This window comes from Hemibagrus wyckioides, linkage group LG01, assembly GCF_019097595.1.
Source record: "Hemibagrus wyckioides isolate EC202008001 linkage group LG01, SWU_Hwy_1.0, whole genome shotgun sequence".
Taxonomy (NCBI): Eukaryota; Metazoa; Chordata; class Actinopteri; order Siluriformes; family Bagridae; genus Hemibagrus; species Hemibagrus wyckioides.
Window position 1 is genome coordinate 28,336,886 of NC_080710.1, and position 72,089 is coordinate 28,408,974.

At 38.8% G+C, this 72,089-nt stretch overlaps 2 long non-coding RNA genes across 2 annotated transcripts; one reads left to right on the forward strand and one right to left on the reverse strand.

Moving 5' to 3' along the window:
* The first annotated feature begins 13,376 nt into the window (after positions 1-13,376).
* LOC131367988 (uncharacterized) lies at positions 13,377-55,938 on the forward strand. Its single transcript, XR_009206997.1, has 3 exons — positions 13,377-14,443; positions 14,533-14,586; positions 54,072-55,938. It is a non-coding gene; the product is annotated as an uncharacterized LOC131367988 (long non-coding RNA).
* Positions 23,930-29,081, reverse strand: LOC131368027 (uncharacterized). Its single transcript, XR_009207002.1, has 4 exons — positions 28,722-29,081; positions 28,061-28,242; positions 25,886-26,827; positions 23,930-25,532 (listed from the first exon to the last, which is right to left on the reverse strand). It is a non-coding gene; the product is annotated as an uncharacterized LOC131368027 (long non-coding RNA).
* Positions 55,939-72,089: the final 16,151 nt, after the last annotated feature.

The window sequence follows — 72,089 nt, forward strand, 5'->3', positions numbered from 1 at the left end:
CCAATCTGCCACTGTTGGGCCCCTGAACAAGGCCCTTAACCCTCAGTTGTATAAAATGAGATAAACTGTAAGTCACTCTGAATAAGAGCATCTGCCAAATGCCAGAAATATAAATGTAATAATTAATTTGTGCCCAAATGGAAAAGTATTAGCAACTAACAATGGCTTTAATGCTAATCTGTCAAATGTTGGCTAACTGATGTTATTTTTTTCTAATAAGTAAGAAATAAGCGTTTATTTAGTTAGTTTAATTCGTTCTATCATTTTATGTTTGTTTGCCCAATTCTTTAACAACTTTAAACTTCTACTGCTCACCCTAAACGTTTCACAAACACAATTCTGGGGAAAGCGTGTAAGCTAGAAAAGGTGTACAGATTGTGCTAAAGTAAGCTCAAGGAATCAAATTCACGCTTTCACAATGCTGGGAAAATTGAGGTTAACTGGGTTAATAGACCAGTAAGAAGCCCAGGTTGGTCCGAAGAGCTCGGCGTGGCTCAGGGTGGCTCAGCTCGTCTCAGCAGGTGCCACACTCTGCTCCCCGTTACAGGAAGTGGCCTCACACAGCGATCAGTGTTTGACAGGAGCAAGTGAGAGCAGAGCGGGGCATCGTGTGTATTTTGGGTCGGCTGCAAAAATATGTCAAGTAGTCTGAAAGGAGAGTGGAGAAAGAGCTCGGAGCGTCAGAGTGATGAAAGAGCTTAAGTTGGATGCAAGGAAAAAAAGAAAAAATCTCTAAAAAATTAAACAAGCTCGCTTCATTCAAAGTCGTTCAGGGGATTAATTTCAATGCCTGGAAAATGCTGAGAAGAGAATGAATGTGCTGCAATGAATAAGAGTTACATTTGCAAAATTAAGGAGGTAAAAAAAAAAGTAATTGCACGATGAATCATATGAAGCAGCTAGCAAAAAATATCTTTTAAAAAAAATCCTCTTAGGCTGATAGATGTCCCTCCAGTAGATGTGGACAGTGAGAAAGCTCTTCTATACATCATGACCTCATTAGTCATGGATGCTGGATTACACCCACACACACACAAACACACACACACACACACACTGACCCGATCCAGTGAGAAAACTGCTCGCTGAGGCTATGTCTGCATGTTTCCTGTCAGGTTTTGTTGTGGATGCTCACACTGTGAGTCACAGACAGTGGTGCCAGCCTGCTTAGCATAAAGTCTATAGAGCTCGAACCCCCTCCCACCCTGCTCCAGCACCCCTCCTCCACCCCCAAACTCTACACGGACCAGTCCAGGGCCTAATGAAGTCTATGAGATAGTGTATGCTCGTCATGCCCCGCTGCTCGCCTCATCGGCAGAGTGAGAACACGCACTTTCCCTGCATGCCAATTAAGTACTTCCTCGTGCAGCCACAATTTCCCACCACCAGAAACCACTCGAACCCTCCCACTGGAAACATGCCACGCATCATTCTTTCCCATCTTTCCAGGCGTTGCAATGTCTGCATCCTGCACCAGTACGAACAAACAAATATCTCCAAGCCCCGTGATGGTGTAGGCTCAAATTGTGTGCAAATAACAGGACCACAAGGTTGCTTGCTTAGTTGTGGTCTGGCAGTTCAAATGTGTTTAGGAAAATGATGGTTGTGGAAACTAACAAACAAATCTGAAGCCATATTCTCAGTTTGGGTTTTTGGTGAAATTCCTAAAAAAGATCAGTTCTCTCTCTCTCTATCTCTCTCGCTCTCTCCCTCTTCTGACAGGAACAGTGCAGGATAAAGGGCACTTTCATCTGCATTAATATGCCGCTCATGCATGGAGAGAATATTATTCCCTTTTATTTGTGTCAAAGCAGTGGGAGGAACCTGAATGCCTCAGAGCAACAGCAGCTCCGAGTTTGGCAGCGACGCCATAGCCGTAGCCCTCGCCTTCGTCCCTGCATATCTTTACACGCAGCCTGGCGTAGTTTTTTTTATGCAGGGACAGATCTCAGAGATTCATCCTTCAAAAGTGCCCTGAGTTAGCGCTTTCTAATCCCTCTCATTTATAATGCACTCTTGCAATATCAGTGCTTTCCTTTCCAGTTACACAAATCAAAAGTAACACTCGTTCCTCTTTAATAATAGACGACAGGCTTGCGGTCGGCTGTGAGGTCCGAAAAGTTTCCTGTGATCAATATTTTACGCCAAACATCTGTCTGGATATTTTTTGCCAGTGTGTAAGCAATGTGGAAGGGTTAAATAAATAGGCACGCTGCGGAAGACAAAAATAGGCTTGTGTGTTTGTCTTCTGCAAAGCTGAACGAGAGGAAGAAAGAGTGCGGATTGACGAATAGTCTGTCTTCTTCGCTACACAAATCAAATATTTATAGAAATGTGCTGAATTACCGTCGGCAGACTTCGGGAGGAAAAACAAAACAAGATAACAGAGATATGCATAAAAAAAAGCTGAGGTGGAGAAAAAGCAGAGAGAAAACTGAGAGAAGGATAGAGGAAGGACCGGTGCCAAACGTCGGCCCACGGCCCCTCCTGGAGCCTGGCAGAGGCCGCGGCTTGGACAGCTCTCTCATTCTTCTCTGCTTTATCCCAGAGCTCTCGCAATTAAGGCCCCGATAAACAGCCTCACAAAACCAGTAGTCTAAAAAAGAGGAATTCAGGAACAGTACAGCCACTCATGAGCAAATTATGTTTTGGAACTTTTGTGTGGAAGACCGGGCAGAGAAATGACTAATAAGCAGTAGAACTGAAGCACAGAGAAGCGCCCTACTGCAATTTGCCACTGTAGATCTCCTGGAGAGTTACAGCTTTGTTTAGTCTTGTTTGACAGTGTTCAGTTCCGTAAATTGGATATTCAAGACAAGTTGGAGATTGGATTGGACTGGATTGGATTAAAAGCTCCCTTGCTGAATTTCAGCGGAATTGGCTAAATGCTAGAAGTGACTGGATCCAGAGACAGACTCCTGCACAAACACTTTAGCTGACAGGTCCTGTCAAAGCCCATATGAATCCAGACTCGGGGCTGATTCACCCTCGGCTCCACCTGCAAGACGAAATGTATTGAGTTTGACATGAAGGGCAAATGCTGGTCCTAGAACATTTGCTCTCAGAAGATTGACACAAAAAAAAAAGTCTTGATATGAAGCAAGCATATTAAATTGACATTACATATCCTTAAAGTTTGCCATGTGCTAACCTTGAAGGCCTCGGTCTCAGAACCATGTAGGACCCAGTTCTCAAAACACATGGGCTAGTAGTTGGGAACGGTTTATGGATTACAACTGCTAACACAACATCGTGGGCATGTTACTGCTATTTTCCCTGCTGAATATCAGGCTCGGTTTGACAAGCTAGCAGCTGCTCAAGCTCATCAAGCTGGTGGAACATCTTTTGCCAGTTGGTAAGTGCTGGCAAGATTTTTGCTTTTTTCCTTTATTTTTTTTTTTAACAGAAAAGCACTTAAGAATTAGTCTCTCAAACAACTATTGATCAATCTAGGAATAAGGAAGCCTGCAAAATGTCCAGGATCAAGTGTTTATTAGTTTTTCATTGTCCATCTTGACATTGACATGCTCTCCCTGTCAGGGTTTCTTCCAGGTCATTCACTTTCCTTCAACCTCTCAAAAAAGCTTCCCAGATGGTGGATTGGCAACTGTAAGCCCCTTGGTGTGAATGTGGGTGTCCACGATGCTCTGATGGGCCAGGATCCAATTCAGGGTGATTTCTGCCTCGATTCTGATTTTGACTTGGGTCTGGATCTAGAAGCATTAATCAGAATGAATGAATGAATGAATGAATGAATGAATGAAACAATGAATGAAACAACGAATGAACAACTTGATGAAAGGATGGATGGATGGATGGATGGATGGATGGATAAATGGATGGTTGGTTGGATGAATGAATGAATGAATGAATGAAGGGGAAATAAATAATTAATTAATTATATAAACTATCCGGTGTGACCCAGAAGAGGATGGATTCCGTTTCTGAGTCTGGTTCCTCTTAAGGCTTAATTCACAAGATACATGATTAACATGATTTCATGTCTATATTCTGGGTTTTCCTGTAGGTCAACTTTGAAACACCAAATTGCTGTGTGTGTGTGTGTGTGTGTGTGCATGGTGCTTTCCAATATACTGGTATCCCACCCAGATCATTTGCCCTCCACATGCCCAGTGCTCCTGTGATCCATCACACCCTGACAAGGATAAAGCACTTCTACATAGCAGGCTGATTTTATTAAGCAGATAGAGCACGACATAAGAATGCCGAGTCAGATGACTAGGCTATTATATTAAAACCCTCATGCAGATTTCAGATGGTATAATATTTTGCCAACACTAGCATTACGGAAAAAAAGAGAGCCTATAACGGGAAGATAATACTGTTTGCATACGGCTTTTGTAGATTGAGTAGTGATAATAGTTCGATTGCGATGCTCTATGCGACAGAGGAAGAATAACTGCCGTGAAAAATAAAGAACTCAAGACAGTGGAGACAGTGGCACCAGGCCAGCAACTCCAAGCTCAAGGACTCTCCACTCTCAGCCCAAAAATAAGCCGAATTAGTCAGACTGGCAGGCGTTCCTGACACCCACCGAGAGTGTGAATATGACTTCAGTTAGGTGTGAAAAGAAAAGCACTGGAAGGAACTGAGAGAAAGTTGCAAGAGAAAGTTCTTTATTCCCCTCTTAGAAAATAAATGTACCCGATAATGACTGGAGAGAAAAAAAAAATCTTTACATGTATTTATTTATTTGATTTTTTTTATCCTCTTCCGTAGAGATAGAGTGAAGCGGGTGGCTTTAATGACTGTAGGCCTCATTGATGTGAATGCTTTTGTCCCTGCTTTGAGTGCTCTTGCTTTGCCTAATGCTCTTTACTCTCTGAGAGCTTTTCGCTGATGGCTTTGGGATTGATTAATAAGAGCTTTATTCGTTCTTCTTGGAGAATCACAGTCAAAAACTCTGATGCAATTCAAGCGAGGCAGTAACTGTATTGTTTTGATTTGTTGAAGTTTATCCTCTATACGACCAGACAGATATTTCCTATGCACGAAAGACTTTTTTTGTGGGTGGGGGTCTCAGATAAGTTTGGTGTGGTTTCAATGCCAAGCACAGCCCTCTTCTTGAAGTAGGTGGAGAGAGTCGGCCTGTTTGACATTCTTTGCCATGCCGGTTTACAACAAGAACACTTCTGCATCGAATGCCTTGCACGATCACCACTCAAGACTGGAATGAGACGACTTAAAACCAATGCACCCATTGTGAGAAGCTTTATGGCTTCCCAGAACACAAATAGAGAGTTTATGCCATACAGTTTCCCCCATTCACGTAACATTAGCCTAAAGCCATCATAGGGAAGTGAGTATGCGTTATTGGAGCTGTTCTTGCCTCAGTGCTTTTTAGAGGACAGTTTATGTGCGCATTTGGCTTTTGAAGTCGGGGTGGGCGTGAGGACACACGATCCATTTTGTCCCTGGGAAACTGCAATCACGGTTTTAAGGACCCGAAGACACACCCTCGTGTTGCCATTGTTGAAAATTACTTGTTTATTCAGAGCGTGTAAAAGAAGCTGATTGAAAACTTTTCCAGTGTTCACCGTAATAAGTGAGCTTTTGGTGTTGGCTGACCTATTACCTCATACATCAGGGGTAATCTTGATATCTTGAGACCCCAACACCCAAGTTTTGCATTCAGTAGGACTTCACCGAAGACCGGACATTTACTCTTTTGCCACGGTCCTGTGATCACCTTCCTTTTTTTCCACCCTGGGAACCTGGTAAAGTAATTACATCAGTGTGGATCAGGCTCTCGGGCTCATGGCTGGTCTGTGGGAACGGCAGTGCAGGAAGGAAGGGATTGCAGGTGTGTTTAGGACATGAACAATGGAAGAATAGCACAACGATCTCAACCGACAATATGTGCATGTGTTGAGATGTTTTCATTAGTCAGAGTCTTTCCAAAGTACTTGTCTTTTTTTTTTTCTCCCCCTTTTTCCTTCCTTAAAACCTTCCTTTAGGATAACTGTCCAGAAGGTATGCACATGTTGACATATTTATAGCTGACAAATTTTCTGCAGGTTTGAGGGTTCTCTGTTTTCAATTTGCGGCCATGACCGTGAAATTAGTGCGTAGGTTCAGCATGGGGCCCTTCGCTTTAAGGAGCAAGTCATCTCTGATGTGTCTCTTGACATGCTGTTTCAAACATAGAAGGCAGATTATGCTTTTCATTAGCTAAGACACCTCGCAAGACCTATTGTCAAGGTCCCAGCAGGGAGTCTGCAGCGACTTCACACAGCTGTCTGCCATGTTTTCATGCTCAGGGTGTTGTAATCCCATTACCATCTTGGTGGGGATCCCATGTGACGTCTACATTAAAGTGCTCTGCTTAGCGAGAACCTACATCTGAAGATTACGTTTTGGTCAAAACACATCCTGTCCATTGACTGTTGAAGTGTGCGTGTACGTGTGTGTATGCATGTGTTAGCGTGTGTGTGTGTGGGTGCTAAAAATACTTAAGGCAACAGTATCTGATTATTGACAATACTACTTGCTATAATGGTGCCTTCATGTGCTGGTGGTATAACTGGAAATTTGAGTTCCTGACCTAAAAGTTGCACATCGGCTTCCTTTTAAGCCAACTCCAAGGAGAGGTTTGAAATAATTTAGAATTTCTGATATCTTCCTAACTCATAGATTTGGTCTTATAAGCAGAAAGGATGGTTTTAGTCACACTTTTATTTAATCACCCAAAAGGCCATACACACCGACTTACTTTTCTAACCGCCTTTATGTAAATGTTTACAAATGCTTGGAACCAAAATTCACGAATTCTTCAAAAGAAATTCATCAATTGATTAGAGACATACAAAATGCAAAAAAAAAAAAGAAAAAGAAAAGAAAAGAAATGCAAAAATGAGGGCAGTGAAAAATCTGACCATATTACCCTCACTAATTAGAATTCATGACCATAAATAGCCAGGGGGTCACTGAGGTCTGGACATCAGCAGTGTTGGCAGATTTATTTATTTATTTACTTATTTATTTATTTAATAGAAAAACTCAGTGTTTCTTTGTCCATAGACTTACTCAACCATCATGAGTATGTAATGGACACATTATAAGCTACCATCTGACATAATTATGATATAAACCCAAAAAATGCTTCTGAGAAAAAAGGCTTTTTTTTTGTTTACATGTAACATTGCATACCAAATAAGCTTAGCAGTAACATTTAAGTGGGTTTGGCTCTAAGCTCCAAGCTATTAAAATAACATACTACCAGCATGAAGCAGCTCCTTATATTGTACGTTTTTGTATGAATGGCATAGTAGTATTATGTACACAATATGGCCAAAAGTTCAAGTCAAGTCAAGTCTTTTATTGTCATTTCAACCATATACACTGATCAGGCATAACATTATGAGCAGTGAAGTGAATAAGACTGATGATCTCCTCATCATGGCACCTGTTAGTGGGTGGGATATATTAGACAGCAAGTGAACATTTTGTCCTCAAAGTTGATGTGTTAGAAGCAGGAAAAATGGACAAAGATTTGAGCGAGTTTGACGAAGGGCCAAATTGTGATGGATAGACAACTGGACCAGAGCATCTCCAAAACTGCAGCTCTTGTGGGGTGTTTCCGGTCTGCAGTGGTCAGTATCTATCAGAAGTGGTCCAAGGAAGGAACAGTGGTGAACCGGCGACAGGGTCATGGGCGATGAAGACTAATTGATGCACATGGGGAGCCCGTGTGATCCGATCCAACAGACGAGCTACTGTTGCTCAAATTGCTGAAGAAGTTAATGCTGGTTCTGATAGAAAGGGGTCAGAATACACAGTGCATAATGTTATGCCTGATAGGTGTATAGTTGACACAGTACACAGTGAAATGAGGCAACGTTTCTCCAGTAAACAAGAGGGTTCTTGTAAACATATACACTTCTCTAATTGCAGCAGTTGGTAGCAGTTTGAAATGTTCAGAAACTGCAAGAAGTTTCTGAGCACCTGACCATTACAGTGTCCTTGTTAAACACCCCCATTCCAGCTTTGTTGTTATAACTTGGACATTAACGCACAAACCCCATTTGTTCATATGCACCACATGACTCAGACAGCCATACTGCACTTACACTTTATCTTACCTTCCTACCTCAAACTGTGAGGTGTGCACTGGTCCACTGATGTACAATTTATGTACATTTAATGTGCACTGAAAGCAGCATTTGTAATTTGATATTTGATTTATTATTCTGCACTAGTATACAGTTAATATTTCTTGTCTTTTTTTGTTGAAATTCTGAGATTTTTCTTTATATTTTTATATTAATTCTCAGAGTTGCTTTGCACTACTGTGCACCAATACACCATGGCAAATTACTTGTACATGTAAAACTTGGCACTTGGCAATAAAGCTGATGTTGGAGCGTGGCTCAGTGGATTTGTGTTCATCCTGAGGTTGGGATGTTGAAGAGACTCCAGTTCCAGTTCATTCTAAAGGTGTTCAGTGGGGTTGAGTCAGAGTCAGGGCTCTTTGTAGGACATTCAAGTTCTTCCACTCCAACATTAACCTCCACACCATGTCTTCCTGGGTTTCAGTGCTTTGTGCACAGATGCATTGTCATGCTGGAACAGGTTTGAGCCTCTTAGTTCCAGCGAAGGGAAACTGTAAAGCTACAACTGTGTGCTTTAGGAAGAACCCTGTAGGGGTGTGATGGTCAGAGGGGGCACATACTTTTGGCCAAATAGCGTAATTTGTAATTAGTGATTGTTGTGGTACAGATCATTTTCTGTGAACATCAATAAATTTCTTCATCCTAGTTCTGGTGCTGTTCATAGGAATTCATAGAATATTATAAACAGATACGGTTGAATGGATTTGAACCGTTTCTGTGTCGTATCATTACTCCACTACAAAAACCTTCTGGATCCACTTTGAATCACTTAGCATTTTTTTTGTTGTTATTTCTGCCTTCTAAGTCTATAACCTATTCACAAACAACGAACTGGAAATGCTGACAAAATGGAAATGCCTCATTTAGAAGACAGAAGAAAAAAAAGTAACCTGCCTAGTATTGACTAAAACAGAATGTAAAGTCCTTCAAGGTAATATACTGTACATTTCCATGGTGAATCTGCAGCATGTCAGCGTTCAGCTGCTTATTTCCATAACTGCGTTTCCCTATGGAATAAGTATCTCAGTATTTTGTAAATACAGCGATTTACAGATAACCCGCTCGACATTTCTTTTCTGCATAATTGTTATGACATTTCAGTTGAGGCGAGCCTCGAGAGACGCTCAAGGCCGACAGAGTGAAAGAAAAGCGCTGCCTTCCTCTGCTCCATTTATTCTCTCCTACTCAGTTCAGGTGAAAATTACTCAGCAAAGCGCTCGGGCCCCGATTCCTTCTTCCACTGCTCAGCACACCTCCACTATTTTACACTTCAGGCTCCTGCCTGAGCTGTTCAAGCATCCAAAAGTCGCATTTGAAAAAGAAACAAACAGTGGGGGAAAAAATATATATAGATTAGAAGAAACTGATCGCTGATGCGGTGACCCAGGATGTCTGCTGGTTTATTTCCGAGGCTATTACGGGCCGTGTTTGCGTCTCTGAGAGAAAATGATAGCAAAGATCGGATATTCCGTCTGGCCGTCCCGGTCTCTCCTCCACGTTTGCTCTTTCTCGCATCCACTCGGCTGATAGTTTTGATGGATTTTGGCCATTTTCCGAATGCGATATCTTATCGTCCCATTTTCCTATATTTTATGCAGATAAAAATAAAATAAATATCCCTTTTCAATTTGACGTGTGACCTACAATATGTTTGGCTGAAATGGATCAGTCTAATGCTATTAAATGCAACGTGATTACCGACTAGACCTTCACCACGATTGGATATCAGGTCTCCTGCGGTGTTGCTGTGGATTTGCAGAAAACAATTGCAAGTGGCCAGACCAATTATTTTTCAAGCGTGACATTCGGAGCGTGTGGGAGTGCTTGTGTGTGCGTACCGTCTCCATCTCCTTGGGGGCATTAGAGCAAAATCTGATCCTGTAACCCCTTATTTGTGTACTTGCACAATCCTACTCGACAGCTGATATTCAACTGTGTTTGTATTTTTCTGATAGCTCTGATACTGACGTGCTCCTTCAGAAAAAATAAAAAAGCTATATTTTCGAAATGGATTAAATAAAAAGTCTCCCTTTTGTTCTGAATTATAATAGCCAGCTGATAGCTTTCTGTTAGGAGTGACAGAAAGACACAAATGCACAAGATGCAGCATCATTCAAGCTGGCACGAAGCCTGAGATGAGTCTCGCTGTATATCTGGAGCTGGCTCAGTCTCATCTGCATGCCTACACACACATGGCCATGTGCTAATGCACATTGGCTGCTTAATAGCACGTGAAATATGCTTACGCTGGGCAATAAAGAAATCACACCTTTAGCCCCTGACACAAAATTATTTTTCAGCAGTATATTATGGGGGAAAAAAAAGAAGAAGAAAGGCAGGGGAGGAACATGAATTGGATAGTTAGGCAAAACAGCATTGCACATTACATAGCGATTAGTTCACTTATTACCCGTGGGCTAATAAATCTCCACCTGGGAGTTTCATCCATCTTTTAGCGAGACACGCATGCACTCGCGGCACATATCTCATGACTTCCTGCGACTGGCTATAGATCTTGTTTCTAGTTCATGTGACGTGGCATGACATACCTGTCTGGATTTTCAACATCAATCACCATCACGGCTCTTTAATCGATGACGTATAGACATCGCAACGTTGATGCAAAATGGCACAGACATTTCAAATCACGACCTAAATACGATTATCCCCTTTTCCTTATTTAGCTCAGGAGGGTCATTAGGTTCAAATACATTTGACTGATAGTAAACTGGGCATGATTTATTTTTTTTAAAGATTTAATGCCATTTCATTTCAGCCTTGTGGGATTTCATGCTCTTTGACAGTACAGTGACAACAGCATTGGGTCATGCCAGATTGATCGCAGGTCTGATGGAAGCAGTGTATCAATTATCAATAATTTACTGGGAATATCAGCATCCTGGTCCGTCTGTAGCATCCGGTGCATTTTTAGAGGATGTGTAGTCTAGATGTTTATTCATTGCATGCATTCACATCCCACATGTTCTAGTTTGAGAATTCAATTTTGTATTCTGAATTTTTATATTCCTGTAAAGCCGCTTTGTGAGAATGTCCACTGTTAAAAATTCTATACAAATGAAATTAAACTGAATTGAATGGAGCTTTCGTATTGTATTTCCAGGTTTTGTCCACATCTCGTTTGTATAGATCCTGATTAGTTTGCTGTTTCTGTCCTTGGTTGCGAAGACTTGCTATACATTTTGAATTAATTCTACACCTTCATTTCTCATTTCCGTCCTCTGTGTTTCCTGATTTTGCCTCTTTCACTCTAATTATAGATATTCCACATTTACTGACATCTGCTTTTTTTTGTAATATTAACAATCATTACTGTATCTGTCGAATGAAACAACATGCGAAACATCCTGTTTTCACTCACTGCACAATAAATAATGCACAGATTCACAATTTGTCACTTTAATCACATGGTTTATTCCGTTCCTGTGTTAATTAATCTAGTCCAAAAAAGCATTGTGAAAGCTGGGAATCTAATTAGTAGCCTTTGGTTAATTGAGGTCCGTAACTGAACAGCGATATTCTGAAAAACTATCGATAAGATGACTAGTCAACTCCTTTTGCTAAAGATCATGCAGTCATGCTGCACAGAAGCGAAGAAATATCATCACATATCAGTTCTTGAGGGAAAGTGTCACTCCTGCAAAGGCTGAGATAAATAATTAAAGAAGCATGCAAGCAAAATGATGAATAAGTGTGTAAGGGAATGAAGGAAGAGTCGGTGTGAATAAGCCAGGAGCCAGCGTGCAGTGTTGAGTTGCATGTTGATAGGTTTCAACCCTAAGGCTGTTCTCAGCTATGGTTCCTTGAGAACTTGTCGCCTTTGGCTTGCATGCACAGACTAGTGTCTACCAGTGTCTACCGGTGAGAATGAGGCACTGTTGAGAGATACTCACGCGACATTTCTCTTCCACTGTCCTTTTTTTTTCTTTTAAATCTCTCCTGCATTCACTTTTTAAAAAAAAAAAAACCTGTGCAATAATTGCACAAACAAATAATCTGTGCACTACAGCCTTCACTCCTACATGCATGTTATCTTGGTGAAAGTAAGAGACTGGGGAAGTTAAGAGCACGAGCATGGAAAAAAGACGAGCCTTTCTTCCCCCTCGAGGGATCAGGTGCCTTCATCCAAGAGTGGAAGATGAGTTCTAGCAGGCACGCTCGACTGCAGGCGTTTGATCAAACGCAGACGATGCTGAGAGTACGGCGCGCGGCAGAAGAGGGATTTTAATGAGCGCTTTTTCAAAGCTAGCTGTGGGCTTTCTCTCGATCTGCTCAGATGTAGGAAAAAGTTCAGTGTCAGTCGAACTCCTGGCGCCATTGTCATTCTGTGTACAGAGGGCTGTTGTCGCTCAATGACAAAGACGCATTGTGGCAAGAATCTTGCTCTTGTTTGACCCACAAACACAGCGCAGTGAATTCCTCACTGGTGTTAATCTGTGCATCAACTCGAAGGATGAGCTGATCCAGAAGAGGCTCAGGATGGGAAAGAATGGTGACAGTGCAGTGACAGTAACACTTCTCCAACAAACATTCCACCTCCAGCTTCTTCAGGACACAGCTCTACACAAACAGAGCTTCTGAATTATTCTTATTCGACATTCGATTCTCGCACACAGACACCGAGTCCTAGCAACTCCTCTTTCCCACAGACGAAGGAGTGAGTAATTGAGTATGTTTGTGTCTGAAAAGGTTTAAAACCTAACGGATTTGAGTGACTCAAAGGCCAACCTGTTTACCTGCTCTCTCTCTCTCTCTCTCTCTCTCTCTCACTCTCTCTCTCTCTCTCTCTCTCTCTGCCTACTGAACGAGTCACTGCTTGTGCTCCTGCACATACCTATTTTTTCCTCCTCTCTCTCTTTCTCTCTCTCTCTCTCTCTCTCTCTCTCTCTCTCTCTCTCTTTTTTGGCCTCTACGTTCTTCAGATTGCAACCTGAAAGAACCTTTGTGCCCATCTGCCTGGCTGAGACGCTAAACAATCCATCCCTAACCACACAAATCCAGTTTGTGCAATTGTTTTTCACTGATTTTAGGCTGCCACAAATCCCTGCTGGTGGGTAAACCCTGACAGAACAATAAGCATCGCTATCTGTGTTTTAACTGGTGCTGGGAGCACCCACTGGCTCGCTTCCAAAACACCTCATTCACATGGAATTTCACAACACACCCATGTTATTTCGCTGTCTTATTTTTTTTTTTTGGGGCTGAACACCGTGTTCTCTCCTGTGATTGGTGCAGCTGCAGTAGACGGGTGTCCACAGGGGATTTGGAGCGTGAATTGGCATTGCCAGTCCGGTCGTGTCGGAACACGTGTGTGTGTGGTGTTGTTGTTGTTGCAGTTTTCTAAAGCGCGAGTGGGAGGATAACCTTGGGGGTGTTTGAGGTGAACATCGTAGCTGCATTCCGATTGCAATGGCAATCTTTCAAAGTCATGTTTCCTAGGGAAGCATTTCGTAAGTGTTTCATAAAAGCTTTACGTGCCATACTGATAAGTACGTGGACTTTACTGTACTCTACTATCGCTCACTCTCTCACTCACTGACAAGACACATGTTCCAAATATCTGCATCCTTATCTGTACCATAATCTTCTCGCGACGTCAATAAAGTAGTAAAGTTACTGCCTCCGCTGACCATGTAAAGCTCGTGGATGCTTCCGGATAACATTTACACCAGATAACCCATGTGCATGGTACAGAGCATGTGTACGACTCATTCCAGACATTCCTCTTATCCACTATCTCATGTCCCAGTTTCGTCCCTGTTGCCATGGATACAGAGCATACACTCTTGAAGGTGCGGCATGTGTGCTGTGCTCGTGTGTGTGTGTGTGTGTGTGTGATGTCTGTGGCATGGACCCACGGGATTAAACTTAAAAAACTGCTCACTTGCCACGATGCAGCCGGTGCTTTTGTGATCCATCGCACTCAGTTTGCTCTCAATTAAAGGCATGAATGGGACTGAAGGGCACTCTGAGTCGACGAGTAGGTACACGGAAACAAACAGAACAACTTAATGATGCTTTATAACAGAAAGCCAGTGAGAAAGTGCTCCATTATTGCGAATACAATGACGATAAATAGACTGATCTAATGAATGAAAATGAATGTTTGTCTTTAGTATTCTGTACTCACAGCATTTCACAAATTTATCTCACACAGCAGGCAATTTCGGGGGAAAAGTGCTGGAGTTATTGCAACGCCAAGTGTCATCTGGACCAACAGTAACATTTCAGGCATTTTAGAAATGCAACAAATCACATGTAATGCTTGTGCAATAAACGGTTTGTAGACTGAGGTAATGAGATCTGATATAAAATTCTTTCATATAACGTCTGAGATACTGCATATCATGAAAGTTGTTTTTTTTTTTTTTTGTCCTGCCAGAGAGATAACTAACACTCCATGATGGTATGTGGGTCAGATGAAACCAGAATGCAGGTACGTGATACTCACTCATTCATCTCGAAAAATAACAAGTGCCGTGCGATTTGAGAGAGAGAGTTAGAGTTTGTTCTTTCGTTCATAATTTCATTCACGTGAAAGTCTGGCTTTGCTTGTTCAAATCTGTATGCAAATTTACATTCATGACATTTGGCCCTTAACCGTCCAGACATACGCAGATGTTTATGAATATTTATTTTATATTATATAAATAAATTAAATATCATATAAATAATACTCAAAAAATTGTCCATGAGTTTTTGAAAATATGCAAAAACAAAAAGAAAAATAAATAAATAAAAAGAAAATGTGAAGTAACAGAATTTTTTGAAATTCTTATTCCACTTATGGAAAATTTAATGATTTTCTGGCGGTGAGTCTGATATAAAACAGAGTCAGGACACTGTTGGCTTTCAGTGTGTTTTAGACGTGTGTTTTTGTGGTTAAAGATAACAAATTTTATCTGCTTATGAACAAGCACTTGGGGCATCTCAGAAAGCAGAAATGGGTTTGATATCAACATTTACTTTGAAGATAGAAACAGAAAATAGCTGTTTTTGGAACTTCTCTATGAATATTTCACCCCTAGTAGGCTAGGGAAAACCAGAAATCTTTAGTGTCCAAATCTGAGTGTCTACTTTCATATGAGCTTCATATTAACCACCACTGTGGAGTGAGACATGACAAAGACATTCACTGCTGGACATGGACACAACCAAACAGGAGCAAATTCCATTTTTTGGTCTCTGGTAAAAAAAGATTTAAGAGCGTTCATATGTGCAGTTTGACGATAAGGTGCTTTTGCTTAACACTTGGATCTTATCCAAAATATCAGTTCACGATGTGGTTCATTGCTCGAGGGCAGTGGATTCCAGAGTAGTACACCGTGTTCATATAGTGGCATGATATTATTACACCTCCACACAAGGGTCTGATAATAAAACAAAGGGAAATTAAATTGCAAAAATGGCATCACATAAGAAATTACAGACCACAAACGAACAGCCTGGTCAGCAGCCGGGGATAAAAGGCTACGCTTTGCTGTCCACACAGGATTTCTTTGTATGGAAGCCAGATTTTTTTCCCCTATTTTTCAACATATTTGTATATGTCTGGACCTATTAAAAATACTATTTAAAAAAAAAGAAGAAAAAGTGAATATTTATTAATTATTTAAGAAGACAGCCAGTGAGTCCACGCAGCAAAACCTGGAAGCAGGGAGCAGGATGGAGAAAAGTCTTGCTGCAAGTCCTCCTTGGATCTTGATGGATGGGTCGAACCGTTGCAGGACCTCCAAGGGAGCGTAATGTAAAATGTAGTGTAGAACTAACATCAGTTAGGTACTGTATGCATTTCTTGCTTTGTATGCAAGCATCAGTAGAATATATCTCAAGATATATCTCCAGTGGACGATGGACGATGTGGGAGAATGTGTGGACTGAAAACATGTTCTGCAGCCGCATTATAGATCAGATTATGTAGAATAATTTAATTTAAGGGGGAAAAACACTGTTTAAAGATAGTTATGTTGTCAACTGTCATCAAAATGAGGTCTTGAGATATTTTGTGTATTGACTTGGACTTGTACTTGGACCTGGTTTTGGTTTAGGATGTTGGTCTCACTAAATATGAACATTTTTATATTTTTTTCCATATACTTTCTTCCATTTCCCACCTGGATAGTTAATGCTACTTTTATTGTAATTTATTGAAATTCTCTTTTTAGAATATTTTTTTACTTTTTTTTGTATTTTATTTTCTTATTTATTATCTATATTACATTTATCATTTCATCTTATTTATATTATCTATATCATATTTATTTTCTTATTCTTATTGGGTTTTTTTATGTTGTACTGCAGAAGGCAGTGTTTATGAAATAGAATTAGAATTAGAACTAATGCTTGCATTAGTCTTTTCTTTCAGCAAACACAAAACTGGGATGTGGTTAAGGTAGTTAAGGTCCACCAAGCTGCCATTGCTGGGCCCCTGAGCAAGGCCCTTAACCCTCAACTGCTCAGTTGTATAAAATGAGATAAGTTGCTCTGGATAAGGGCGCCTGCTAAATGCCAGAAATGGAAATATAAAAACTGAATCTGATCATTAGTGCAATTAACAAACGAAGTTAACTTAGCTAACAGCTTTATTTAGACTTGAACTTGACCTGGTTGACCCTCACATTCCTAAATCTCAGCTATTTCTGATCTTAGACCTAGACAAAGGTCATCTTGACTACGATCCTAATATCAGGTGTAATATTCCCAAAGTAAGACAGAAAGGTTTTATGGGTAGCAACACCTTTTTTTGTTTTCCGTAGTTTATTTTTTGCTGTTGCGAAAGCCTGGTCCTGTATTAAGTAACATATTACAATGTTGCACCTGAGTAGGTTTGCATGGAATGTTTTGCCTTTGCTCATTACGCCTTCTGTAGTGTTGTGCAAGCTTAGATTTTATCTCCTGTTTTACTTGAGCAAATACCATCTTGATAAGAGGCCGTATCCAAAAGAGGCGGCCACCGAATTGCACAGGAACAATTCCGCCCGAAGCACGACCCTCATGGTAAATATATATAGATTTTTTTCTTTTCTTTTACAGCATTCCCGATAAAGACATGCAGCTATGCGATGTGTGATATTCAAGGGCTATTTCACACCTCTTTATTTGATCCTTTTTTATCCGTGCTGCTGTATGCAGAGTCGACTGTAAGCGCTTAACTGGGCTTTGGAACACTTACACCAGGTTTCTCCTGGAGCTTAAAGATTACTCACAGCCTGTAGTCTCTCGCTCGTCTTCCACATAACACCCTAAGTGGAAGGTTATATTGGTTTTTACCCATAAGTGTGGTTACAGCCCTATTTTAAGCCCCTGGCTCACACAGGCATGCTAATTACATGACAGTGAAGCTCGAACATTCTTTTACTTGCATGAGGTATAAGATATAAAGGTGTAACATAGACTATAGGTGTGTTTTTGCTACATAACCTTTTAAGACCCCAGCTCCTTTTAGCTCCTGAGCTGTAACTCCAGGAATCTGCTTCGATCCTGCTCCTGAGGAGGTAGTTTTTTTGGAACGTAACATACTGAAATTTCACTGTGTGACTGGTCACATAATTATAATGATTTATAACAATACATGAAACAGAGTGTAGAATATAATTATTGTATATCAGGTGCTGCAGCATGACTGGCAATTATTTTTCAATGTTTATTTTTTTCCAAACACCCAGGGAGTGTTCAGTACTTGCTTCTAGTAGGTTACAGAGTACAAACAACAAAGACATAACATCTTTACAACAATGAACCCAACAACGTTACAACTATAGACACATGGTTATCTAAATGAGTGTCGCAGTATTACAGTATAACAGTGTTACAGTGGCATGTACCCATGTACTCAGCTCTACCATTACAACATTACAACAATAGACACAAACAACATTACAACAACAGACATAACAAAGTTAAAGCAACAGAAATAACATATCGTTACAGTGGCAGACACAAGCAACATTACAACACACATAACAATATTATAACAATAGACACAAACAATAACAGCAACTTTACAACCGCAGACACAAACATTACAAAAACAACAGACACAAACAACATTACAGCAGCAGAAACGAACAGCATTACAACAATAGATATAGCAACATATGAGACACAAACAACACTACAATAAGAGTCACAATCAACATTATACAACAGTAGGCATAAACAACAACATTAACATTAATAGACATAGCTTTACAATATTAGACCCAAACAACAACTTTACAACAGCAGGCAGGAACAACATTAGAAGAACAGACACAAACAACATTACAACAACAGACATAACAACATTAGATCAATAGACACAAACAACATAACAATGACAGACACAAACAACACTACTACAACAGATATAACAAAATGACAACAATATAAATAACAACATATCAGACACAAACAACACTACAATAACAGACACAAAGAACAACCTTACAACCATAGGCACATAAAAGCTACAAACGTGTAAAAGCTAAAAACGTGTTCAGTTTTACAATCACAACATTTCAGCAACACACACAAACAACAGCATTACAATGACAAACATAACAACATAACAATGGCAGAAAAAAACAGAAAGAGCAACATAAATAGACACAAACAACAATACACAAAACAACAGTAGACAAAAACAACATCAGAACAACAGACACAAACAACGTTACGACAGAAGACAACATTACAGCGTCATAGAAAAACAATGTTACAGCTATACACACATGGTTATCTGAATGAGTGTACAGTATTGACATAAATTGCACAGTATTATTGTTATAATGTAATAGTAAGTGGTTTTCAGTACATGTAGCTTGATGTAACACAATAAATCTATATTTGTAGTCGAATCTGTTTAGTTCTCGAAATATCTGTACTCGTGTTTATATTTTGCCCCCAGAAACTCATGGGAAATAACCGTGATGTAGAAATCTCTGTTCTGTCTCTGACAGTTCCTCAAACTCATTTACATCATTCCACTACATAATAAACTATAGAGTTTATTTTATTTAAAATCATAAGAGTTTGACAGAGAAATAAAGCCATTAAATACAAAAAATCTGAAGATTTCATTACGAATTTCATTTTCTATCCTGAATTTCCCTCCATGTATTCAAAAAATCTAGCTATCACCTACTGTAGAGTGTGTATTACTAAAGCCAGAGCACTGTATGCTGTGCATAAGTAAATACCCCCTCCATAGGTTTGCACAGATTTTCACAGATTTGTGGGCAGTTACTAAGGATGCTCTCAATTCATCTTTCAGTCTTCAAGATCTTCTCCATCTTCTCAGCTGACTACTTGCTCACTCCTGTATGAAAGTTAAACCCTTCTGCGTGTGCTATTTTTGTTGCATTGTGTGGGATCTCGGGGGGGGGATCTTTTTCCAGTCTTCAACTGTCCAGTTTGGGTGAGTGTGCATGCACCTGTCTCAGATTCTTGATGAAGTCTTCGGATGTTGTAGCCCGTCCACTTCGAGCAGTGGCGGACCATGCATTCACACCTATGCCTTCACTGGTGTCCTTCCTGAACTATCATTATAATGCCACGGCAACAGATACTAATCAACCGTTAAATAGAAAAGTATTAAAGAAGTTAGGCTACAGTATTTCACACCTCACAAGGAATAGTCAATTTTATTACAGTCCGCCTTGAAAATGCATTTGTAAGGATGTCTGCGACCTAATCCATTTCTTCTCCTCTGTCAGCCATTGTGAGTTAAAATATATATATATTATTTAGTTTGTGCGGTTCGCTGCCTCTGACTACTCCAATTATCCAATCAAAGGACGGGAAATCGCTGACGTAATCGTATGCCTGCTAGATGGCCCCAGTGACGCCAACTCGAAATCTGATTGGTTAATGTAACAATTTCATTGCCACTTATTTTAAGCTACAGACGCCTGCACTATTGATTCTTGAGGCAGATTTCTTTCACCCTGGCAACACATGATGTCAGCCACTGGCTGAAATATGATTGGATAAATACTCTTATCATAAATATACACTACTGGAAGCAGCACAACCAAGAGAAAAGCTTTGAAATGTAGAGAATAGACTATTGGGAATAATTTAATACACATTCATGGAAAAATATATTAAATATATTAAAATGAAAGTCAGTGATTCAGATCACTGCTGTTTACGCCAGCAGAGAAGGCCTTGCTGGCCCTGACGGTCTGCCACTGACTTCGAATGCTTTTCTGCTCACTATGGTTGTTAAGAGTGATCAGAAAGTTACTATAGACCTCCTGGCAGCTCAAACCAGTCAGGGGATTTTTCTCTGATCGCTCATAAAAAAGGTGTTTCTATCCTCAAACCTGCTGCTCACTGGATGTTTTTTTGTTTTTCGCACCACTCTGTGGAAACTTTATAGACTGTTTATGTGAAAATCCCAGTCCATCATCAGTTTCTGTAAACCATCTAACACCAACAACCATGCCAGGGTTAGAGTCACTGATATCACATTTCCCCTCATTTTTGATGTTTGATGTAAACATCTCTCAAGCTCTTGACTTATATTTGCATCGAGCTCCTGTTACATAATTAGCACATTAGATATATGACTATTATCTTTTTTTTTTATATGGAATGGAATATTATCTATTTGCATGAATATTAATACATCTTTGAACAACAAAGCAGAAACCTCCTCTGCTTTTGTATTGCTATGCCTTGTGGTGCGCATCGATAAACCAGCTTATAACAATATGGCTAATGATTTATCCAGCTATCCTGCAGCTGTTATGTCTGTAATATAAATCGTGTGATGGTGCAATTACAGTAGAAACAAGACAAGATCGTCAGGAATATCAACATTTTCCTCAGAAACGTTGCTCAATCGTTACGAAACGGTTTTACACTACAACGCAATTACGTTATGGTAGGCAGCTAACTGTACTTCAGTGGAATTTAACATGTTGAGAACACACACACACAAACACACACACACACACACCTAGTCCCTTACAATCAGACTGTGTAATTATTACTTTAAAGTTGTGTCTCATGACTAATCTTTTATTCAGCCAGTTTGATTTTTATTGTGCTTTGTGTATGTGGGAGTGTGCATGCATATGTGTATGTGTGTGTGTGTGTGTGTGTGTATATTCATTTTAGCTCACATGGTTTGTTTACAGGCTACGTGATCCATCTATCATAAAGCGCACAGAGCTCTGTCATACACTCAGTCTTGTTTTTCATTCTACGCTCTCTGGATTGCACCCTGAAATAACCTTTCTGCTTGTCTGCCTGTCTGAGAAGCCGAGAAATCTATTCTCATCCACACACACACACACACACACACACACACTGGTCCTGTTTGTGCAACTGTATTTCTGCGGTTTTATACTCCCACAAATCCCTCTATAAGACGTATAGATGTTCGGTGCGCCTCTGTTAGTCTGCGAGAGCGCTTCTTCCTATAGTCTGCCGTCGAGACAGAAGTAATGGAAGGATTGTGTAATGGTTACTGTAAATCTGTGTCTCAGTAGAGATGGGCAGTGTTTTATCCGCCCTGTTTCATTCATATTGCGATATCTGTTTCTATATTCAGCAGTGTTGTAGAGTCGATCAGAGTATGCAGCCAGCTGCACGTTCGAGCGGTATAAATAGCACAGAGCTCTGTGACACACATTGTTAGCATGCTGAAAACTATGTTCAGTCTCTCAAAACCTCTCTCTCTCTCTCTCTTTTTCTCTCTCTATCTTCTTCACTCAGCCAAATCTGATCCATGTACATTTCACGCCTCTGGCAAAATCTTCTTATTCCCCTTCTATTTTTTTCTTGGCAATATATAGTACGCTGCATTTTTATTTATTTTTTTTTTTTTTTGTGGTTCCAACTTCAAGAAATGGGTTCAAGTTCAATGCGACTTATAAAATATGTAGAAGTGAACTGAGAAATTTTTCTAAGGGGGGAAATAAATCTCGATTTAACTGGAAAACGCTGATCCGGATCACTCTAATTAGACACATGCAGCACGTAGTTGAATGTGTGGCAGCTGGGGAAAACCCTTCACATGCTCGTGTCTCGAAGTCTGAGGGAACGATCGGATGTAAAGAATTCACTCGGATTGTGGAGTAGGAGACGCTGACATTTTGACAAACGGTGTCTGATTATAAACAGAAGTGATTAGAGTTCAGTTACTGTAGATGTACAGTTTGATCAAACGGAAAACCGAATTAGCTAGCAAGATTCAGCCACGTTATACACATACATTCGTTTACAGTTGATACTAACGCCGTGCGCATCTCGGCTTACGGTAATTTCCAGGCTTACAGTAAATATGTCACCAAACAAGTGGACTCACGTTCAATAAAACATTGTTAATTAAAGATTGTTAATTCATTAAATTGGCTCTCACCTACAGTACAGTGTGTGTTACTAAAGCCAGAGCAGTACATACTGTGCATAAGTAAATGCCTCCTCCAGAGATTTGCACTGACTTTCACAGATTTTTAAAGACTCTTAATAAAGATACCTGGGAAAAATTAGACATATTTGAGTTAATGGTGGTTCAAGTGGTTAAGGCTCTGGGATGAGGATCAGGGTTCAAGCCCCAGCACCACCAAACTCCACTGTTGGGCAATTGAGCAAAGCCCTTCCCTCCCTTCTCCAGGGGTACTGTATCGTAGCTTCCCCTGCGCTCTGACCCCAACTTCCTTAGCTAAGGAATCCCTGTAATGTCTGTGTAGGGATAGTAAAGGCTTCATGCCCTCAGACATCATCTTATTTCCTTATTCCAGATAGAATACTATTCTGGTTTAATAAATAAATAAATAAATAAATAAAACCACCAACAGTCTGAATCTATGAAGCTTCGTTAGCTGTAGTTCCCTAGACACTCTTTTATTTAAATGATTAATGAACACTACAGTGACTTTTGGCTTAATATGACTGAATAGGTCTGAACTTAGTGTGCTTAACCCTTTTTACCAGCACACTCACCTTCCATTACGCAGGTGGAATAGAAGTTATCTGACATTTTCAATCAGCACAAACAAATGAATTATATTATGGTGGCAAGCCTGATATAACATGAGTCAGGACTCTGTTGGCTTTCAGATGTGTGTTTTTCCCTCTGCTGCATAACCTTACACAGAATTTTGAGTAACTGAAGATCAAATTTGAGCTGCCTTTTAGATGAACAAACGCTTGGGGCATCTCAGAAAGCAGAAATGGGTTCAACATTTACTTTGAATATAGAAACATTTGTGCGAAGAATTTTTGTTTTTGGGAACTTTTTCGATGAATATACTGCCCCTAGTAGGCTACATAAAACAGAAATACTTATGAAACGCTACAAAATCTGAAAGCACAGAGTGTTTACTTTCATATGAGCTTCATATTACTTACCATTTGCCACAAAAGACATTAAGTGCTCAACATGGACACAACAAAAAGAGGCGGAAATTCCATTTTTGGCTTCTGGGGAAAAGATTTACATTTTACCAACAACAAAAAGAAAAGGATTAGCAAACCTTAGCTAAAGAATCAGGAAATACATCCAGAAGAAAATCTTAGTTACTCTTTAAATTTCAGAGCAATAAATCTCTACACAGTGATATTTAAAATGGCTTGCCACAACATGCAGGAATCCCGTACTCAGCACTTTCGTTATATATTTAATTTGTTTCGATTTCATCTACAGACAACTGGTTTACATTTTACAGTGCAGAGAGGGAGCACTGATATGTCTTGTACTTTGTGCTGCATTGAATTCAAAGGGGAGCAATATTTAATACCTGGAGGAAAAAAAAATGTTTTGGCAAAGATGAATTCTCATTCTTTATGCCAGCTAAGCCTTTTCTTCCCGCTGCAATGTCAGCCTACAAGGAAACTTTATATCATCACAAAGAATAAAATGAAATAAATAAACGAATAAAGCTGAAACCGTAAGGCATAAATCGATATGTGCTGTGAAATGTGAGCAGGTGAGGCCTCTCTCTCTCTCTCTCTCTCTCTCTCGCTCTCCCCCTCAGCGGGCGGAGAAAACCTGGACCACTGTGTATCGTCATGCTGTGGTAAATTGTAGAGGATTTTCCCCCTGGGGACAGGGGCTGAAGGAGAGGCCCGGTCGCTGACACAGACATTATTCAAATGAAACTCCTCTTTTTCCTCCAGTTCTGTCTTCCTTTTTTTGCCCTCGGATAGTAAAATCTGACATTTAGAGGTTGTGTGTGCGAGTCAGGTACGGCGAGATGGGAAAGAGGACATTTTGAAAAATAAGAACAGGAACGGAGAGAAATCGGGGTTCGAGTTAATTCACGGTGATGACAGTAAATGTCAGGGGCTCTGTGGCAGTCCTGGGATTTGAACTCATAACCTTCACGTTGTCTCATAACGTTAATTACTACACCGGCGTTGCACTTACGCTCTGATTCTGGCTTATATTAGCGAGATAATTAACAACAAAAAGGCTTGACTAAGGGTTTGTACGGTGTATTAACAATAATGCCAAGACAAAAACTGATGGAGTGAAGGAAGCAAAATGGACTAATAACGCTGCAGCTGAGTGTTTTCGCTTCCCAGACACCTCAGTAAATGAACCATGAACCCAATATGATACATACATATAATATAACAATACATATAATATACATATACATATAAAATAACAATATAATATAAATAATATATAATACAAGTGGTGGTGGTAGCTTAAGTAGATAAGGGTGATCTGGGTTGTTGATCAGAAGATTTGGGATTCAAGTTCCAGCACCACCAAGCTGCCACTGTTGGGCCCTTGAGCAAGGCCCTCAACCCCCCCCCTTGCTCCAGGAGCACTGCATCATGGCTGACCCTGTGCTCTGACCCCAGGCTCCAAGGATGGGATATGTGAAGAAAGAATTTCACTGTGCAGTAATGTATATGTGACAGATAAAGGCTACGTAACTTAACAATGTGTATATGGATAAGCGATTAGGAATAAGTGCAGACGAAACAAGAATCCAATTGGCTGTGACATGTTTGAGCTAAAATCCTTAATATACACAGACTATTAGTCACAGCTCAACTGTGAAATATAAACGGACGAATGGTTCATTGGGAATATTACTAACAAATCATTAATAATCATTTACAGAACACTGCATGTTAACATATTTGTTTGCTTCCATCACCATTTTATAAATAAACAGTAATCCTTATCATTAAGCCATTGCTCATGCCCATGGAATAACCTAATCTTTGCCCGTTAGGTTGCTTAGCAACAAAAGATTAGTGTTAATGGACTAAGCGGCGTGGAGGAAATGTTTATTGCAAATATTATTAATAATAAATTGAACTGTTTATTGAACACTGGTGTATTATATCATGTTGTTTTAACTCGTGGAGTCATGCCTAAGAGCACTCTTCTGATCAGTGGGAAGCACGGCCTGCTGTGGCTTGATGCTGAAACAAACAAACAAACAAACAAACAAATGAATGAGTTATTAAATGAATGAAGGAATGAAGGAATAAACAAAAAGAAACTAATTAGTTAATAATAAGCAAATAAATAATGAATATGAAAAAAGTAAATAATACATATTTTTAATAATAATAATAATAATAATAATTATTATTATTATTATTATTATTATTATTATTATTATTATTATTATTATTATAAGGGTGCAAACCAGACTTTAAAAAAATAATTAAATTTATTGACATTTTTGTTAGTTTGTTAGTTTGTTTGTTGTTTTTTTCATTGCACATTCTCTCTACAGCAGCACGTGCAGCCAATCAGTAACAAAACTTACTGGCACTTGAATCTTTGGTACTGAACCAGTTTTTGTTTTATGATGCCAAAACCTTTAGTATTTTCTGCTGTGGAAAAATAGATAGGCAAAAGAGAGAGAGAGAGAGAGAGACAGAGATACAGAGAGAGAGAGGGAGAGAGAGTTAATTTCGGTCTTTCTTTCGTCTGCTGTGATCCCCATGTGCCCTGGACCCTCCCAAGGTTTGTTTATGAATGAACTGGTTGATTTGGATGCAGTCCAGCCGCTAGCACTCCACATCCGACACAATGAAAAGGTCCTGCCATGTCACTCTAATCACATGGAATGTGCTACTGTGCACTTCCTGTCACTGTGTGTGTGTGTGTGTTTGTCAATTTCAAAGAGAGAAGCTGACTGAGTGTGCCCTAGCCTCTGCAGGGCATTAAGTAAACACACTACACTTTTGATTTGTTGTTGTTTTTTTTCCTTTGACAGGTTTAGGCTTAAAATCTCAAACCGCCTCTGTTTTAGATTACATGGTGGAAAATCGAACAAGAAACAGACTTTGCGTACAATCCAAAACATCTGACCGTAATCATATGGTGTTCCCAAAGCCTGTGTGTACGTGTGTGTGTGTGTGTGTGTGTGTGTGTCTGTGTGTGGTAGTGCAAGTGTGACGTTCTACTCAGGTTTAAGACACCCTTGTAGAAGCAAACCTGCATAGCAGAACCAGTCCAAGAATGTAAGACGTGTGTGTGTGTGTGTGTGTGAGGGAGATCACATCCAGTTTTCAGAGAATTATGTGTAATGCTCTGTGTAATGTACTGTGCAAGGCAGCGCACAACGTAATTGCTGCAACACACGTGCAGGTTACCATCAGTCAGCGTTTCATCACAGGAAGTGGGTGGAGCCTGACTTGTCCGAACCCGAGATGGCGCAAGGCCAAGCCAGGTTTACTGTTCTAATCCATCATGAGAGCCACGCCTGTAAGAAACACAGTCAGGTGGTGTAAAGTTCATCCGCATGGGCAGGGTTCCTTATTTATGATAAAATAATGTGCCATTGTCTCAAACGTGCTTAAAGCCTTTGAGAATACGGGGTTGAGCAAGAGGTGTAGTACTGCTGGGTGTAGCCTGCAGTTTCCAAGCTGCACTACTTTAAAAATAAATAGATAAACAAAACAAAACTTCGAAATAAATGTATATATTTAATTACATTTAATTACTTTATTTAATTTAAATTAATTTAATTTAAATTTATTTTATTTTATTTATTTTTATTTCTGTTTTCGAAATATATATATATATATATATATATATATATATATATATATATATATATATATACATACATATATATATATATATATATATATATATATATATATATATATATATATATATATATATAATTTTTATTAATGCCACTGGATTTTTTTTTTATTTATTACTGGCAGGATTAAAGACACAACACACAGACACAAAATCTTTTTTTTATTTTTTTAATTTATTTTTGTAAATAATAATTCAATTCAAATTAATTTACATCGTACTTTTGACAATGGACATAATAACCAATGTTTCAGCAATAGAGTACAAAAGTATATTTTAAATTCAATGTCGATGCACACAAATTAAATTAGACCACATAGCTATTGAATTCTCAAATCTGATTGGTCAGAAGGCGTTGATTCATTTTCTATAACAGCAGCTCTGATAGTATTTTTGGCTTTAATTAAAATCTCAGGATTCTATTAAAGTGCTGAAGTATCGTCATGTCTACAGTAACGTCTTACTTGTTATGATAGACTAACTGGAATTAACTTCTATAAGGTAAGGAATTAGAGGAACTCGCTTGATTTGTGGATGTTGCACAACAGAGTATGACATTTTTCTAATAAGTAAGAAACTGTGATCGGTGGCAAATTGGTGTGGTATAAAAAGAATAAAACACTTTCGGAGCATGTTGTAATAGGAAAAGAATCAACCTTCAGGTGGTAACAGTGACTCTGTAACAGTGGGGGATGTGGTCACTTAGCTTGTGAGTTTGAATCCCAGGTCTACCAAGCTATCACTGCTTGGCCCCTGAGCAAGGCCCTTAACCCTCAGTTGTTTAAATGAGATAAATGTAAGTTACTCTGGGTAAGAGTGTCAGCTAAATGCCAGTAATTGGATTAGCTATACTAAATTACCCCATGGGGTATGTGGTGCTTCTCACCTTTTGTTTCTGGGATAAACCCTGGATCCACTCTGACTCTGACCAGGATAAAGTGCTTTCTAAAGATGACTGATAAATGATTTATAATCCCACTATCCAGTGTCACCCAGATGAAGATGGGTTCCTCTCAAGGTTCCTTCCTCGTATTGTCCTTTCTCCTGCCAACGTCACCTCATTGATGGCTTGATCAGTAGAGATAAATTTAAAACGAATGATTTACTGTACAAATGAAATGTAGCTGAAATGAATAAATAAATGAATGAATGAAGACTTATTATTATTATTATTATTATTATTATTATTATTATTATTATTATTATTATTATTATTATTATTATTATTAAACATAATAATAATAATAATAAAGGTTCTCAAATGGTTCTTTGTCAGCGTGTCTGGTTCCATGAGGAACGTCTAACTTCCAGGCAACGTTTCCATTGCACAAAAGGTTCTTTGTAGTGGAATAAAAGGTTCTTTAGATTATAAAAAAATGTTCTTTATGGCACAAAGAAGCATTTATGGAATTTTTTTTTCTTTGGCATCATTGTGAAAACCCCTTTCTGATTCTTCCTGGAAGCTTTATGTACTGCATATAGGTGCTTTTGTATCTTTTAACGGGTTCAGGATGAATTTCTGTGAACTTTAAGCACGATTGACTCACCATTTCCTGGTTGTCCGAAACAAAACACAACAGAATGCAGGACTCGTCAGTCTGGTGAATGACCTCCAGTCTCTGTCTGGCTCAGTAAAATCTTTCTGTCTGAGAGCCGAAGCCTGCTGATGACGAGAGAGCAGCAGCCGGTGTGGCACAGACTGCCCACTTATCTCTCCTCAGTATAAAATGTGCACCACACACACACACACACACCCTGACCCTCTATCTGAACAATGCCTTTGTTTGCCTTGCAATAGAAACTAGTTGTCCGCTGCTGAGTCAATATTTACTACCTAATGGAATGTGTGCTTTGCTGGCTTCCTAACACCCAACCTCTCTCTCCCTCTCTCTCTCTCTCTTTGTGTCTGATCCCCCTTTCCCCTTTCCAGCCCCCTCTTTCACACAGGTCACCCCCCCCTTGCAGTCTCACCGTCTGTTCTTTTTCTTTCCCCTTATCTCTGCTCATCACTCTCTCACCTCATATGTTGCACAAATAAACACAGGAGATACGGGGTAGAGGAGGGAAGGTCTCTCGACACCCATGCTTATGTCATGTGTGAGTGATAGGGAGATTTAAACCTCTTCCACGATCCTCCTACCGCTTCAGAAGCGTGGAGAAGATATGCCGAGGTCTCCGCTGCGGCGAGGATTTCTGAGCCCTGAGTTCATCGCATTCTCTCGAAGTGACTCCTCTGTTCCAGCACGGCCCACTCACCGGCCCTCGGCAGATTAGACGAGGAATGTACAACGCATGCAGATACACAGAAACCACTCAGCAACTCATCAGGATGCTCCTTAACCCTTTTATTCCTCTGAGGTCAAAATGACCCATTTGTGGGTTTTCAGCTAATCTCTTAAGCACAGAGAAACCGTCGGATTGTGAAAGATGTATCCACACTAAACTGTGCTAGTGCATATATTTTACATTTAACACATCTTTGTTAAAAGAGAGAGAGATAGAGAGAGAGAGAGAGAGAGAGAGAGAGAGAGAGAAATCCACTTAAAGAAGACCTGCAAGATATTCTGTTCTAGTGGAATGCATGCATTATTACTGGAAACAGCAAGAAATTAGTCATGGAAGGTTTTTTTATTATTATTATTGTTAAAATGCTGAGAGAAGTCTCACACCAGAGCAAAAAAATAAATCAGCTACTAAAAAAAATTTGTAGACGACAAAAAGTTCAACCTATAGCCATTATCCACACAAACTGCCCTAGAGAAAACTTTGTTTTTCTCCTAAGAAGCTTGAATTGTACAAAATCTTTATGCATTTCCTTAACAAGAAAGATAGACTCCTCTTTTCCCCTGAAATTTAAAACAAATTCACGATTCAGGCAAGGTATGGAATTTAAAGGAACTCATATAGTAAATAAATGACCCAAATTTCTTCTTGTCAAACAAACAGAAGGTTCTAAAAATGTCGTCTGTAGACATTTACATACACTATATTGCCAAAAGTATTCGCTCACCCATCCAAATAATCAGAATCAGGTGTTCCAATCACTGCCATGGCCACAGGTGTATAAAATCAAGCATCTAGGCATGCAGACTGTTTTTACAAACATTTGTGAAAGAATGGGTCGCTCTCAGGAGCTCAGTGAATTCCAGCGTGGAACTGTGATAGGATGCCACCTGTGCAACAAATCCAGTCGTGAAATTTCCTCGCTCCTAAATATTCCACAGTCAACTGTCAGCTGTATTATAAGAACGTGGAAGTGTTTGGGAACGACAGCAACTCAGCCACGAAGTGGTAGGCCACGTAAACTGACGGAGCGGGGTCAGCGGATGCTGAGGCGCATAGTGCGAAGAGGTCACCAACTTTCTGCAGAGTCAATCGCTACAGACCTCCAAACTTCATGTGGCCTTCAGATTAGCTCAAGAACAGTGCGCAGAGAGCTTCATGGAATGGGTTTCCATGGCCGAGCAGCTGCATCCAAGCCATACATCACCAAGTGCAATGCAAAGCGTCGGATGCAGTGGTGTAAAGCACACCGCCACTGGACTCTAGAGCAGTGGAGACGCGTTCTCTGGAGTGACGAATCGCGCTTCTCCATCTGGCAATCTGATGGACGAGTCTGGGTTTGGCGGTTGCCAGGAGAATGGTACTTGCCTGACTGCATTGTGCCAAGTATAAAGTTTGGTGGAGGGGGGATTATGGTGTGGGGTTGTTTTTCAGGAGCTGGGCTTGGCCCCTTAGTTCCAGTGAAAGGAACTCTGAATGCTTCAGCATACCAAGACATTTTGGACAATTCCATGCTCCCAACTTTGTGGGAACAGTTTGGAGCTGGCCCCTTCCTCTTCCAACATGACTGCGCACCAGTGCACAAAGCAAGGTCCATAAAGACATGGATGACAGAGTCTGGTGTGGATGAACTTGACTGGCCTGCACAGAGTCCTGACCTCAACCCGATAGAACACCTTTGGGATGAATTAGAGCGGAGACTGAGAGCCAGGCCTTCTCGTCCAACATCAGTGTGTGACCTCACAAATGTGCTTCTGGAAGAATGGTCAAAAATTCCCATAAACACACTCCTAAACCTTGTGGACAGCCTTCCCAGAAGAGTTGAAGCTGTTGTAGCTGCAAAGGGTGGACCGACGTCATATTGAACCCTATGGATTAGGAATGGGATGTCACTTAAGTTCATATGCGAGTCAAGGCAGGTGAGCGAATACTTTTGGCAATATAGTGTACTTTCAGTCCTAACACATCCTCTTTATATTCTTAGAAAAACAGTCGCTCATTATATACAACCTTATTATTTCTTTTTCTTCTTCTTTTTCGAGTTCAGTCGAGTCACTACTCTGGAAACTACATAAAAGAGAAATTAATAGACGTTCAACTGACTGAAGATACGATTATGATTGTTTAATTTCATACAAATAAAGATACAGTGAAAGGTACAGCCAGTAACCCAACCCTTAAACCTAACATTAAACTTCACCTTCACCCAGTGCTAAGTTACTGGTGATTGTTTTCCTGTATCTAAAGTACCGTGAAGTGTGTTTTCTTTTCTAATTAGACACCAATTTATATTTTTTATCCTTTTATAGTTACATTAGATCCTGTGCAAAAATTCTAGAAAGGTTACTTCCTGTATCACTTAAGTTACAGCCGTTCTAAACAGTCTATTGTTTAAAAAAAGGATAAAGTATAAAAGCTCTCTATTGTCCCTCTTGAGGTCATGAAGACTTTCAAAGTGCTAAGACTGGAGACTCCTTCCATAAAAGTTACATAAACCTCCTGAACAGAAACCCTTATCAGTAATTTCCTTTATCAAATAATTTCCTTGAAGCATCCGCCATAAAATCCCCGTGTCATTTGTTACTATGGAAACGATAACATATACTAATATAATCCCGTGATTCAGCTCGTAGACAGAACTAGTGTCATAGCTCCTGTTATGGAAAATGAATCAACACCTTCTGACCACACAGAATGGGGCATTCGTCACGTGAAAGAAGTCAGGGGTCAAAAGGAAATGCTCGACCCGGTTCCTCCTTTTTTCTCGCGTTGAATGACATCATTTCCTCTGGGTGAAGAGGTTGTGTTATGAGACTAAGGCTTTAAAAAGGATGCAGTGTGTATCTATGAGATTTTCTGGGCGTGAGGTCACCACATCCTGCATGTTTAAGATGTAATCATGCCGTTCGTGCGCCGCTGTCTTCCTATTAGTAGCCTTTGATTTATTAGACACACACACACACACACACACACGTAATCCTTTTTCAGGACAGCGTGTTCCAAACGAATGGTGAAATATTTCCGCTGTTTAATCATTGTTGTGTTGCATGACAGTCTTTTTGAAAATTAAGCACAACTTCTGCTTTTGCTTTATTTTCGTTGTAATTTTATACGTCTCATATAACGCCACTTTCGGAACTTCAGGCTTCTGTTTTTTTTTTCGTTTATTTTTAACATTTTTCAAAACAAAATGTCTAAGCCATTAATCATACAGAGTGAGAGAAACATAAACACGATCTGGCAATTTATTTCTTTACTTCACTGAATCCAAATAGGCTTTAATTCTGCGGAGTTAATACCACACATACTACATTCATCTCATTTTCTTTCTTTGCACCCTTTTGTATTCACTAATCTCCACCTGAGTGTTTCTGATGCTCCTGTGTTTGTGTGTAAGCACAGCATGTACAGGACCTATATTTACACCTATATTTATGTGTCCACGCCTATATTTATCTGTCCATCCTGCTTTTTATCGCCACCTCTTCCTGGAGCTTGAGAAACCGTGCCATTTCTGCGGATGCAGTCTCTGGCTTTTTCGCATTCCTTGTGGTTTGGACTGGAATGTGTGAAACGTCCCCCGTGTCTGAGCTGTTAGGATATACAATGAGGGCATGATCTTCCACATGCGAGAAAAACAAACCACTTAAAGAGACCACTAAACCCGGCAGCAGACAATCTGGCACTGCGAGAGCTGAAGGTTTTACACAGCAGTAGCGGCCTGTAGCAAATACAAACAGGTGACAAATTAAAGGAAAAAAAAAAAAAGAAAGAAGAAGAAAAGAAAACAACATTCAGGGTGTTAGAAAGGATTTGGAATAGCATGAGCCACAAGAATTGCATCAATAAGCCTTGGCTTTGATTCTACAAGAAGTGTACTGGAGGGATGAATATGCTTTGTCCGAACTGTATGATGGTGGAGGTTCGAGACGTGAAGTTTATTAACACATTTTCTGTACCATTTCACACAAAATGCAGCGCTTGGATTTATAAATTTAACCCAAATAGCAATCTATATAACAATCCAAATTGACTAGGTCATAACAGCAATCTATATAAAATAACTAACAATCTAAATGACCAGGTTATATTTAGAACAATTTTTTGCAGTCTTATTTTAGTGTTAGATTAGATTTGTGTGAAGTCGTGTCAGTAGTGCTATTATAATCATCATTTCCTCATTCATTTGATCTGTCCTTGGTATTAAGTGACTCTCTCAGCATGCTCTTACAATGGTTTCTCTGTTTTTGGAATATAGGAACTGAAGTGAAACTTGTTGCTTCATAACTTTTAGCAAATATACGTCCTGTTTAATCGTGTGATTATGAATGACCTGAATGCAGTGGGTATCCCGTGTTCCAGACACGCTCGGAGCTACGAGCCGAAGGAAAACAGTCACTTGAGAAGGAGCGAGGAGCCGGTCAGCTGATACAGAAGGAAAGTCATGACTCTCACAGGGCACTTGCATTGCAGGAGACCTTGAAACTAACATGAATTTTTTTACACTACACAGTTGATCATTAATAGAGAGCCATGAACTCAGAAGAATACCAGGTATCCATGGAGTTACAGACTTATTATGAATGCGTACTGAGATACAGAGAAACAAATTTTCACAGAAAGAAATTTTTATCAGCTGTACAAGAAACATCATGCTGTATAAATATATTAAAATTGCAAATCCTTCCGATCAGCCGACTGGAAAATAGCCCAGGAAATATTTGTTTTAATCAACCTGTTCCCACTGTGGAATCAGATTTTTTGCTGACAGGAATCCAGCCCAATGCAGTTGAAGCTCATCCACATCGAGTTACGCATTTTGAGATGCTTTTCTGTTCACCACCATTGTAAAAATCGGTTATTTTAAGTCACCTTTCCGCCATTTTCACTCATTAAACTGCAGCTCATTGGATTTTTTTTAGTTTCGTTTTGTTTTGTTTTTCCACCCTTCTAGGTAAACCCCAGAGATGAACAATTCCAGATCTGAGTGAAAATTCCAGGAGAAAGGTTTCTGAAAATACTCAAACCAGCATGCCCGGCTTCAACGACCATACCACAGTCAGATTGACTAAAATCACATTTTTCACTCATTCTGGTGTTTGATGTAAAGATTAACTGACACTCCTGACCTGTGTCTGCATAACTGCATGATTTTATGCACCAGGCTCTGGAAAAGTGCAGAGGTACAGGTGTTTCTAATAAAGTGACCATTAAATATTAAACACTGAAGTATTTAAAAATGTGCCGTTCACACACAATATACCTCAGGACACTGAAATCATGTCTTCCTGAAAAAAAAAGTCAGCTATTCTGCTAGCAGTTAAAGCAACGTGAGACAAAATTTGTGTTTGTTTATGAGCAATGTGAGCTAGTTTGCAAGCAGTTAATTCAAATCAAGGCCAGGACACCAAAATTCTACTAGAAACATAAGCTAATTTGCTCGCTGTTAGTTCAAACCAAGTCTAGGATACCAAAATTCTACTAGAAACATAAGCTAATTTGCTAGCTGTTAGTACAAATCAAGTACAGTATACCAAAATTCTACTAGAAACATAAGCTAATTTGCTAGCTGTTAGTACAAATCAAGTCCAGGATACCAAAATTCTACTAGAAACATAAGCTAAGTTGCTCGCTGTTAGTACAAATCAAGTACAGTATACCAAAATTCTATAACAAACATAAGCTAATTTGCTAGCTGTTAGTACAAGTCAAGTCCAGGATACCAAAATTCTATAAGAAACATAAGCTAATTTGCTACCTGTTAGTACAAATCAAGTCCAGGATACCAAAATTCTATAAGAAACATAAGCTAAGTTGCTCGCTGTTAGTTCAAATCAAGTACAGTATACCAAAATTCTACTAGAAACATAAGCTAATTTGCTACCTGTTAGTACAAATCAAGTCCAGGATACCAAAATTCTATAAGAAACATAAGCTAATTTGCTACCTGTTAGTACAAATCAAGTCCAGGATACCAAAATTCTACTAGAAACATAAGCTAAGTTGCTCGCTGTTAGTACAAATCAAGTACAGTTTACCAAAATTCTATAACAAACATAAGCTAATTTGCTACCTGTTAGTACAAGTCAAGTCCAGGATACCAAAATTCTACTAGAAATATAAGCTAAGTTGCTCGCTGTTGGTACAAATCAAGTCCAGGATACCAAAATTCTACTAGAAACATAAGCTAAGTTGCTCGCTGTTAGTACAAATCAAGTCCAGGACACCAAAATTCTACTAGAAACATAAGCTAAGTTGCTCGCTGTTAGTACAAATCAAGTACAGTATACCAAAATTCTATAACAAACATAAGCTAATTTGCTAGCTGTTAGTACAAGTCAAGTCCAGGATACCAAAATTCTATAAGAAACATAAGCTAATTTGCTACCTGTTAGTACAAATCAAGTCCAGGATACCAAAATTCTATAAGAAACATAAGCTAATTTGCTACCTGTTAGTACAAATCAAGTCCAGGATACCAAAATTCTATAAGAAACATAAGCTAAGTTGCTCGCTGTTAGTTCAAACCAAGTACAGTATACCAAAATTCTATAACAAACATAAGCTAATTTGCTAGCTGTTAGTACAAATCAAGTACAGGATACCAAAATTCTATAACAAACATAAGCTAATTTGCTAGCTGTTAGTACAAGTCAAGTCCAGGATACCAAAATTGTACTAGAAACATAAGCTAAGTTGCTCACTGTTAGTACAAATCAAGTACAGTATACCAAAATTCTATAGCAAACATAAGCTAATTTGCTAGCTGTTAGTACAAGTCAAGTCCAGGATACCAAAATTCTATAAGAAACATAAGCTAATTTGCTACCTGTTAGTACAAATCAAGTCCAGGATACCAAAATTCTATAAGAAACATAAGCTAATTTGCTAGCTGTTAGTACAAATCAAGTCCAGGATATCAAAATTCTACTAGAAACATAAGCTAAGTTGCTCGCTGTTAGTTCAAACCAAGTACAGGATACCAAAATTCTATAACAAACATAAGCTAATTTGCTAGCTGTTAGTACAAATCAAGTACAGGATACCAAAATTCTATAACAAACATAAGCTAATTTGCTAGCTGTTAGTACAAATCAAGTACAGGATACCAAAATTCTATAACAAACATAAGCTAATTTGCTAGCTGTTAGTACAAGTCAAGTCCAGGATACCAAAATTCTACTAGAAACATAAGCTAAGTTGCTCACTGTTAGTACAAATCAAGTACAGTATACCAAAATTCTATAACAAACATAAGCTAATTTGCTAGCTGTTAGTACAAATCAAGTCCAGGATACCAAAATTCTACTAGAAACATAAGCTAAGTTGCTCGCTGTTAGTTCAAACCAAGTACAGGATACCAAAATTCTACTAGAAACATAAGCTAAGTTGCTCGCTGTTAGTTCAAACCAAGTACAGGATACCAAAATTCTACTAGAAACATAAGCTAAGTTGCTCGCTGTTAGTACAAATCAAGTCCAGGATACCAAAATTCTATTACAAACATAAGCTAAGTTGCTAGCTGTTAGTACAAATCAAGTCCAGGATACCAAAATTCTATTACAAATATAAGCTAAGTTGCTAGCTGTTAGTACAAATCAAGTCCAGGATACCAAAATTCTATTAAACATAACCTAAGTTGCTAGCTGTTAGTTCAAATCAAGTCCAGGATACCAAAATTCTACTAGAAACATAAGCTAAGTTGCTCGCTGTTAGTACAAATCAAGTCCAGGATACCAAAATTCTATTACAAACATAAGCTAAGTTGCTAGCTGTTAGTTCAAATCAAGTCCAGGATACCAAAATTCTATGAGAAGCATAAGCTAAGTTGTTTGCTGTGAGTTCAAACCAAGTCCATGATACCAAAATTCTACTAGAAACAAAAGCTAAGTTGCTCGTTGTTAGTTCAAATCAAGTCCAGGATACCAAAATTCTATTACAAACATAAGCTAAGTTGCTAGCTGTTAGTACAAATCAAGTCCAGGATACCAAAATTCTATTACAAACATAAGCTAAGTTGCTAGCTGTTAGTACAAATCAAGTCCAGGATACCAAAATTCTATTACAAACATAAGCTAAGTTGCTAGCTGTTAGTTCAAATCAAGTCCAGGATACCAAAATTCTACTAGAAACATAAGCTAAGTTGCTCGCTGTTAGTACAAATCAAGTCCAGGATACCAAAATTCTACTAGAAACATAAGCTAAGTTGCTAGCTGTTAGTACAAATCAAGTCCAGGATACCAAAATTCTATTACAAACATAAGCTAAGTTGCTAGCTGTTAGTACAAATCAAGTCCAGGATACCAAAATTCTATTACAAACATAAGCTAAGTTGCTAGCTGTTAGTTCAAACCAAGTCCATGATACCAAAATTCTACTAGAAACAAAAGCTAAGTTGCTCGTTGTTAGTTCAAATCAAGTCCAGGATACCAAAATTCTACGAGAAGAATAAGCTAATTTGCTAGCCGTTAGTACAAATCAAGTCCAGGATACCAAAATCATGCCTTCCTGTGAGAAATATCAGTTATTTTGCTAGCAGTTAGCACAAATTGTAACTTTTCCGAAGCACACACAGCATGTTATACTCTTCATACGACACTCTTGACTACCAAAGACCATTTTTATTTTGAATTCATGTTGTTTCATACAACAATTAACCTTCCTAATCTCTCTGGAGTATTTCTGTAGCCCGTCATGGATTCGTTTCATACACGTGACTAATAGCCAATAGCACAAATGAGCTCTCATCTAAAATGTTAGACTTTTTTCTCCAATACAGACCACATATAACACCATTAATATTATTAATATAGTGTGTAAAGTCAGGACAGTGGCACAATTTTCATAATTTTTCCTCTGTACATCATCAAACGAAATGGAAATGAAGCAAGACGTGACTGTCATGAACAAGGAGTCGCTGCAGTGGATCCAAGTGCAGATTTACTGATAAAGGGTGCAAACAAAAACATTAAAAAGAATGAATCAAAAGCCTGAATCAGAAACACAGGCAATAAACAAAGCTATGTGACAAACAGCAACACAACAGCTTAACACATTGCTTACAAACTAGAGCTATATACATAAGGGCTGCTAAAGCATTATGCAACGAGACACAGCTGATAGTTGTTAGGGACATGAGACTTGCTGGGGCTGATGGGAAATTTAGTTCAGCCATGAGATTTGAAGAAGAAGAAGAAGAAGAAGAAGAAGAAGAAAAAGAAGCTGGCAAACTTCACGACCTCGGCTTGCTGAGAAGAACAGGCCTTCAGTCCTCGGTGTCGCCTGATGCCGGGGGCCTGGAGAGAGGACGTCGCAATCGGTGCTCGAGGAAGCAGAAGCGCGGAAAACGGGCAGGTGTCCGTGCTGGGCTAAAAACAAACCCTAGACATGTCAGCTTCAATTTTAGTGTTGATTCAAGGCATTAATGTGAGATTAATGGTTTAGAAATTTGTCGTTTTTACAAAGTCTCTTCAGTACGGTGATGAGACATCTGTCACTCGAGATATGCAGGAAGTCCATCAGGCTGCAGTGGTAGAAAGTGGATTGGTGTGTGTATGAACACAGCTCTGCTCTTATAGCGCTCCTTACATCCTTTAATATGAAATAGTCTTTGAAACATACTTGAATTCTTTTGGTGTGTTTTTAGACGTCGCAAACTAATCTTTATTCCTTGATACGCTGTCAGTATATCCAAAATCACAGCTTTTCCGGAATTCCATTTTCTTATAAATATATAAATATGTTTGTCATTTTCTTTAAAATATTTATCAGAAAAAAATGCTTTAAAGTAAATGCAGAACTCCACACATGTACAGGAAATAAAGTTAGATACTAATAATTTCCTACTTCATGTATATCTTGAGTGACAGATGTCTCGTCCAATCAGGGGTAAGAATTCCATTCGCAAACTGTACCTAAAGTTTCCAGTTTGTCTGAACTGAACTTCTCCACCGTACTCCAGTGTCACAGGCTCAAATGTGAACAAACTAACTATTATAAATGGGACAAATTAGCATATTTATAAATATAAGTAAGATTTTTAAAGACAGTCAATGACTGCCTGAAGTCTAGAATCCATGGACATCAGTTTCCTCTCTCAAGATGATTTCTGAGTTTTTACTGCAGCCAGCTTCAGTTTCTGCTTGTTTGTGGGTCATTTTGCCTTCAGTTTTGTCTTCAGGAAGTGAAAAGCGAGATCAGTTGGGTTGAGGTCAAATGGCTGACACAAACGTTTAAAACCATTCCGTTTCTTTTTCGGAAAGAAGTTCTTGGTTTGCTTAAGATTTGGGTCGTTATATATCTGTACTGTAAAGTGCCATCCTATAAGTTTTGTAGTATTTGACTAAATCTGAGCAGAAAGTAGAGCTCAATAGACTTCAACAGAATTCATCCTGCTACTTCCCAGCAGTCACATCAACAAAAAAAAAGGTTTCCCAGTTCCACTGACTGACATACATGTCCATGGAATAACACTGACTTGATATCATCTGTTGTATGCTGATGATCAGGAGCCCTTCCTTTTCTCCATACTCTTCTTCTTTCCCATCATTCTTTTACAAGTTCGTCATGGTTTCATCTGTCCAGAGAATCTTGTTGCAGAACTGTGCAGGTTTTTTTGATGTTCTCTATCAAAGCCTATCTGATCTTAGTGTTCTCGAGTGTTTTTCAGTACTTTGCATCTTGAGATAAAGCCATTTTTCATACATGAAGATATCTCTTGATTGTAGCCTACCAGCTTGAGAGTGTTCTTGACTTGCCTAGATGTTGTGAAGAGGTGTTTTTCTTCACCATGGAAAGAATTCTCTTATCATCCATATCTTTATTTGTATTTCATGGGCATTTTGGTGTTGCTGAACTTGCCAGTGCATATCTGATTTTGAAGAAAACACCAAATTGATTTTTTTTTTTCAGGATCTCTATGATGCCCTCTTAGGATCTCATATTGAGAGTTCACATGAACAGCTAACAAATCCAAATTCAACACTTGGAATTGTCTCCTTTTTTATTTAGCATTTCTGTCATTATTAAGCAGACGCCCTTATCCAGAGCAACATTTTATCTCATTTTTATATAGCTGAGCAACTGAGGGTTAAGGACCTTGCTCAGGGGCCCAGCAGTGGTAGCTTGGTGGACCTGGGATTCAAACTCACAACCTTCCAATCAGTAGTCCAAAACCCTAACCACTAACCTACCACTTCCCCAAACCTTAATTTTCACCTTAATTTGTTATGAAATAATGAGGAAACAGGTCATGAAACTACTCATCTTTCTTTGCAGATTATGTGCTGTAAATATAACTTTTCTATGCACATGCTACCTAAAATAGCATTATTTATTGATGTACATATATTTACATATTTATCTGTACTTGTTCATTTGCACAATTTCTACTATTTGCACTTCTGGTAGATGCTAAATGGCACTTTGTTGCTATGTACCTGTACTTTGCAATAACAATAAAGGTCTATCTATCTATCTATCTATCTATCTATCTATCTATCTATCTATCTATCTATCTATCTATCTATCTATCTATCTGTCTGCCCATCTTTCTATCTATCAGTCAGTCAGCTGTCCAATTACTTTTGAGACTGTTAAAATGGAGGGACTGTTTAAAATGGTTGTAATTCCTAAATATTTAATAAAAGATTTTTTTTAAACCTCTTGAATTAAAGCCCTACGCTTTAATCACATCTTGACGGCTTCATTTCAAATCCATTGTGGCGGCTTACAGAGACGGAAATACAGCCGAAGCACACACACAGGGTGTTTTATTCATCTTATACTACAGCAATTCATCAACAATTGAATATATATTTTTTAATTAAACAACACGCCATGCTGCTTATCTCTTTAATCCTACACTGAGTAACAGAATGAGGATCCTTCCTTTATTTAAAAAATTATTAGGTATAAACTGTTCTTCTCTCACCATCCTCTCTTTTTTTCTCCTGGGGTTAATAACACAAATAATTCAGTTTGTTATGTTATTAGGAAGCCAGAAAATGATGTTCTGAAGACTTTCTGGTGCCAGAAGGTTACAGATATCAAACTCTGTATCTTGATCATGATTTCTTTTAAATGCAGATATAGTAAACGGTGTATGAACTGGATTGTGCCTCATGGAATAGTATTATTTCAGCTTTGTTCACTTTCCCACTTTGATGAAAAACATTGATTTGTGGGAACCAAAAAAAATTGTGGAAGCAGGTGGTGTTTATTTTCTTGTGGATAGGAATGGGTGGTATGAAGCTTGAAGATATGGAAGCTTAGTGGTTAAGGTGTTGGCCTACTGATCGGAAGGTTGTCAGTTTGAGTCCCAGGTTTACCAAGCTGCCTCTGAGCAAGGCCCTTAAACCTCAGTTGTATAAAATGAGCTGAATTATAAATTGCTCTGGATAAGGCCAGAAAATTTGCAGAAAAGATTTGGTCAAATGTTCTCCAGCAGCAGGTGGGATTCATCAAACTGTCTGCAGGAAAAGGTTGGACTGGGTAAACTTTCTGCAGGGGTAGGTGGGATTGGACAAACTTTCTGCAGGAGTAGGTGGGATTGGTCAAACAATAACGTAAAAGTTACAGCCATGGAGACGCCTACAAAAGAAAAAAAATGCTACGAAAACATGAAACTTCACAATAACAACAATTGTAGTCCATACAAATGACTTTATTCTAAGTTGTTATTATATTAGTTTTAAAATATTAGAATGAGCACATTAATTAGAATACAATCAAAGCTGTCGTTGATGTGATATAAATAAAAATATTTGTAATATGCGTACTTATATATTATATTTTCCCTAAGTTACATCGTCTGACTGATACAGATCTTGTTCCACAATAAGTTACTTTACAATTCAAGTCTATATGAGTTTAAATCCCCAATCCCCCCTTTTTTATCTACCTATATTAGGGAATAATAGTGTAATCTTGCTTGGGAAATATACTTTATTCATATTATATCAGACAGCCAGGTTCTTGGTGGTGAAGTCAGACTTTTTCGACCGTACGGTAAATTATAAAGATGTCGGAAGAAGAATGTGTAGGTACTGAATTAGTTCCTCTATCACTTTTTTTTTTTGCAGGAGAAAGACCCCAGACAGGTTAAAACTGAGATCATGGCAGAGAGATTTGAATGAGAATGCTAATATACGAGCTATATAATGGCAGTTTAATATGATCAAATATGCAGACTTATCAAATGTACTGAAATAACATTGTCTCCTTTCAAATGGATTCTCTTTACTTTTAATATGAAAACCCATCATCTTATTAGATATTAATAACTCTATGTTAGCAGAGCAGCCTTCGCATGATTGTATGAAAATGGACTCGGGATACTTCATCCGGTGTTCACGCCTACGTCCCGGAGCCTTTGGAAGATAAGACAGACTCTATTTTAGCATCTGGAATAATTAATTATCTGCAAGCCTGAGAGTTTTTTTTTTTTATTGGAAATACTTTCACATAGGCTTCACATAGAATAGTAAATTGCCCGATGAAAATGAAATCAGGCTTATTAAATTATACTGCATTAAATTATATTCCAGCTGTCCTCAAAAGACTGAATGAAGCGAGGAATTGAAGGACAAAAAAAAAAAGCAAGCACATCCTGGTCAATGGCCTTAACTCACACAGACATCTGCATTAATCTTAATTTATATTCCTTTTGAGAGAGCTAGCAGAGGAACCCCTGGATCAAACAAAGAAGACACTTTCTTTTTCAAAGCTGGGAATCCCCTGTGCACAGACGTAACATTCTTGATTATGATCATTATGCTGTGATTTGCTGCAGAAAAATGAAGGTGTTGTCTGTGTCGGTGTGCACGCTGCATTTGGGGCATTCAATCATGGGTTAAATGGACCGTAGAGCAATAAGTAATACCGCAATCTGGTTCCTTTCGCTAAATCTGTACCACCCTGCTACCAACACACACACATACACACACACACACATACACACACATACACATAGAGCCATTTCACCCCAGGGCTCCCTGTTGGATGAAAAACTGCATGAACGGATGTAGAGGGTTGCCATAGAAACTTAATAAGCCACCAGCTGCAGAGGGATTCGGCTAGCGTCGCTATTGAAGCATGATCTGGTTTTTAAAAGTAATGAAATGAAAACTGAACGACATGGACGGAGGTACACGAGAGAAAATAGAACTGTCGGAGTGGCACTGAGGATGATTGAGTCGCATCATGAAATAGGTGAAGCGGATAAGGAAGTCGGGATTGGAATATTTCACTGACTACAGTCCTCACTGTCATTTTGCGTAGTTGTGGTTGCAAGGTCAGAGGTCAGATGACCATCTGCTGGGTCACGTCTATTGTTTCCTTACTGTTTTGTAGCATGGCTCTGTTTTTTAGTGTCTCCTACTGGTATTGGCATGGTTCATGTTTGCTGTCATGCCCCAGGTAGCTCCTAAATGCTCTCAGCTAGCAAGTAACTACTAGGCCATAAATCTTTCATTAGCATCTGCCATAAATATATCATCGATTATTATCAAGCTTGGCATTTTCAGAGGGATCTCTGACTGATAGCTGCAATGGCTGAGAGAATTTCTGATGGCTGTTCAGAGAGCAGATACATAATATATAAGAACAAGGTGGGATTTGTCCTAGCTTTAATTTTTTTCCGCTAACTCAATCATAAGTCTTGAGTAGGGTGGAAAAAACAAGGGGATTTTTTTTTTCTTATCTCCATCTTATTCATCTTTTAGCTCCCTGAGTGGTGCTTATCTATGAGAAAACGTTGAATATATGTATGATGGAGTATGTATCTGTTAGTGTTGTACCATTTTTTTTTATGCTACAGTAGCCAAGTTTTGTGTATTTTCCTGAAAGAAACTTTGAAGGAGGAATCTCAGATGATTTCTGCCTAAATTTGGTGTCAACGCTGTGAGAGGAGGATTCCTAGAAGACCGGATGAGTGAAGTCTACTTTTCATCACCCCCTCCTCTTTCCTCGCTTCTATTTTGCTATGCTTTTTCTACTACTCTACTCACACTCCTGGGGTTGTTATTTGTGTGATTTTTGTGATGATATCATGCATTTATATGCGCATGTTTAGGTGATAGAACCTTCTGGCAGAGATGTAAATGTTTCTCCCCAGAAACCTTTCAGTTAGGAATTAGTTTAGCATTAGATTAAACGTGGGTAATGTGCAAAACCAAATCTTCTGATGAGCTCATCAGAAACCTGCTCTCCAGGACATCAGCCACAATAGAGCAACATTCCTCACAGAATCGATTACATGCCCCTAAAACACTGTGGATTAGATTGGAGACGCAGTATGGCAACAACTCGTAAAATTAAAAGCTTGCAGGAGGTTAATGTCTGTCCACAAAGATTCATAACTAATTTGTTTCTTGTTTTTTTTATAGACAGCACTGATTAGTTTTTATTCATGCTGCCTTTCATGTAATCTAAATTTAAGGGAAAATGTAGGCCACCATCATCCATCACTATCATTAGACCAAGTTTATTTTCTATTGTTACCTTTTAATGTACTGACACTGTGTCCCGATCATCATTTCTTTAAAATACAAATATGGTGAACAATGTACGAACAACGTGACTCTGTAATATCATAGAATAGTATTATTTTAGCTTTGTTTACTTTCCCACTTTGATGAAAAACATTGATTGGGATGTTCTTGGGAACTAACAAAAAACTGTGGGAGCAGGCAGTGTTTACTTTCTTGTGGCTGGGACTGGGTGGTAACTTGGTCAAATGTTCATCAGCAGCAGGTGGGATTCATCAAACTGTCTCCATAAGTAGGTGGGATTGGTCAAACTGTATGCAGGAGTAGGTGGGATTGGTCAAACTGTATGCAGGAGTAGGTGGGATTGGTCAAACTGTATGCAGGAGTAGGTGGTATTGATGAAATTCTATGCTAAAGTGGGTGGGTTTAGTCAAACTTTCTGTGGGGAAAGTGCAGAATTGATGAAATTCTATGCTGGAGTGAGTGGATTTCATCAAACTTTTAGGTAAAGTAGGGTCACGGGTTAAATATTTTGGTAGTGTGGTCACTGGTCAAACTTTCTGGTAGAGCAGGGTCACTGGTCAAACTTTCTGGTAAAGCAGGGTTACTGGTCAAACTTTCTAGTAGAGTAGGGTCACTGGTCAAATATTCTGGTAGAGTAGGGTGGCAGGTCAAACTTTCTGGTTGAGTACTGTAGGGTTGCAGGTCAAACTTTCTGGTAGAGTAGGGTTGATGGTCAAACTTTATGGTAGGGTAGGGTTAATGGTCAAACTTTATGGTAGAGTAGGGTCACTGGTCAAATGTTCTGGTAGAGTAGGGTTGCAGGTTAAACTTTTTGGTAGAGTAGGGTCACTGGTCAAACTTTTTGGTAGAGTAGGGTCACTGGTCATACTTTCTGGTAGAAGAGGGTCACTGGTCAAATGTTCTGGTAGATCAGGGTCACTGGTCAAACATTCTGGTAGAGCAGGGGGCACTGGTAAAACTTTCTTGTAGAATAGGGTCACAGGTCAAACTTTCTAGTAGAGTGGGGTCACTGATCAAATTTTCTGGTTGAGTAGGGTTGCAGGTCAAACTTTCTGGTAGAGTAGGGTCACTGGTCAAACTTTCTGGTGGAGTAGGATCATTGGTCAAACTGTCTGTTAGAATAGGGTCACTGGTCAAATGTTCTGGTAGAGTAGGGTTCCAGGTTAAACGTTCTGGTAGAGTAGGGTCACTGGTCAAACTTTATGGTAGAGTATGGTCACTGGTCAAGCTTTATAGTAGAGTAGGGTCACTGGTCAAACTTTCTGGTAAAGCAGGGTTACTGGTCAAACTTTCTAGTAGAGTAGGGTCACTGGTCAAATCTTTTGGTAGAGTATGGTTGCAGGTCAAAATTTCTGCTTGAGTAGGGTTATCACATCAAGTGGGTGGGATTGATCAAAAACATTCTTTATGAATGATAAGGATAGGTCAAGAATGTTTGCAGAAGGGATTGGTCAAAGTCTCTGAGGATGTGTGTTAGTGTGTGGGATAGTGTGCGATAGTGGGTGGGATTGGTAAAACTTCTGGTAGTGGCATACATCAGATTGTCTGAAGGAGTGGACAAGATTGGACAAACCTTCTGTGGAAGTAGACAGGATTGGTGAAACATTATGATGGAGTCAGCAGGATGCATCAAAGTTTCTGGTAGAATAGGGCCATTGGTTATCTGTTCAGTAGGAAATGCCAGTACTGGTCAAACTAGGCAAAGTGCAGATTGGTCTGCAGGGGTGGTGGGATGGGTCAAACTTTCTCTGGGAGTGGATAGGAAGGGTTGAATTGCTCAAGCATTTTGGAGGTTTGGTCAAGAGTTTTGGATCTGATTGGATAACAAATTCTGGAAGAGTGGGTTGGGTGGGTAAAAATTTCTGTGGGACTGGTCAAGTAGGTTTGTATGAGTGGGTAGATTGGGGGAATCAAGCTAACTTTCTGTTGGAAGTGAGTTGGATTTGTAAAAATATTTTGGGAATGGGTTGGGAAAATTGGGGCAATTGATCAAACTGGTTAATAACATCAGGCCATCCAGAACTGCAGCCTTTGTGTTATGTTTGCAATGATGCTGAATATAGACGGACTGGTGCTAATTTCAATAAAAGAGTAATGAAATGACTATGTGGACATTTTTAATTGTTTCCTGCCACAGTTTACCTGAAATTGCTTTGCACCCCACATTTAAACAGAATTCAGGCAATATAAGGATTTTTTATTGGTTGGATGGTTTTACTGAGATACTGAATACTGAAATACTTACAATTCTAAGGCATCCATTTAATTTGTTTTTGTAAGAAAACCTAATTCTAATTATGGAGCATAGTGCTGTGAAAATACTTATTTTTTTCATTTGTTGTATTTTGCTATGTAATAGAGATGTTGTGCCATTTAGAGATGTTACCTATATTTGGTTATTCGTTTTCTTGTTTTTCTTGTATTTCCCAGAATATATTACTGAGAAGTAATTATGTAAAAGTAAAATATTTATTATCTTCTGTGGAAGTGTTTGGCCATGGGTCAGGACTCTGCATAGAGGATGAGATACTGAATACTGCAGGAGACTAAAAAAGGAGATTCACACCATGTAGAAGATTAAATCCACCTCAGTGTATAGTTATGCTTAGGTGAAAGCAAAAGTATTTATGGTCAACTAGTAATTATTAAAGTCTCAAGTGTGTACTTCAATATGAGTCATCAAACACCATCATGCCAAGTAATCCGATTAAAAATTCAGGGGTGAACTGAGGCCCATTCAAAAAACACATTTATTGCCACTGTGAAGAAAGATATAAAACATGGAGCATGCTGTTATAGGAAAAATAATAAATGATGGGGTGGTGTGATGCAGTTTGATACAAGGATGAAGTTACTATAACCAAAAGGAAGTTAATCATGATTTCATAACAGCATTTCCTGAAGTGATTTATTCCTATTACACAACAGCAATTTGGCAACAATTCCAATTTCTATGACGCATCATATCCTTATTTTTTTAGCAGTTACATGTAATGTTGTGAAATATCAGTAAAACTAGTTATCATATACATTATAGTAGCTACAAACGGTCATTCCTTCGCCACCATCTTTTTTATTTTCTCTCAGCTTGTTGTGTTACCTAGCAAATCCTTTCATAGTAAAAACTTTCCAGTGCCATAAAAATTAAAGTTATAGATTTTCCACTGACTTTTACAAAACCCTGATACTGGAGACTCCTTCCATAAATGCTAAAATAATAAAACTTACAGGCATGTCAATGATCCTATTTTATTCTTTATGCTTCATCTGTTTATTATTCGGATTAGCATTAAAGTCCCTGTGATTGAGCACTTAGTATATAAACCTGTGATTGGAATTAAAGCCAGAACTATCGTCAGAGCTGCTGTTCTAGAAAATAATCGACATCTTGTGATAGGAGAATTCAACAGCTATAATGAAATCCATAGAAACATCTTCGAAAAGCCTAGCGTCAGTGGAGTCAGGGAAACAAATGTGTTGGTATATACACATATGCCATGCCTCCAGACTGTGGTGATGTGAGTCAGTCTCAATTGTGTAACAGTGGCAGATTGGCCTGGTATTGTGTGGGCGAGCCTTTATTTGAGTGAGCTTAGGGAACGGAGCAGTCAGCAGGTTTGATTAAATCCCTGGTCTGGGCAGAATGAGCTTATGCCAAACGCTATTCAGTTCTAGCTATGTGTGTTTTCTGTCTTGTCCTTCACTCAGATATTGCAGCAGGGCCTGTGTTTGAGAACCTCAAGGAGTCTTTCACGTCTCACATCCTGCTGTAGCAGTTTAAAGCTGATTTTGTGTATAAATTTTGACAAGTGCAGCGTATGGGGACGAAAGCAAATCGGAGAAGTTATGGTTGGTAAAATGGTATTTGCTGCAGGAAGTGTTCAATGCGAGGCATGTTCTCTGTGGGAATAAGAATGTTAGGATTCAGTGAGCATGGCTTCGAGGCTGCTCAACTGAGTAAGTGTTTGGCCTTGGCTCAGAGCTCTGCATAGAGGATGTGATACTGGATACTGGAGGAGAAATTCTGACTGTAAGAGAAGATTCACACCACGTAGAAGATTAATTCCTCTACGGCGGATAGTTATGATGTGGATTAAAGTGACAGAAAGTCAATAAGGTCTAAATTCAGGTTTAACCGGCTTACTCAATTTTCTCTTCTCTGCTAAGGTATATGCACTCACAGACTAAATGTTTAGTGCAACATATCACATCTGTTTTGTTTTTTTCAGTGTAGATAAAAGGAATCCTAGCAGTGCAATGGGAAAATCTGTTTCGACATGTTTGGGCCAGTTGTTATCTCAGGGTCTCTTCTGAAAGCAGGTTTGTGACAACTCTCTCACTTTCTTTCTCATCTCTGTGGGAAATCCAGCGAGGGCTTCTTTTCGAACCCACCTGGCCTTGTCTGAATCACTGACTGCTCTGAATCAGTGATGAGGTCCTGGCGAAGTCAGAGCGCTCGTTTTCGGCACCGATCCTCTCCTCCTCTTGATCTTCTCCTGACGACGTCTGGTTTTAGCCGGATATGCTGCTATTGTTGGAGGAGTTGTTTTATACTTTCCTTTTTTAATATTTCTCTCTCTTTCCTGGCGACCACCTGCAGGGTGTATGTTGGTAGGTGCTTTTCAACTCCAATCCCACTGTGGGCACAGGATGTGCCAAAACGTTTCAAAATGGAAATATCCCTTGTTATTTATTTATTTATTATTTTTGTCTCATCTCAGCCAGGAGCTCTCTCTCTCTCTCTCCCTTTCTCTCTCACACACACACACACACACACACACACACTCTATTTTCCTCACTCGCTTTAGGTGATCCTTAAAAAAGAAGAAAAAAACACCTCTGAGAAACTGCCGGTCCTCAAAATGCAACACGCAACAAGACTCCTACGCCAGGCTTCTTTTTTTAATGATTAATTCAGAGTGAAAAAAAAGAGACAGTCTGAAATAAACCAATCTGAATAATTGCTCTGCATGGTGTTTTATTAATACCACTGTGTTTTAAACAGCTGAAGCAATTTTTGGAAAAGGAATTCAAGTCGATCCCCCGGTGTTTTACTTAAAAGCAAAGGGCTGCATGTTCGCACAGCTGGAGAACAACACCATAAATAATAATGCATGGATGGCTAGGATTGCTTAGGAGCGCCTTATCCCTAACCATGTGAATAGCAATGAATTACCGAGACTACTCACTGGCTGAGCCGCTCGAACAGGTGGGCTCTGCAGTGCACCCTGTAGTCCTCTAACCTTTTATCCCACTCAGAAATAAAGCCGGTGTTGCGGTACGGTGAATCCCCTTGTCACCGTACAAAAGGTCGACGCAAAAACAAAACCATCATCTTCCATCATCGTATTACTTCACCGTACTGATAACCCAACCTCACTCCTAATTTAAGCTCTTGTTTACCACGTTTTCCCCTTCTTTTTCGACTCTTCGGACACCATGGAAACAAGGCCTGCTATTTTTCTATTCATTCTGCTGTACCTTGATTGGCCCGAAATGCAGATCACAAAGTCTGGCTTTGTGAGAGCACATCAATCACTCTTTAGCATTAGCGTTCCAAGGGCCAATTAGTAAACCTCAGAGGCACTTAGAGTCACCGAGTGCGGTCCTTCGATTAAAGCGTGACCTCGCTGCTGCTCGTCTGCATGCATGGCTAAATGTCAAATAACAGATACTGGGATCTTTAACATAATTGCACCTTAATGGACGTCAAAGTTAGGCTGACGTGGCGTGATGTGTAGACCCAGGCAGAATGTGAGCAAGATGACAGAATGCATTCATCAACATCAGATAGATGGACAAACAGATGGGAAAATCAAAGAGAGAGAGAGAGAGAGAGAGAGAGAGAGAGAGCAGTAGCATATACGTATATTATGCGTATATGCAGTAGCATATACATATTAGTCTAGCTAAACTTTGAAGCATCGTGTTATAAGAAGCCTATGATTCCTTGTAATTTCAAATCATTTTAATGTCTGCTCTAGTCACACTTTGTGATTTCCCCGTCTAAAATGACCGGCCATTTGAGCTGTGTTATGACATACTCAATATTACTACCTGATGGTCACGGATGGCCCTCTTTATGACACTAAAGAGAGCTGTTTAATGAAGCGGTACTAATGACGCAAGGTGACCTCAGCTGCTAACTGTGTCTCAGTAGCTACAGGTGTGTGTGTGTGTGTGAACCGCTGTCCGGCTCTATTCCCCAATTCAGCTTCTCTTTATTTTCTCTTTAAACTCCATTAAGTCTCACATAATTGTGTGTGTTCTCTATAGTGAATATTTGATATCCTGTTTGCCCTTTGCCGCTGTGCAGATCAAGGTAATCAGCGGTGCTCCTGTCCGTGGATAGACGCTGCTGTATGTTCAGTGGACAGATGCCCCCACACACCAATTACTGTATTAATTATTAATTCATCAGAAAGGTCGTCTCCACTCTGATTGTTCTTTAGGAGACGAGAAGGACAATGACACTGTGTCCCTTCAAGATCTGTGAGGCCAATCGCTTCGGTCTGCTCTCCTCAGCGGTCTCAGATTAGGCTGGGAAGATATCTAGTGGCATCTGTTCCTGTATACAAAGGCCTCATGTTGCACCAGTATACTTTGATTTTATATTTATAGCTTGATGCTTGAAGATAGCGCTTGTGTAGAACACATCTCCGTCCATTTTTACCAGCATCAGGCAGCATCAGGCCCACATCTATTCTGAGAGATTGGTGTGTTAACGAGGGCATAGTTAGACGTCACGGAGAGGCCAGTGATCGTTATGAGCTCTGAAAATCCTGTATTTGTATGCATGCTTTGATTTTTCTGACACTAGGGATTGTATTCAGAGTCGGTGACTTCATTTCAGATGTTTTGTCAATATTATGCAGGGAAGGTTTCTTGTATTTTGATTTAGATTCTGCAAATGTTCAAGAATCAAGGCTTCTGATTCAGATTATAAAAATGACTTGCATATACAGTATGTAGTTCATAGGTCAAATGATTCTTGTATAGAAGAAATGTAGATTCTTTTATACAAGAATAAAAATCAGGGGATAGAAAATACAGACTGAAGAAGGAAATAGTATTTTGTTTGTTTATCGAGTCGCATATATTGGCAATATTTTGTTGTGGGAATAGTCTAAGATGTTATAATCACGTGAATTACTGCAAATGTGGTTTAGTTAAATCAAAAGGTTTCCATCCGCATTGTTCATCGGCTTATATGTGTACTCAACAATACAACCATGAGACACTACATCAAGGAATCAAGTGTGTGCAATAAAATATGTGTTCACTGGGATGGAAGCGGGAACACACCTTTGATGGGACATCAGTCCATCACGCACACACGTGTACGCACACACACATTCACACCTACCGGCATGAAGCAGGAATACATCATGGACATCAGTCATTGGCAGGACATGACACACACACACACACACACACACACACACACACACACCAAAACACACACATTCACACCTACAGCTTGTTTTAGGATGCAGCAGGAAAACAGAGATGGAAGAACATGCACCGATACTCCCTACATGCAGATCTTTTTTTTTTTTATACCAATATTACTAATATTTTGCATTTATTATATTTTTTTAATTGTGTGCTGACAGTTAATAGTGTTCTTGATACAATCCTGAGATACTAACTTGAGTGATCAGAATTGCAAGAAAACGTGTTCACTGGGATTGAAGCAGAAATACACTGTGGATGGGACATCAGTCCATCAAACACACACACACACATGTTCAAACGTTCTGCATGTGGTTTAGTTAAATCAAAAGGCAGCAGGAAAACAAAGTTGGAAGAACATGCACAGAAACTCGGCACGGACACTTAATTATTGATTTATTTATTTTATTTTCATTTATTCATATTTTGTACAGAACAAAAGTAATATAAAGTGTTACACAATCCACCCACAGTTCAGAAGAAAAAAGCCTGTGGTGATGATGATGTCTTCCTCTAAACAAACCCTGAATCGATCCTGGGTAGAGACTCAATCATTCGAATTCAGTGTGAAGACAACCCTAAACAGCGGTCCTCGCACTCCCTATGGGCAGCCTAATGGCCGCAGCTGCACTGCAATGCACACAGCGATCTCCAGCCTAGTTTTTGTAGTGTAACTTATTTCTTTCTCGGTCCTTATCCCGCTCAATACTCAGACCCCCAGATGATGTGATCCCCAGAGCATCTTCTTAATCTAGAGGTGTGGCGGTTTGCAATCTTTAATATGCCATTCGCATTGACCTTTAGCTTTGTCACACAGCAGAAAAGGTCATATCTCTATTTTCCTCTTTATGGCTGTAATGAGATTCAGTGTGACCCTCCGGCCTCCAGCCTCTTGCTCCGAGTCCAACTACAACCAGCTGACGAACTTACTGTACGGTTTTCCCTCGCCTTGCTTTTTATGGCTTTAGTATAAGAATACCATGTTTCATTAAAACTAACATAAATCCTCCTCTTCATTCGGTTCAGCAGAGTTGAAAGAGACCACCTACACACTTAGTACTTCCTGCCGTCAGGTCTGCATAGGTGAAGCAGGGCAAGCGTGCTGTGCTCTCGTGAATTTAATTAACGTTAATGCATTTATATGGTTATAGTTAAGCACAGCGTATTAATCTGGCTTGGCAAATTACGAATTGTTAAGGTTGTCTTCATTTACAACGGATTAATCGCTGTATTTGCATTAAGCGCATAATTAAATTTGATTACGAATAATTATTCACATAAATTATATTTTTAGGCCTCAAACAATAGCCGTGGGGGGAAAGCGATTGGGGAATATCTACATGCTTTTAGCATTCTTGCCATAAAACACACCAAACACACACACACACACACACACACACACACACACCACAGTGTGTCGCATTAATATTCACAGAATTAATATTTGATTCTCTTTTAAGAGTGCTGCAGATTTCCTGTAATCTCTTTCTCATAAGTCCTGGAATAGCTCTCAGTTAAACACGATCAGCTGAGTTATATTAGGACACATTGGGTTTTATTTTATTTTTTTCAGAAGCAAATCAAAAGCATGCAGCGTTCATTAGCACACTCTGAATCTAATCCCACTGCCGTGTTTTTCTTTTGCAGATGAACTCTTCGCTCTGCACTACCTTCCTACTTAAACATAATCTTCTCGGGAAGACGTGCAGTTTGAGACGAAGCTGGTGTTATTTGCGCAGTGCACAGATGGTATACGAGGTTACTGAAGGTGAAAGGCATAAAAAAAAGATAAATATTGAATTTTGTTACTGTACAAGCTGCATAACTGAGTCGTACGGACGTGAAATACAACGAGTGTAATGAATGTGCTGTAGAAATGTTGGTGCAAGGTCTTCATAAGGTGACACCACCACAAGCCATTCCTTGACATACTATACATACAGAAACCTACATTACCGGTTCACTAGCTTTAATATCAGAACACTTGAGGCAAGGAACACATTTTTGTCGACTAAAGGCTAGATAGTTTAACCCTTTTTTAACAGGTTCACTGATGTTTATCAACTCAACAAAGGAATTGTTTTCTGGCTCCAAGTCTGATATAAAATAATTCAGGAGAGGTTTGAATAACCTTACACAAATTGTTAGTGATTGAAGAAACGAACAAGCACAAATGTGTTTGATATCACCATTTATTTCAAAGACACACACGTTAGTGAGGGAAAAAAATAACCGTTCTTGTGTTTTTAGAAACTTTTCTATGGATATATTGTTCCAAGCAAAAACAGAAATATTTGTAAAACACTACAAATTCTTAAATTCCTGAGTGTCTACCTTCCTTTATATTAACCACCGCTGTGGAGTGAGACATGACAAAGACATTCAATGCTCAATATGGATACAACAAAAACAGGTACAAATAAAAAAAAATGGTTTCTGGTAAAAAGTTAACAGTAAGTGAATCAGTTGCTTGAAAATGTTTTATTTTTATTTTTATTCAGCATTTGTTGTTGCTGTTTTATTCAACACACTCTTGTTTTATAACTAGGTTTTCATGTTTTGTTAAGAAAGCTGACTTCATTTACTTCTTTTATTTAAAAAAGCTGCTTAAGTCTTATCACACGCTTGGGAAAGGGTTTGGCCTTGTTACTGTCCATGCACATAAATCCAAATATTATATATTCCTCACTGTACTTACACAACTTTTCCCCTGGAGATTTTGTTGCTGGTGTAATTTTCTTTTACTGACAGCATGACTGTCCATTTTAAGTGATTTTAATGAGTTCTAAATACCATGAAGCTTTTAGCAATAAAAATGATTTAGCTTGCTTACGCCGTCAGGTTTTACTCTCATATGCTAAGAACTTTTATCTCATGGCATGAACCAAGAACCAAATTCAAACGAGTTCTATTGCTTTTTATTTATGAAGTTATCATAAAATGGTACGGTATTAATGCAATATCACAACAAACACCTAAAAGTTCATGAAACTCCGCATTACAGTATCATAATTTCATCTGCTAAATCATTTTGATAAAAACAAAATGAATCACACATCTCCAGAGAAAATAAACAGAGCTTACGTTACAGTGTTTTAGCAAATAATCCTAAAACTCTTGTAACTCATATCATAACACAAACTAATTTTAGGAAATATTGATGATTTGACTATATATGAATATGATATATGAAATAATTACAGAGAGTTTGTGAAAAGTCTACTCATTATTGTGTTTGTAACATTAACCATAACATTAATGATATGTTCTGTCAAAAATACTTGTATGTATACAGTATATGTATGAAATAAAATGTGTTTGGAGATGAATTCATGACTGGGTGACTGGTAACATGGTGTGATGCGATATGATGTGCTGTGCTGTAATGTGTTGTGATGGGATGTGATGCAATGTGATGTAATGTGATGTGACAATGTGTTGTGATGAGATGTCATGTGATGCAATGAGAAGTGATGTGATGTAATGTAATGTGATGTGATGTAATGAGAAGTGAGGTGATGTTATGCAATGTAATGTGATGTGATCAGATGTGATGCGATGTGCTGCAATGTAATGTGATATAATGTTCTGTAATGTGATGAGATGTGATATAATGTTCTGTAATGTGATGAGATGTGATGAGATGAGATGAGATGAGATGAGATGAGATGTGATGTGATGAGATGAGATGTGATGTGATGTGATGTGATGAGATGTGATGAGATGAGATGTGATGAGATGTGATGAGATGAGATGAGATGTGATGTGATGTGCTGTGATGTGATTTGATGTGTTGTGATGACATGAGATGTGATGAGATGAGATGAGATGAGATGAGATGAGATGTGATGAGATGTGATGTGATGTGATGTGATGTGATGAGATGTGATGTGATGTGATGTGATTTGATGTGATGTGATGAGATGTGATGTGATGAAATGTGATGAAATGTGATGTGATGAGATGAGATGTGATGAGATGTGATGTGATGTGATGAAATGTGATAAGATGTGTTGTGATGTGATGAAATGTGATGTGATGAGATGAGATGTGATGAGATGTGATGTGATGTGATGTGTTGTGATGAGATGTGATGTGATGTGATGTGTTGTGATGTGATGTGATGTGATGTGATGAGATGAGATGAGATGAGATGTGATGTGATGTGATGAGATGTGATGTGATGTGATGAGATGTGATGTGTTGTGATGAGATGAGGTGTGATGTGATGTGATGTGATGAGATGAGATGAGATGAGATGTGATGTGATGTGATGTGATGAGATGTGATGAGATGAGATGAGATGAAATGTGATGTGATGTGATGTGTTGTGATGAGATGTGATGAGATGTGATGAGATGTGATGAGATGTGATGTGATGAGATGTGATGTGATGTGATGAGATGTGATGTGATGAGATGTGATGAGATGTGATGTGATGTGATGAGATGTGATGAGATGTGATGAGATGTGATGTGATGTGATGTGTTGTGATGAGATGAGATGAGATGTGATGTGATGAGATGTGATGTGATGTGATGTGATGAGATGTGATGTGATGTGATGAGATGTGATGTGATGTGATGAGATGAGATGAGATGTGATGTGATGTGATGTGTTGTGATGAGATGAGATGAGATGAGATGAGATGAGATGAGATGAGATGTGATGTGATGTGTTGTGATGAGATGAGATGTGATGAGATGTGATGAGATGTGATGTGATGAGATGTGATGAGATGAGATGTGATGTGATGTGTTGTGATGAGCTGAGATGAGATGAGATGAGATGAGATGTGATGAGATGTGATGTGATGTGATGTGATGTGATGAGATGTGATGAGATGAGATGTGATGTGATGAGATGAGATGAGATGAGATGAGATGTGATGAGATGTGATGTGATGTGATGAGATGTGATGTGATGTGATGTGATGTGATGAGATGTGATGAGATGAGATGAGATGTGATGAGATGAGATGAGATGTGATGAGATGAGATGAGATGAGATGAGATGAGATGAGATGTGATGAGATGTGATGTGATGTGATGTGATGAGATGAGATGAGATGTGATGTGATGTGATGAGATGAGATGAGATGAGATGTGATGTGTTGTGATGAGATGAGATGTGATGAGATGTGTTGTGATGAGATGTGTTGTGATGAGATGTGATATGTGATGTGATGTGATGTGATGAGATGTGATGTGATGTGATGAGATGAGATGAGATGAGATGTGATGTGTTGTGATGAGATGTGATGTGATGTGATGTGATGTGATGTGTTGTGATGAGATGAGATGTGATGAGATGAGGTGTGATGAGATGTGATGAGATGTGATGAGATGTGATGAGATGAGATGAGATGAGATGTGATGATATGTGATGTGATGAGATGTGATGTGATGTGATGTGATGTGATGAGATGAGATGTGATGTGATGAGATGAGATGAGATGTGATGTGATGTGATGTGTTGTGATGAGATGAGATGAAATGTGATGAGATGAGATGAGATGAGATGTGATGTGATGTGATGTGATGTGATGAGATGTGATGAGATGAGATGAGATGTGATGTGTTGTGATGAGATGAGATGAGATGTGATGAGATGAGATGAGATGAGATGTGATGTGATGTGATGTGATGAGATGAGATGTGATGTGATGTGATGAGATGTGATGTGATGTGTTGTGATGAGATGAGATGAGATGTGATGTGATGTGATGTGATGTGTTGTGATGAGATGAGATGAGATGTGATGTGATGAGATGTGATGTGATGTGATGAGATGAGATGTGATGAGATGTGTTGTGATGTGATGTGATCTGATGAGATGTGATGAGATGTGATGAGATGTGATGTGATGAGATGTGATGAGATGTGATGTGATGTGATGTGATGAGATGAGATGAGATGTGATGAGATGTGATGTGTTGTGATATGTGATGAGATGTGATGTGATGAGATGAGATGAGATGAGATGATATGAGATGAGATGTGATGAGATGTGTTGTGATGAGATGTGATGAGATGAGATGTGATGAGATGAGATGAGATGTGATGTGATGTGATGTGATGAGATGAGATGTGATGTGATGTGATGAGATGAGATGTGATGAGATGTGTTGTGATGAGATGTGTTGTGATGAGATGTGATATGTGATGTGATGTGATGTGATGTGATGTGATGTGATGTGATGAGATGTGATGTGATGTGATGTGTTGTGATGAGATGTGATGAGATGTGATGAGATGAGATGTGATGTGATGTGATGTGATGTGATGTGTTGTGATGAGATGTGATGTGATGAGATGTGATGAGATGTGATGTGATGAGATGTGATGAGATGTGATGTGATGTGATGAGATGAGATGTGTTGTGATGAGATGTGATGTGATGTGATGAGATATGATGTGATGTGTTGTGATGAGATGTGATGAGATGAGATGAGATGAGATGAGATGTGACGAGATGAGATGAGATGTGATGTGATGTGTTGTGATGATATGTGATGAGATGTGATGAGATGAGATGAGATGAGATGAGATGAGATGTGATGTGATGTGATGTGTTGTGTTGTGTTGTGATGAGATGTGATGAGATGAGATGTGATGAGATGAGATGAGATGAGATGAGATGTGATGTGATGAGATGTGATGAGATGTGATGTGATGAGATGAGATGAGATGAGATGTGATGAGATGTTATGTGATGAGATATGATGTGATGAGATGTGATGAGATGTGATGTGATGAGATGTGATGAGGTGTGATGTGATGTGATGAGATCTGATGAGATGTGATGAGATGTGATGTGATGAGATGTGATGAGATGTGATGAGATGTGTTGTGATGTGATCTGATGAGATGTGATGTGATGAGATGAGATGTGATGAGATGAGATGAGATGTGATGTGATGAGATGAGATGAGATGTGATGTGATGTGATGAGATGAGATGAGATGAGATGAGATGTGATGAGATGTGATGTGATGAGATGTGATGTGATGAGATGTGATGTGATGTGATGAGATGTGATGTGATGAGATGAGATGTGATGTGATGTGTTGTGATGAGATGAGATGAGATGAGATGAGATGTGATGTGATGTGATGTGTTGTGATGAGATGTGATGAGATGAGATGTGATGTGATGTGATGTGATGAGATGAGATGAGATGAGATGAGATGAGATGTGATGAGATGTGATGTGATGAGATGAGATGTGATGTGATGTGATGAGATGAGATGAGATGTGATGTGATGAGATGTGATGTGATGAGATGTGATGTGATGAGATGTGATGTGATGTGATGTGATGTGTTGTGATGAGATGAGATGAGATGTGATGAGATGAGGTGTGATGAGATGTGATGTGATGAGATGTGATGTGATGTGATGAGATGTGATGTGATGTGATGAGATGAGATGAGATGTGATGTGATGAGATGTGATGTGATGAGATGAGATGTGATGTGATGTGATGAGATGAGATGAGATGTGATGTGATGAGATGTGATGTGATGTGATGAGATGTGATGTGATGAGATGAGATGTGATGTGTTGTGATGAGATGAGATGAGATGAGATGAGATGAGATGAGATGTGATGAGATGAGATGAGATGTGATGAGATGTGATGTGATGAGATGAGATGTGATGTGATGTGATGTGATGAGATGAGATGAGATGTGATGTGATGAGATGAGATGAGATGTGATGTGTTGTGATGAGATGAGATGAGATGTGATGAGATGAGATGTGATGAGATGTGATGAGATGTGATGTGATGTGATGAGATGAGATGAGATGAGATGAGATGAGATGTGATGAGATGAGATGTGATGAGATGAGATGTGATGAGATGAGATGTGATGTGATGTGTTGTGATGAGATGTGATGTGATGTGATGAGATGTGATGAGATGTGATGTGATGAGATGTGATGAGATGTGATGTGATGAGATGAGATGATGATGAGATGTGATGTGATGAGATGAGATGAGATGAGATGATATGAGATGAGATGAGATGAGATGTGATGTGATGAGATGTTATGTGATGAGATGTGATGTGATGAGGTGTGATGTGATGTGATGTGATGTGATGAGATCTGATGAGATGTGATGAGATGTGATGTGATGAGATGTGATATGTGTTGTGATGAGATGTGATGTGATGAGATGTGATGAGATGTGATGTGATGAGATCTGATGAGATGTGATGTGATGAGATGTGATGAGATGTGTTGTGATGAGATGTGTTGTGATGAGATGTGATGTGATGTGATGTGATGTGATGTGATGAGATGAGATGTGATGTGATGAGATGTGATGAGATGTGATGTGGTGAGGTGAGGTGAGATGTGATGTGATGTGATGAGATGTGATGTGATGTGATGTGATGAGATGTGATGTGATGTGATGTGATGTGATGAGATGAGATGTGATGAGATGAGATGAGATGAGATGAGATGTGATGTGATGAGATGTGATGTGATGTGATGTGATGTGATGTGATGAGATGTGATGTGATGTGATGAGATGAGATGAGATGAGATGTGATGTGATGTGATGTGATGAGATGTGATGTGATGTGATGTGATGTGATGAGATGTGATGTGATGTGATGTGATGTGATGAGATGAGATGAGATGAGATGAGATGAGATGAGATGAGATGTGATGTGATGAGATGTGATGTGATGTGATGTGATGTGATGTGATGTGATGTGATGTGATGAGATGAGATGAGATGAGATGTGATGTGTTGTGATGAGATGAGATAAGATGTGATGAGATGTGATGTGATGTGATGTGATGAGACGAGACGAGACGAGATGTGATGTGTTGTGATGAGATGAGATAAGATGTGATGAGATGTGATGTGTTGTGATGAGATGAGATGAGATGAGATGTGATGTGATGTGATGAGATGAGATGTGATGAGATGAGATGTGATGTGATGTGTTGTGATGAGATGAGATGTGATGAGATGAGATGTGATGAGATGAGATGAGATGTGATGAGATGTGATGTGATGAGATGTGATGTGATGTGATGAGATGAGATGAGATGAGATGAGATGTGATTAGATGTGATGTGATGAGATGAGATGAGATGAGATGAGATGAGATGAGATGAGATGTGATGTGATGAGATGAGATGTGATGTGATGTGATGTGTTGTGATGAGATGAGATGAGATGTGATGAGATGTGATGAGATGAGATGAGATGAGATGAGATGTGATGAGATGTGATGTGTTGTGATATGTGATGAGATGTGATGTGATGAGATGAGATGAGATGAGATGAGATGATATGAGATGAGATGAGATGAGATGTGATGTGATGTGATGAGATGTGATGTGATGTGATGAGATGTTATGTGATGAGATGTGATGAGATGTGATGTGATGAGGTGTGATGTGATGTGATGTGATGTGATGAGATCTGATGAGATGTGATGAGATGTGATGTGATGAGATGTGATGAGATGTGTTGTGATGAGATGTGATGTGATGAGATGTGATGAGATGTGATGTGATGAGATCTGATGAGATGTGATGTGATGAGATGTGATGAGATGTGTTGTGATGAGATGTGTTGTGATGAGATGAGATGTGATGAGATGTGATGAGATGTGATGTGATGAGATGAGATGTGATGTGATGTGATGTGATGTGATGAGATGAGATGTGATGTGATGAGATGTGATGAGATGTGATGAGATGTGATGTGATGTGATGTGATGAGATGTGATGTGATGTGATGAGGTGAGATGAGATGTGATGTGATGTGATGTGATGTGATGAGATGAGATGTGATGAGGTGAGATGAGATGTGATGTGATGTGATGTGATGTGATGTGATGTGATGAGATGAGATGTGATGTGATGAGATGTGATGAGATGAGATGTGATGTGATGTGATGTGATGAGATGAGATGTGATGAGATGAGATGTGATGAGATGTGATGTGATGTGATGTGATGTGATGTGATGTGATGTGATGAGGTGAGATGAGATGTGATGTGATGAGGTGAGATGAGATGAGATGTGATGTGATGTGATGTGATGTGATGTGATGAGATGAGATGTGATGAGATGTGATGTGATGTGATGTGATGTGATGTGATGAGATGAGATGTGATGTGATGTGATGAGATGTGATGTGATGAGGTGTGATGAGATGTGATGAGATGTGATGTGATGTGATGAGATGTGATGTGATGAGATGTGATGTGATGTGATGTGATGTGATGTGATGTGATGTGATGAGATGAGATGAGATGAGATGAGATGTGATGTGATGTGATGTGATGTGATGTGATGTGATGTGATGTGATGAGATGAGATGAGATGAGATGTGATGTGATGTGATGAGATGTGATGAGATGTGATGTGATGTGATGTGATGTGATGTGATGTGATGTGATGTGATGTGATGAGGTGTGATGAGATGTGATGTGATGAGGTGAGATGAGATGAGATGTGATGTGATGTGATGTGATGTGATGTGATGTGATGAGATGTGATGAGATGTGATGTGATGTGATGTGATGTGATGTGATGTGATGTGATGTGATGAGGTGTGATGAGATGTGATGTGATGAGGTGAGATGAGATGAGATGTGATGTGATGTGATGTGATGTGATGAGATGTGATGAGATGTGATGTGATGTGATGTGATGTGATGTGATGTGATGTGATGAGATGAGATGTGATGTGATGTGATGAGATGTGATGTGATGAGGTGTGATGAGGTGTGATGTGACACAAAGCAAAGTTACTGTTATCACCCTGAAGCCGTTTTTTTTCTATCACAGCACGTCCCAGTGTTTTATTCCTCTTTTACCACAGCATTGTTCCAGCAATTACATGTTTTCATTTATTAATGAACATGTCACCATTTACCTAACATTACATAATTCTGTGAAATGTTTATGGTCCCTGTTATCACTTATGTTATAGCAGCTATAAAATGCTTTTCCTTCACCAACCTTCAAGATTTTCTAATGGCAGAAAATGACTGATTGTTATGACTCGCTAGAAACGGAGACTCCTTACCTGAACGTTAAATAAACTTACAAGTTTAATCTAAAAGACAGCAAATGTTACAAATAAAACCTTAACAATCCCTGTGATTGCACATTTTATTTTGTAAAATAGCACATTAAAAAACTATTTATTAACAGCAATGCATTAGAATGAACATAATAATAAAATGCAATTTATTGAGAGTACACTACTTTTATTGTTGTAGTTAGATTAGATAGAAAACTAATAAACACAACCTGTCTTCAGAATTAAGAATACAACAGCACTGGGGTATAAATCTTGTATCCTTATCTTGCATGTTATCTGTGGTCTTTAGAAACCCATGCCAATTATACGGTACGAACAAGAATAGATACTTTAAAGAAGATAAATACAGCGTAATTGATGGTTTAATAAGGGTAAAATAACCTCTTCCACAATCGACTCATGATAATAAACGGTGGATTTTCTGTCCTCTGTTTACGTAAAGACAAAGCCTCAATGCATAAAACCTCCGCAAGTCACCTCATGAGCTTCCATAAATCTTCCAGCATTGATCTACACGATGCATATCAACGTGTTGTGAAGGTTCAGTGCAGGAACTATTTAAAAATACAGCAGCATTTCCCTTATTAACACCATCAAAATCTTATGTAGGTGTAATGTAGCCTTTATAAAAAGTGACACTGAACCTTTATCCTGTTAAAGCAAATGAAGTCATTTAAAACACATGAACAGCGGACAGAATACGATCTCCAGAAAAGGTCAGAATTGAGATGGAACAGGGGTTTTCGTGCTCGATCATTAATAGCACATCATAATGTATTAATATCATTGTTATAGCTGTACGGTGTTATACATTATGTATGATTACGATGCAACAGAGTAATTTCTGTGGGTTCCTGAGCAACTGAAAGAACATGTATTTGTTTCACTCGTAAACCTTGTCTTGCTTCTTTTTCACATTTTTTCCTCGTGTTATATGTTGTATTCTTGATGTTTTGCCTCTGTAGACTTCATAAGCCCATATGGTTGATATCGATCATGCACTCGTGTGTGTGCAGTGTGAGCTGTGTGTGCAGAGTCAGAGCTCTCACGCTGCTCTCTCATGCTGCTCCGAGAAGCAAAAATCACCAAACTACTTGATGGATGGAACAAAATGGATATCAACTATCGTAATAAGCTCACTGGAGGGTTTGTTATCCAGTGCTGTTTTGCAGTAAAACGCTCCTATAATCCCTTTTAGATCCAGCGCTCAACGCCGCTACCGAGCATTTACAAACAAAGCGTGATGGGCATACTTAAATTTAACTAGACACTTTTTTTTCTATTACCATGTAATACTTTGGCCTGGGAACTTTCATCAAAGCAGAAGGGAACGGCGCCGTCGTGTGTTTTTCACATTCGCATCTATGATTATGAAGTGAATTTACTCACCATGCCAACCACAACAATGTCAGTGTCAGAACAAATATGTTGTTTTTGCACATCAAGTAGCAAAAAAAATTCTCTCTCTCTCTCTCTCTCTCTCTCTCTCTCTCAAACAAACAAACACATACAACGAAATCAAACAATACCCACAATATCACTGTAGTATAAAACGAAATCACGCTGCAGTCCGACAGACATCACGTTTCATTGCCAGATCCTTACTATCCAAATCAATCTGCAAGGAGAAGGGACTCATCACACCTCCACATTGTTCAATATTTTCCTCTTACTGTGTTTTATTCCTCACATAATACACTTTAATAGAGTTTATAGATCTTTTTAATTTATTTACAGACAGCTTTGTCAGCTTTATGTCTCCTTTATACAGTTTTTTTTAAGTGCACAGTTAAACTGAATCCCAAATGGTTTTATATTCAGCACATATGCTGTCTACATATGGTGGACTATAGTAGTGGCAGTCCAGGACCTGTATATCAACTTCATATTAAATTCAGCCACAGGAAAAAAAAAAGGCCTACACACACACACACACACAGACACACACACACTGTACAAAATTACAAATTAGATTACCTACAATAACTTGAGTCAAAGGAAATAGCTTTTATTTAAAAATACATTAAAATATTTACATAAATTTACATGAATTTCCTAATATTCGCTTCATCCCCATTTTGCTTTTTTACTTTAATGAAAGCGTGCGCTCGAGTTGATATGGACTCCAAGTTTGTGCAAAACTTCACGATCCAATTTAAATAAAAACCCAATGGATTGCTGTATGCTCGTGAACTTAAATATAAGAGATTAGACCTGAGGAAAATCAGACATGTTTTGTACACAGCAGTGAACATGGTCACTATCACACATTTTCTAATGTTTAAGACAGAATCTTTTGAATAATAAATATCCAAGATGTTAATTTTTTTCATTTGAATATTTTAATACTTAAATATCTAAATTGAAATGTATTAAGTGGAATATAGTTTTAGACATTCAGGCCCTAATGTAGCAAAGTAAAGAAAACAGAATTTCCCCATTAAAACTATGAATAGAATTCATTTAAAAAGTTAGATAAGGCTAATGGACTAAATGTATCGCATTAGCTATACATTTCTGTCGAAAAACCACCGACAAAGCACCACCTAGTCAAATTTATTCATGAAATCCGATCACAAGTGATCCCTAGAGACACATTCACGACACATGGAATGATCTGAACAGCTTCCAAACCTTCTACCTACTTGGGTGATTGGTTCACCCAAGATGGATGTTAATACCAGGTTCAAACATGGCCCTTGATCTAGCATCATGAAGCGTATGTCCCTATGGAGGATCCCGTAAGAGTTCCAAGTAAAACCCCGCAACGATGGGAACGTGTCTGAAACATAATAAACGCTGCCTACTCAAGCCGTTTTCTTGCTTTGCATTTTTTCCTCATCCTCCAGCACTCATTTTACAGGAAAACATCTGTGTTGTGGGCCGAACATGGCCGCTTTTAAAGCCTGCTGGTGTCTGGGTGTTTTTTTCTTTCACGGTGATACACGTTCAAAAGCCTTTTAAAAAAAGTAGAGAAAAGTGCCAAGTGACATCGTTTCATCTCCCAGCCAATCAGATCGTAGCTTGGAGGACAAGTAAGAAACAAACATGAAGGTGAGTGCTGGAAGAAAAATGCAGTCGTGTTATTGAGCAAATGTCTCAAAATATGTTCAGTTGGAGTTATTTCAGCGTCAGCATTTTCATTTTGCACTGACAACATATTTGCTCATATTGGGATGTTTATTAGTATACAATATATTCCATAAACAGTGGTCTAAATGCTGCTTAGTCACACACTCCTCTTCAACTGCAAAAACTCATAGCAAGTGAAAATATCTTGAAAATCGTATTTGCAATGTAATGTATAATTTTTTTCCCCAGACAAAGATCATGTGACCTGCCTTGTCTGAGCCATATTTATGACTATTAATAGCAATGCTAAGATGGAAAGATTCACTGGTAGAGTCACACAAACCACTTTTTTTCATATCATATCAGCATAGAATGTAATCTGGTGGGAGTTTTTCTGTAGAAAACAAACTTAGCATAAAAACGCAACCCTCGCCCGTATTCAGAGACAAGAAGACATCAAGTGCTGACCAAATCAAACAGCATAGAATGGTGACTTCTGAGACCTGTTTATCTGAGTCCATTGTAAAGGAAGCATACATGTATTCCTTATTGTACTTTGCACCACTCGGGAGCCAGTAATGTATTTGTTTTTGGCCTAAGATTTTATTTTGGATGAGAAATAGCTGGGGTTGTCAACAACTATTTGCTGGCTTATATTCTCTAGTACATTATTCATTTTCCTTTGGGACTAACAAACTTCAGCATGTGTTTGCAAAACAGCTTACTGCTGATTTGGTCTCAAACCTCTTCCTTACTGGTCCCTTTGTATGTGTATTAAGTTTTCAGACACTGGTTTCCTTGATTGAGAGGAGAGTTCAGATTCCACCTTGTCTCTGTTGATTATATGATGATGATGATGATGATGATGATGGTCCAAATATTTAGGATTTGTTCCATTTTAAAGATCCTGCAATCCCTCTGAGAACCAAACTGACCAGGTCTTCTAAAATCAAGGAGAATCAAATACTACAAATAGTGTTATGGATTATTAAACTATCAGACAGCAAAGAAGCACATGTTCCAGGGATATGTTTACCTCCACTCCCTGGAACAAGACCATGGTCAAGGACATCGGATCCAACGCGGTCTCTGAGTTTGGCTTCGGAACTGTGTGGATATTGGTTTTGCATATTCTGTTGCATATTTTATGCGTCCTTTATGAGATTCATTGTTTCAAATGAGAGGGTGTCTTTTTATAATATCATAGCCCACATATTTCCAGGATGAAATCACACAAGCGACGAGCGTAAAAGAAGTGAAAGAGTAACATATGAAATAAAATCTAGCGACAAAGTCAGTTAACAGGTAAATGGTCAACTACAACAACAGACTAGTTTGAGAGAATTCCAATAATGAAAAATAAAGGTTGTTAATGGCCACTGCTAAAAATGATAAGATTTCGTAATGCAGTGGGCTGAAGTGATTATGTCTGAGCTCTGCTTTTTTGAGCTTCTACCATTTACAGGAAGAATGCTTGTCCAGGGCTTAGAAATAAGAGCCAGTTGGAACACACTGTAATGTAATTTTCCCTGATAGCCATTGCTCTGCTGTCACAACTTTACTGTCAAGAAGTATTGTAATTTAATTACATGCTTACATTTAGCCTTTGACAATATAATTAAACAAAAAGGTACAAAAAAACCCAACAATGAGCAGGAAATCATTTTAATAAATAAATCAACCTCTAGTTTGCCTTTACATGTAAAATAAAGCATTTCGGAACAATGTTGTGCCGGGTAATCAACTGAAAAGTTGGAGAAGTTTGAGCCCAAAGAATCCTAATGAGTTATGTTGCAGGGTATGTAAACACCTGACCATCACATCCATATGTGGTTCTTCCCCAAGCTGTTGCCACAAAGATAGAAGCACACCCTTGTCTTGAATGTCTTTGTATGAGGCAATATTACAATTTCCCTTTACATGACAGCACCCCTGTGCACAAAGCAAGCGCCATGAAGATATGATGTGATAAGGTTGGATTGGAAAAACTCAAGTATTCTACACAAAGCCCTGACTCAACCCCACTGGGATGAACTGGAACACCCAACTGTAACAGAACAGGAACCTGAACTGGAACAGCCTCCTCACCCAACATCAGCGTCTGATCTCACTAATGCTCTTGTAGCTGAATGATCACAAATCCTCACAGCCATGCTCCAACAATCTAGTGGAAAACCTTCAAAAGAAAAGAGAGGAGTGCATCATAACAGCACATCTGGAATGGGATGATGTTCAACAAGGAGATAATGCATGGGGTGATAATCAGGTGTCCACAGGGTTTTGGACAGATACTGCACATAATGTCTTTGGACATCTGTTATTTTCATTTCTATTGAAGCTACAGCTGATGGCATACACAAAGAATCTAAGTATAAGTTTGTATAAAATGGTTAAGGGTTCTTAAACTTTAGAATAATACAGTATATAAAAGAGTAGCTTTTTATGCAGCGGTGCTTTTACTTGTATCCTTTTTTCAGTTTTCTTTCTTGTAGTCACAGTCTACTATTACTATATGCAATGTATATTTCACACTTGAACTTGAAATACATTCATAAGTAAACCTTTGCCCTGGAATATTTTCTCTATTCAGTTTTAAAAAATGCTTCAACAAATCACAGAGTCAAAATGTTCACTGGTTATTCCCTTTTTAAACAGATCTTTAAAGTACAGTGTACAAGTATTTACCCCTCTTTTTCATGTTTAGTAAGGCTTACAGCATGGTACTGAAGCTGAGTTATTTGTGATTCTGTGTAATGGAGCTACACAAAACACTACATATTATGAAGTAACTGAATGATTTCAATATGAATTCTGTTCTTGAAAGAATCCAGAGTGTACTGTATTAGTGGACATACATAATAAACATCATCATGAAGAACAACTAGTCCAGAACCAAATTTTGGATAATAATCAATCAGGTTTTCATATAAAATTATCCTGAACTTGGAACATCCCACAGTCCACCATTAGGTACGACTCAGACTCCACACAACAAATGTCAGTGAATCGGTGAGGAGGAAAAACCTATGAGAGATCCACAGCTCAGGTGGAAGAAGCTGTTCACATGACAACCAAAACATGACCACAAAGCCGGGCTTAATTTAAGAGCAGCGAGCCATATAAAATCCCTAGTAAAGTTTTCCAAAAGGCATGTTGAAGTCTCAGCAAACATGTGAAAAAACTCAAATGAGGCAAATGAGGCTAAAATTGAACTTTTTACTTTTAGTATAAAGCATTATGGGAGATGTGGTATCTTAGTGGTTAAGGCATTGGACTACTAATTGGAAGGTTGTGAGTTTGAATCCCAGGTTCACCAAGCTGCCACTGCTGGGCCCTTGAGCAAGGTCCATAACCCTCAATTACTCAGTTGTATAAATATTCGATAAATGTAAGTCGCTTTGGATGCCAAATGCCATAAATGTAAATTAAAAATGCATTATGTGTGATGGAAAACCCCACACAGCTCATTACCTTGAAAACACTGTCCCCACAGTAAAGCATGGTGATGGAGGCATCATGTTAAGACCTCTTGGATCTCTCTGTGACTAATGCCATCGTCATTACTCCTAATTATCAGTTTCAGTTCCAGGTTGTGACACTGGATAATGTGGAAATGTTCAAGGGATTAGTTACAAACGGTACTGGACATGTTTTGGAGCAATGTTTCATATTGTTGTCCCCATTTCAAGTGCCTCTCCAACTGGTTTGTTATAATAAGGAATACCAAGCAGCACAAAATTCCTCAAGCTACACAGGGAAGTAAATATTTTCAATTCAGATAGCAGAACAGAATTCAGTCCATGTCTGTTTAAAAAGAACCTCTAAAGAAAAGGTTTCTTTATCACTTTGGTTAGAAAAGACACTGATATTGGCTGTCCCTTATTGAAGTGCCCTGCGTAGGCTTCATACCTTCAGAACAGACTGCAGTTTTACAGACTGAATAGCGTTTAAATGTGGGTAGGAAATAAGAACTGTGGAGGTCATTCTCTGGTCCAGTGTTTAATAGAGCAGTGAGACAGACTGCTGAGAAACTCAGACTGAAGCAGGGATGATCTGTGACACCTCAGTATCAGAAGAAGCATCAACAAATTATGAACATTCGTGGCAAAAAAAATAAGAAAAGCTGCACAGCTAAATCTTGAAGTGCCCTTTCCTTTAGTGCAGTAATAACTCTGTAATCCCGATCATACCAGAGGGCATACATGGATTTGTATTTATCTCTCTTTTGTGATTTGCAGTGTGTATCTGGAGCTGGAGGAGGTCGGGCGCTCTGGGCTCGGATGCTGTTTCCTCGACACTTTTCCGGTCACCAGCTCTGGGGTGGAGAGAAGCACTCCTAAAGGCTCTTTCGGGAGATTAGCCAAGTGGGTCAGGGGAAATAGGAATGTGTGACGGGAGGTGAACGTGAGGCTGTGTCAATCCAGGGCCAAAGTAATCTGCTTTCGGTAATTTCACTCTTGTTAGATTGTTAGTTGCTTTAGGTGTTATTTTATTATCGCTCTATTCGTTCTGGCTCGGAGGTGTATAATTACAGCTGGAGTGTGTGTAACTGTTGTGCACATCGATTCTGCCAGTCATCCTGCGTGCCGATTACAGACAGCATGAGCCCTTGATTGGCAGCGCTATTTTCCCCACACAATTATTCTGATTTTTGATCGTGTCAGTCAGTTCATTGTGGTTACATGTGACAGCGAATAGAGTCTTGTCCAACTTCAGTTTGAGAAACAAAAAACTCACTTCTTTTACCCAATAAAGAGCAACACTCTTAATTTCAGGCTGTCTTGACAGATCTCTGTTGAGTTATTCAATTTGACTCAAATTCTACTTATCATTCTGACTGTTAGCATGACTGTCCCATTATACTGAAAGTGCTGGATGATTTTTTAATATGTGACTGGTGAATTGAGTTCTCATTGATCAGAAGGTGTTGATTAATTGTCTGTAACAGGAGCACTGACAGTAGTTCCAGCAGATGCTTTAAAGCATGTATTAATCAGTTTTCATTTTTATTGTATGGCAGACATGCTACATAATCTATGTCTAATAATAATAATAATAATAATAATAATAATAATAATAATTATTATTATTATTATTAGTAGTAGTAGTAGTAACTACTTTATTTTTATTCATTTTATTTTATACTTTACTTTTCTTCTTCTTCTGCTTCTTCTTCTTCTTATTATTATTCTTATTATTATTATTATTAATATTAGTAGTAGTAGTAGTAGTAGTAGTGTTTGTTTATTTATTTATTTATTTATTTATTTATTTATTTATTTATTTATTTATTTATTTATTTTTATTTTACACTTTACTTTTATTCTTCTTCTTCTTATTATTATTATTATTTTTTTTTTTTTGTTCTTTTTTTCTGAGGGATACAACAGATTGTGATTTCTGTTTTCTCTGTAGCATAAGGGTTTTTTTTTGTCTTATTAATTTAAACAGAGAGAAAACACAGGCTGTTGAGAGTTTCTATCTGCTATAACATAAGTAATAAAAGG